Source organism: Talpa occidentalis, unplaced genomic scaffold (genome assembly GCF_014898055.3).
Source record: "Talpa occidentalis isolate TD23 unplaced genomic scaffold, MPIMG_talOcc4v2.1, whole genome shotgun sequence".
In the NCBI taxonomy this organism is placed as follows: Eukaryota; Metazoa; Chordata; class Mammalia; order Eulipotyphla; family Talpidae; genus Talpa; species Talpa occidentalis.
This window is the reverse complement of record NW_026555331.1, coordinates 76598090-76670178: the sequence shown is the minus strand read 5'-3', so window position 1 is coordinate 76670178 and position 72089 is coordinate 76598090.

Here is a 72089-nt window from a genome sequence, read left to right as displayed (position 1 = left end):
TGGTGGCACAGGGGTTAAAGTCTCATTTCTATCAAGCTATCACCAGCCACTATGGCATGAATTTGATCCCGGACAGGGTGCTAACCCACATGGCATAGCAGACCTCTCCTGTCTCACCCTCTGCTCCCCTCACCAGTGTTTTTCAGTCAGTCTGCCTGTTCTGTTCCCAACTCTGTCTCTGGTGAATCCTCTCACCCCTGTACCTTTAACCTACACCCCAGTTCTCTAATGCATAAATAAATAAAATACATATTTTAAAAAAATCTAAGTCCAAAAGCATTTAGTAGATGATGTTGAAGCTTTTTACCGGGATGGTGTTCCCATTCTGCAGCTGCCGTGGATACCTAATACTCTGAGGTTCCATCCTATTAGGTACACTGTCAACCAACACAGACATTTTAGGGTACTCTTTCCCACTAGGTGGAATACATTGATCCATGAAACAGGGAATATAAGTTAGAGTGGGCCTTATTGCCATCTCCTCCAGTGATAGAAAATATGTGCTTCTGATCCATGTTTATTTATACTTTGTGAGTATACAGGTTTTGGTGCTGTGAGGCAGTTGCTTCCTCTAGGGAACACACTGTGAGTCCAACTAAACAAAAAGTTGTGCCTGCTATCTATCAGCCTCTATGTAGGCTGATAATAGCCCTGATTGTTGTGGGAACATGGGGCTGCTGCTACAAATAGGGACAAGAAGAAAGAGGTTGACGTTCAAGTGATCCACAGGAGTACTTCTTGGTAGTTTCATCTTGTACTTTGGATTTTGTATGTTCAAACACAGCACCCAAGACTGAATAAGGAGGTGATAATCAGGGCTGGGAAAATGATTCCCACAAATTCTGTTTAAACCACCTCTAGTAATGTAAGTACTCATTGATGGAGGTACATATACAAGAGTGATCGTGGAAGAAGCTAATGAATATCAGCTATGAGTTCATGATCAACCGCAGCAGTGGAGGCTATAATTTGTCTAATATAACCCTTTCTCCTAAGTGTACCCATAAATTATAAGTAGCCAGAATCCTGAAGAAGCTGTGCTCTCCCAATTTGAACTTACTGGAAAAAGCAAGTGGATATGAACAATGCAAGGGATGGCCTATGGTAGAAACCTTTGGCACCCGACCCCCTTTATACAGCCGGTGTACCCATTCCCTTCTTGCTATGAGTGTTTGTTGCCTCAGCTCACAGCAGCAAATTTATCTAGAGAACTTTATTTAGTCAACATTAATGCACATCCAAACATGCCTACATGGTATGTCCTCTCCCAGTGACAACTGACAGACAATGAGTGACCAACACTGGGATGCAAGATCCTCAAGGTGGGATGTATCTGTGATACGACTTAGCTTCTGACCTCCAATAGGATCAAACTAGTCTTCCATTGAAACCATATCTTGCTCAACTTCTGTTCTCTGCTGCTTTCCTCACATTCTTATAGCTTTCTTTCGAATGAATCGTTTGTTCAAAAATCATCATAGAATCTGTATTATACTTTGTTGAGATCGTTCTGCAACAGAAATTTATTTATTACAGTTCTATAGGTCTCTTTTACAAGGATACAAATTTCATGATGGCTCCATCCTTATAACCTAGTCACTTTCCAAAGGCCCACTTTCAAATACCATCACCTTGTGGATTAGTTTCAACATGTGAGTTTTGGGGGAATACAAATATTCAGTCGGTTACATTCAGTTCTAGGGAATTTCACCTAAGAGACACACTTGCTTGAGTAGTTTTCTGAATAGATTTTCTCTTTAGCCTAAATGAAATCAAGGCATGGATAATGCATGTCTTCATTTGAACTGCAAAGTCTATCAAGGTTAGCTTTAGTAATTGTACAATATTTCCTCTGCTCTGAAGTCTTTGCAAAACATCATTTACCTTGGTTTAAAAATCTTCATAGTTTTAGCACCCTTTTCATTAATCAATTCTATGGAATGTTATTTGTCAATATATGTAGAAATGAGTTGTGACTGTATAGAATGTAAAAAAAAATTATAAAATAACTATATCGATATATACCAACATGTTTATTGAATGTCTGTAATGAGATACAGTTACAAATTTACCCATATACTTCAATTCAGCAATAGGGTTTTGTCCAATCAGCCCACTGTAAGTTGAAAATAAATTTATACAGTCAACCTAGCAAACATTATAGCTTATTCTAGTTTAACTTAAATGTGCTCCAAATACTTTATTACACTACAGTTGGGAAATATCATCTACCACAAAGAATATTTTACAATAAGATATTGATTATCTCATGTAGTTTATTGAATGCTGTATTGAGAGTGAGAGTCTGTAGAGAGTGTTTACCCACATGATGAGTTGACTGGAACTGACTGACCATGTGACTCGCTGCTGCTGCCCACATCGTGAGAGGTCTCGAGCCAAGGAAAAGATTTAAAAACAAAATTTGAAGTACAATTTTTACTGAATGTGTCTAGATGGATGCATATAATAGGTAGACAAGTACATATAGACATAGATACTCACATAAGTACATAATGGAAGTCCTTACTTCAACCAGGCAGCTTACGTTTTGCTATTGTCTTTTTAGTATCCTCAACATTGTCTTTAAATGGAGTAGATACTAACATGAAAATTGGAGTTCATCATTTGGAGCATGCTGTATGGTGACATAAACATGTATGCTATCTTCATGTTCTTCAGTTCTGACTCAAAAACATAACTATATGCAGTATCTTGTATGTTTGAATAAAAGCTAATGATTGTATGAGAAGTAATACTTGAAAAGTTTTGGTCACTGTTCTCATGTTGTATCCCCATTGCTAGTATAGAAATGCAGATACCCTATGGCAATTCCTCTCCTGGATATCTCCATAACTGTGGGGCTATTTCAGATTTATTCTGCACTTTTTATACTCATGCTAAGTTCAAGGTTTTTTTATTCTTACCATGTACCAATTTCTTCTTTTGGAGAAGACAAATAGTACTCACAGAAGTAAATTGATAGTACCTGTTTGGATAGAAATCTGACAATACCAATATTTTTCATGTGCTGCCTTTTGATTTGATATCTGCCCATATCTGGAAATCTTTGCAAAGGAGATACTCAGACAAGCACATAAAGAGCAAGTGTCAATACAGTAATGTTTATAATAATGAAAGGTTGACAAAATCTTGTTGCTTGTCAAAGGAAAACTGGCTAAATGTATTGTGAAAAATTTCACAAAATAGATTACCACACAGCTCTTAAATAAGATTGTATGTGTGATTATGTGTGTATCTATCTGTACACTATCTTAAAAAATCTCTTTGACATATTGTTGAAAAAAAACAGCTTGTAAAACAGCATGTATATTTTGATTCCATTTATGTGCAAATTACATACATATATGGTCATACATATATATCCATATTTTATAGAGCAAGCCTTGGAAGGGTGTCCATCAAATCTTTGACAGTAGCTGACTCGTAGTGATTAATCATGGGACTATTTTTTTTCTTTTCTTTATTTTAAAATTTTCCAAAAACCATAGTAAAACAATACAAAATTGCTTTAAAGTCAACATATAGTTATGATTCCAAGTCAGTATGAGAACTTGAAAGCAAGTAATTTACTCATAGCATTACACACACACACACACACACACACACACGCGCGTGCATTATTGTTAAAGGAGGTTTGGAGAAGTTTCTTAATGAATTGTCACCAAAAATCCCTAGGTGGTCATTCTTAGTATCTCGAGAGAGAATTATAAGAGAACAGTGGTTATGCTTTTTGATCTGGAGCACCCCAAAGCTTATCCTTTCACTTTCTGCATTTGGAGGGGGTGTGCCCTTTGACAGGACCATGATTCTTTAGGTGAGCAATGGATATCCAAACCACATATTAACAATCTTTTGCAATTCTTATCATTTTTCTGGATTCTCACTAGAAATCATTCCCAGTGAAACCCTGGAGATATCATTCAGTGTTTTGATTCATGGCCACTCATAGAACAAACTGGCCATCTTACTAATTTTGTGTTTGGCCTATAGGCAACTCTCAGTATGCTGGCATGGGGGAACTTCCCAGATAGTCTGCACAATTTGTCTACTCACACGTTTGGTATGTCCCCATTAATGTGTCACATGCCTATCATTTTCACATTACCAGTTACCCAATTTCATGCCCCCAGATTTTCTCTGCCTTTCTCCTTTTGCCATTTCCTCCCTCTAACCACCTGCAGGATAGGAAGAAGGTGGTGCTCGGTCTCTGTGGCCGCCTCCTGCTCACTGTGATGTGTCTGTATACATGTCTAGTCAACACGAATTTATTAACTTGTGACAACTTACAGCCTGCTCACCTAATTTCTGAAATAATTCAAGACTTCTAAATAAAGGAACAATTTAGACATTTCCACATTTCTGCATCAGTGCATTGTATGGTGTCTGGTCCATGCTACCTGTTAAGGTCATGATCTAAATATTCCAGGAGTCCCTGTGACTCTCTGAGGAAAATACATGTACCTCACAGCTACTAAGAGTTATACTAACATTTCTACAGTCTTCCTAGCATTCTTATAGAAGTGAAATAAAGAATCTTCTTCAAACCATTTATGGAATAGGTGAAAAATCATTGCAAGGCATTGCATTGTATTGTATGTTCTGTATTACCTGTTTTGGAACAGAAGTGTGGCTTATTTTACTTACATGTAGCAGTTATTACTCAAAAATGTGAACAAATGGGTAAATAGTTTGAGCAGTATGTCAGACTTCTAGTTCTGTTGTACCAGATACACATTATTATTCTTGACATCAATTCCCGCTTATCTTCCTGCTCACCTATAAATTTTAAAATTTTGAAGTGGTGAACTAAATTTTTTCTCTTAGAAACTCATAAAGACCCTTATGTTCATTTTTGATAAGAACATTATATAGATAAATTTTTCAGATAACACTTCCTGATGACTTTATCGCCCTTTAAATTGCAAGTCAGAATATTTCATGGCAAAAAAAAAAAAAAAATTACATGTGATATCATTTTGCATATAATTTGTGAACTTTTCCTAGTAAGACCTGAACCTAATCTTAACTGAGTTTTAAAATGACATCTGTGGGCCTCCCTGGTGGCGCAGAGGTTGAGCGCTGGGTTGCGAAGCTGCCTGCAGCCTCTGCAGCGCCGGTTCGATCCCTGGCTGCTCCCCGGCCACCAGAGGAGGGTCCCACATGGCGCGCAGACCTCTCCTGCCACCCGCTGCTCCCCTCAGCAGTGTACTTCGATCCTTCTGCCTGCTCTGCTCCCTGCTCTGGCTCTGGTGAATTCTCTCACCCTCCCATGCTTCTGACTGTACCCAGTGCTGAATGAATGAATGAATAAATGAATGAATGAATAAATAAATAAACAAATAAATAAATCTTTAAAAAAAATAAAATGACATCTGACTGGAAGTCACTAATATTATTTCTCCCAATATATCTCACTGTGGTAACAAAGAAGATACTGAAAAATCACCAGACCGAAAACTAACACTGGCTAACAAATTAATGTCAGAATCTGGACAAACTTCCCCTTCAAAATGGGCAAATAAATTGGTGGGTCATAAATCCAGGGTTCTTAAGAGCCAGAAATGAGGACAACTCCATGAAGTGCCTCACTGAGGTAGTTTCCTGCCTGCACCTTCAAACTGCTCATCTATTTAAAGCTATTTATTTATGTTAAAAATAATGAGCGTGCACTTTTCAGGCACATAGATACAAAAATATATGACATTATTTTAGGATAAAACATTTTACTCAAAAATATGGAATGGTGACTACTGTTCTAATTTACTAAGTATACTTTAAAATAATATGTCATAAAGATGTGTGTATTAAAACGCAGCAACACATACTAAAAGAGCACATTAGTTGGATTCATAATTGTTAATTATATTCTCACACAGATTTTTCAGCCTTTGAAAATTCAAGTGAGTTTGACCATATAACTAATAAATTTGAATGAACATTGCAGAAACATTTCCCTCTTTTCACTCACCCATGAAATATTTACAAAATTTAATCATATATTAAGCCAAAGGAAAAACTCAAAAAGTTTCCAACACTAGAATATTTGCAAACAGATTTTCTGTGTATAACGCAATAAGAGTAACACTTCATAACAAAAGAATAAACAGTCAAAACCAACAAGAATCTGACCACTTTAAAAGGAGAAAAAAAAATGTAAAAATCTATTGTCCTAGAGAAATAATTAAAATTGTAATTCTTGTTTTTTGTTTTTTTTTTTCTTAAAGGAGACAATGCTTGACCCATGGTAGGTGTTAAATGAATACTCCTTCAGTGAGCAGATGATGATTGCATAGAAATATAATGAAAAATTTAAAAAATTATCTAGTGATACATTGGGCTCAATTTATAGTGTGTATTATGTTTAAATATAAAAGACTGAAAGTAAATAATATCTGAACAGTCTATTTGAGAATTCAGAGAAATTACAAGAAATAAAAATAAAACAACAAATCAGGAGGAAAATAGTAGTAAAAATAATATAAATACATCAGTGGGGAAAAGAGGGAAGCAAAAAAGGACAAGCTTTTTATAATTTAAAATGTTAAAAAAACAGATAAATATAATAGAAAAAACTAATATAGTTCATGTAGGAAAAAACATCATTTTTTAAAATATAGAGAATAGCATATTATTATCTAAGTATACTTATACATTTGAGAATTATAGTTGAAAGGATGATTTATTTTTATGAAAGCATATATGGATAAAAATTTTTAATAAATTTCTAGGAAACAAAAACACTACGTGAAATACCCAGTGGAAGGAAAACTAAAAAGGAAAAGTTATCAAATAATTATTTCTACAAAGACTCCAGGATTTGTTTAGCAAGCTTTTCAGGAGCAAGCTTAATAAATGGTTACAGAACACAGAAAGTGTTGAACATTACCCAGATTATTTTATAAATTAAAATAAAAACAAAACCTGACAGAAACAGCACAAGAAAATTACATACAATAACATATTAATAAATTCAATTCAATGCAATCTAGCAAAAGGAAAAAAAAAAAAAACTTGCACCAAAGAAGTTTTACAGGAATGGGTAGAAGTGAAATATTAGGACATCATATAATACAGTGCAGCGATCGTCCAACTAGAAAAGCCACATTTATACTTTATGTGGCTTTAACAGCATTCAGTAAAACTAAATATCCATCCAGATAGGAAAATAATTTACATTAGCCACTGGAATTAAAATAATACTTGCCTGGCATGATGGACGATGTCTGTATTAAGCAGCATATTTTCAATGAAATACTTGAAATGCTGCTTTTAAAAGAAAAAAGAATTAAATAAGGATGACCGCTGTCCCTCATTGTTGTTTAACATTGTTCTTAATTATGGTCAGTGAGGCATGTAACAAAATAGGAGAAAGGGAGAGGCAGAGGGCAACATTTGAAATAATGTACTTAAAAAACCAAGACACCATTTTGCAAAGTTCTTAAATGTTTATTAATGCAGCTGAGATTCAGAATAAAAATCAAAAAGATCGTTAATTTGTTATAGGTCAATAGGAACTAAGTGGACAGTGCATGGGGAGGGTTCATTCAAACTAATACAAATGTAAAATGCATTAGACGTAATAAATTAACAAGAAATATAAAGTGCCTAGATATACAACATTTATGAAATATTTCTGGGAGAGATATACAGTGTTAATTTATAAAAACTTGAATATTCTAAAAATAATGTCACAAAATTCATTTATAGGTTCAGTTCAAATCCACTAATAGGACCGCTATTTTACTTGACTCTGAATCTCAACTTCATCTGGCAGAATAAATAAATGGAAATGATGTCTATGAAAATATTTATTTGCATTAATTTGCCTGCTGTGTAGCGTCCAAGATTTAAAAAATATATTAACATGTCATGGCACTTATTTGTACCTTTGCCCTATTTTCTGTCTGAGTTATAATTGTTTTTCTCTTAATTTTTATAGGAGAAGGGTAAACTAAAACTTTCATTTTTTAGCGAAATATATGACCTTTTTAATTTCTAACATCATAGTTTACTTTAGAAATCTCTTGCTCAATGTGCAATTATTGAAGTATCTCACCTTATGACTTCTTCAAATTTCATACTTTAATGATTAAATTTTTTATAAAGATTTATTTATTTATTTATACAAGAACCGGGTGCAGGCCAGAGATGTGGGGGGGGGTGAGAGGAGTCACCAGAGACAGAACGAGGAACAGAACAGGCAGACTGATGAAATACACTGCTGAGGGGAGCAGCGGGCAAGCCAGGAGAGGTCTGCTCGCCATGTGGGACCCTCACAGGTCAGCCGGGATCGAATCGCGCTGCAGAGGCTGCGACAGCTTCTCAGCGCGGTGCTTAACCGCCTGCACTACCAGGGAAGGCCCTTTAATGATTAAATTTTAATCATTAATTTTTACACTATTTTGATGTGTGACATTTGGTGAGGTCTAAGTTGATTTTTATCTTTCAGTGTTTCCCAACACCATTCATTAACTAATCTACTATTATTTCTCATAACATTTTGTTGAACTTTTATTAGTGACTTCTTAATTGTTATACTCCTCTGTTATTTATCACTTTTCATTCAACATTATGTAACTAACTTGAGCAATATATATTATCTTTAACCACAATTTCTATTTCTCTATGCAGACACTTTCATATACATCATTCTCATCTTAAATAGTCAATATTCATCAGAGTGCTATTAAATATAAACATTTTAATAAGCTAGAAAATTATTTTCTCTATGTTTCTATGCATAGATATGTACAAAATCACTATTAACAGTCAAATATTAATGGAGATATCTCTGTGTGGTGCGATTTTTATTTTATTTTTATATAAATTGTTTTGTAGATGTTATATTATTGTTTACCTACACATACACATAGAGAGACAGATTTCTCTATCCAATCGATGAGTAGATATGTCATATATACATACAAAATATGCAAGCATAGGTTGTGCAACTTCGTCTTAGTTCTTTGCTTATTCCAGGACCCCAGTTTTGTTACCTATTAAATTAGGAGATTTGGGAAGATTTAAAATATTTCCTTAAGTTAACAAAAATATTAAATAAGCAGTGTTTTCTACACATGTGTGTGTCTTTACAGATGTATGTATGCAGGTCAAATATACACACGTATGCACAAGAGTGGCATTAATTTTAAAAGTCAACATAGAAGAAAACTGGATAGCATCAAGGTTGACAACGCCAATAAAATGAATCCAACTTTTAAAGGGATTGCACACAACTTTGATGAGTAAATGAACTTTAAAGGAACTAGGGAGACAAATGCTTTCAGGTTTTGATTCAGTTACCTCTTACACAAGAACTTGGGACTAATGTAACGGGGCAGGGAGAAAAGAAGGTGGAAGATAAAATATCTCTTTATCTAATTACCTTATGCCTTAGAGCTCTCAAAGCAAGTTTTCAATTAAGCCCTGTTAGTTGCATGAAATGTTAATCCTAACAAATGTAGTTGTTAGGATTTTATTATAGGAGACACATAAATGATATATGTATACAAATACATAAACATACATGTGCATGTATATACACAAAAATATCCATCTTTATGAAATTCAGTATTTGGGGTGAATGGTCATGTGTACACTAGTATGCAGATGCAAATCACAGTGTCTTCCCTTTCTTGACCATGCTAGGTATGTTTGTATATGGCTTAGGAAAATTTTCCCTGCCTTTCTTAATTCAGAACACATATAGCACCTGGCCAGTGGTCAATGGCAGGAATGATAAAGCATGAACAAAAACATTCCATTTTGATTCACATGCATTTCAAAAAAACTAAAGCTCTGCCTGAATGTTGTGCCACTTCTGAGTATAGAGCACCAACTGTACTTGGTTACTGTACATTCTACAGTTTATGTTCCAAATTTCTTTTACTGATTTGGTGTTCCAAGTCATGAATCCTGGATGTGCTGCATGCACAATAAATGTACATTTTTTTATCTTGCTGATTTTTTAAGTGAGCTTCAGCTAAGAAAGCAAGCAATTCTATGTGGAAACAGATCAATTAGCATAGTAAATTTAACTAAAGCTATTGCATCAAAAGATAGGTCTCCACACCTAAGGGGAGAAATGAAATATTGTGCAAAAATGAACAACAATGTAAGAAAATTAAAAAAAAAAAGTTTAATTAAAAAAAATCTGAAAACAAAAACATAGGTCTCCCCCTTTTTGGTGCATGTTCCCTGGGATACGTTTTTCTATTGGCACTCAAATATACTCATTCTTTTTGTGCTCCCCACTTTGAAACTCTAAATAAGTGTCAGAGTTTTGAAAATGATTTTGTTTGTTCTTGGTTGAAGAAGAGTATGGCTTGAGCACAAAGAATAGTCACTAACTTTTATTTTGTGCCATAATCAGATTAAAGTCACCTACTGCACAAAATTTGAATAATAGATCTACTGAAACCACCTCTCACCTACCTTTGTTCCTCAAATAATGCAATGCTGCTTATAAGTAAAATTACTTTCAGGTGATGCCAATAATTGCCAATAACTATATTGGCAACAACTGTAAAATTATAGTTAAGTTTAAGGAACCCAGATTACATCTTTTAGAATGAAGAAACTCCCTCATTTAAGCTGACTGCTCCTTGTTAGGCTAAGTGTGAGTTAGCTGTGTACCCCATGAAAAAGCATAATACAACTCCCCCTCTTTCCCTTCCCCTTACTTCCTCCATTAACTCACCTGGGGGAAAGGCTATGGTTCTACCAGGGTTCTTGATTATCCAAACAACCACCTAATCAAATGAAGGCAATTTTAGAGATCAAAATATCTAAGACATTGAGCCCCATTACTTAGACCATGAAAGAATGAATCACCTCCACCAGATAGTCATCTGAATGACTGCTACTCAAAACTAAATTCAACTTTTTTCATCTAGGAGGCTTACAAAACCCCCCTCAGACCATCTCATAAGGCCCAGGTCTGTGCTAGGCCTTCCATGGGGCAAAGTTGCTCTGTGGGTTACCCTCACTGACACATAGTGTGCTTGATACAGATTTCATGGCTTAAAGTTTTGCAATCCAGGATAAGACGTGGGCCTAGAATGGTACCATGAGTCCTCCAGCAGCCTAGAATGGCACAGTGGGAGGGATAATCCATTGCTTGAGGCCACAAGAAAATGTTCATTGGACAACTGTATATGCATTTACCATTTCCTTCCTGTAGAGAATCAACTTATATTTGGGGACTTATAATTGATGAGTCTATTACCATAATCTCCTTAAGAGTAAATCAGGCCTTATGTCATAAAAGCATTATTCTTGGATCAATGCTTAAAAAGGAAATCCCCTATCTTCCAACTTCACTGTAAAATATAGAGAGCTTTGCAGCCAGGTCAGGCAAAATTGTTTTCTTTTTTAAGATTTATTTTTATTTATTTATGCATATAAGAACTGAGGTATACATCAGAGGTGTGGGGGTGAGAGTATTTACCAGAGACAGAGTGGGGAGCATAACAGGTAGATTTACTGAAATACACTGTTGAGGGGAGTAGAGGGAGAGACAGGAGAGGTCTGCTGTGCCATGTGTGTTAGCTCCCTGGCGAGGGATTTAATTCATCCTGCAGTGGATGGTGATAGCTTGATAGTGCTGAGACTTAACCCCTGCACCACCAGGGATGCCCTAAAATTGTTTTCTTTAGTACCAACTAAGTTAAAATGAAAATGCAATTATTGTGACTTCCATGTCTTTTTATTCCTATTGCAATCTTAACTGGCTTCCTTTTATCATTTTTAATACTGCTAGTGTTTTGTTTACTCTTCTTGGCTACATAAGGTGTTTGCAGAATTAAGAGGTATAAAGGTTGATACAGGATCTGAGAAATATCATAAGCTTAACAGACTAGTTCCTCTTCACAGTATTCAGGTGGCATTTGTTATGTAAGTTCTTGAAAAATCATATTCACTTTATGGTTTTGAAAATGGCAAACAAAAGTAAAATACTTAAAAGTAATTTACAAAGAGAAACATTGGTTTATAGTAAATTGATACTAATATATTAATAAAATGTCTTTCCTAGAAAGACAAATGATTAAAATTATAGTTGATCAATATCCAAGCAAGATATGCCTATCTAGTTACCTGACTCAAAAATTTGATAACCAAATCCAGGATCCAGATACTGATGTTCATTATACCGTGTAGACCAAACAAAGATTTAAATTATGGTTACACAAATTATTTAAATTTCATTACTTTAAAGAAATCCAAATGTTTTATTACCTGCCCTCCAAAACAGTCCTCACATGAATTTCTGTAAAGATAGATAGGAGTCTACGGGTATCTGCTTCTATTTGTGGGATCCTGTAGAGGGTGCCATGGGGAGGGTCAGGTGGAAATAGCATAGGACTAGGACAAGGTTTGGTGAATTGACGCTATTGGGGAGGACATTTATAGGATCTGTATTCATGTCCTTGATGTGGTGGTAAATGTTTAATAACCAAGTCTCCAAATGAGAGAAGGAAGGAATCTCTGATCTGTAGCACTCATTTGCCCTTTTCCATGTGTCAGTACCCCCATGGTGGCAGTCTCAGACTTCCAGTGTGACAAGGCTGCATGCGACCTTCAGATGTGCACAGTCGGCTCATGTGAGCTTTGCCCAGTGTAACTGTTAGCTTCCTAAATAGTTAACTTCAGGCCTCCCTGGTGGCACAAGGGGTTAAGATGCAACCCAAGAAACTATCCGCAGCCACTGCAGCATGAGTTCGATCCCCAGCCAGGCAGCTACCTACATGGTGCAGCAGACCTCTCCTGACTCACCCGCTGCTCCCCTCAGCAGTGTATTTCAGTCAATCTGACTGTTCTGTTTCCCACTCTGTCTCTGGTGAATCATCTCACCCCACATACACACCTCTGGCCTGTATCCCAGTTCTTGTATGCATAAATAAATAAATATTTTAAAAAAACAGCTAACTTCAATTTTTACTATTGATACTTAGCTGAGAAATCTGGAGTCAGCCATAACTTCTTTCACATTTAGGTTTCATACCTCTAAAATGAAGTTAATCATGTGTGCCCTTTTTTATGAGGACATGTAAAATTATTCTGAGTTCTCAGGAACAGATTGCACTATTAATCATGTCATTTAACTCTAAAAGTCTGTGGTTAATATGGAGGGGTTTGAGCCCCAAATATTATGCATACATTTGTCAATCTATTCACCAATCTAGCCCAACTATATGGCACCCCTCTCCTCACAAAGTGATGAATATTTGAAAAAATAGTTTTAAGAAATGTTTTTCAGGGCCTCCCCTGGTGGTGCAGGCAGTTGAGTACAGCACTGGAAGCTGTCTGCAGCCTCTGCAGCATGGGTTCAATCCCAGCCAGCCAGTGAGATACCCGCATAGCACGACAGACCACTCCTGTCATGCCCACTGCTCCCCTCAGCAGTGCATTTCAGTCAGTCTGACCGTTCTGTTCTCCACTCTGTCTCTGGTGAATCCTCTCACCCTCCCGCACATCTGGCCTGTACCCCGGTTCTTATATGCATGAATAAGTAAATCTTAAAAAAAAAAAAAGTTTTTCAAGTATCTACTTTCATTAACCACATTCGTAGACTCGTAGAGTATCCACAGCAGTTTCTTCCTAGAATACTTGCTCATCCATCTTATCTGTGCTCTGAAAAGTTTTGCATATATTATTTACATTTCATCTGCCTGAAAGCATCTATATTTCACTTTTAGTTCCAAAGTGATTTCTATCTCCTATAGATATTTCCTATCATTTCCAATTACTAAGATTCCTTTGCTATAATGTATGTTCCAAAAAACAGATTCCATGTTGACAATTATCCCCATGATGTTAAACCCATAACATTTTCATTATATTTTTAACTCACCTGCCAGATTAAACTTACTTCCTGTGAAAAGGTCTTCCTTGGATTCTTCAGAACATCATAATACTCCATTTTCTAAAACTGACACTTATCTTCTACACAATCTTTTCTGCAATATAGCTGAAAATAACATGAAAAGTCAAAATTAGAATATATTTAGCTATAGTAGCATTTTTAGTGAGACATGACCACATCGGTGAGCCCAGAGTATCATTAGAAAAGAGCAGCAGCTCCCAATGGGATTCCCCCAGGGGATTTTACTTTTGTCTGGTAATCACATTTCTTTCTCTAAAACTTGACTGTCAGCACACAGAGAACAGTTAAATTCAGAATTACACTAACCAAATGCACAAAGAACTATGTAACCCCAGATTCCAATATGAACATATTGTTCATGTACTGTGACACATAAAATAACTCAGGCCTTAGTACTCAAGTTCATGTGACTGGTCCATGTTCTTCTCACTGGCAAACACTCATGGGAAGCTGCACCATCATCAGGAGAATTAAAGGGGTTTGGTGAGGCCTGAACTGGTCAAGGAACATTGGTATCTATTTCAATTGTTGAATCAATTGAGACTGTGATGTCTTTGTGCATTCATCCTGACAGATGTAGTTTCTATAGAAACTGGAGTTTCCAACTTGGGTTTTTTCCCCCTTGACTATGATGGGGTGACTTCTGCCAACTCATTTGGCAGAATGAGTTGATTTTTTCTTGGGGCTTTCTTAACCGATCCTTTCCTGATTCCCTCGGAGGCTCAGTTTCATTTGTCAAGTATTATTCTGGTCTGAAAGTTGTCGTTTCCATCAGGATAACTTTAACATTTTCCAATCTAATTCAATCTGTGTTGATTTAGAAATGGAACAGAGACTGACTGGATTCCCCATCATTACAAAGTTTCTCCTCGTGGTGACTGTGAAGGCTATTGCTGTAAAACAAGCCACACTGAGTTTACTGGCTGCACACGGCAATCATTTATTCTCAGTCATGAAAGACTGGACATCTCTATTTCAAATTGTGGGTCCAGCTGGGCTTGTCTCCTTCCTCTAGGCTGGGTTCAGATGTATTTCCTGTGTATAATACTGAACTAGGTAGGTGATATTTGACAAATTATTTAATATATGTGAGTCAGGGTTCATAGATTGTTTTGAATGTGTGCTTGACAGAGTGTTGGTGCCTGATAAATACTATCCCTTTCACCCTGTCCCACCTATAACTCTAAGATAATGTCATGTTCATAGCAGCATTTCAATAACCATTGACTCACTAGCTATCGTATCCCTGTTTTTGAAAGTCGCTTCCTAGCATCTGGAAAAATTTGAGAGCCGTAGGGCTTATTAGCTTTTAACCATACAAACCAAATGATTTTTCTAATTTTAAACATCATATCATTGTTCCATCCATTTTGAATTATACCGAGCAATTGTTCTCAGCTCTACTGTCTGCAGATGACTTTCGTCTTACAAAATATCGTGTGGATCACCTACTCCGTCTGCTTCCATTCACCACGGCAAGTAACATTCAACCAGAATTAATGGGCAACTGGGCCCCATTCTCATTGGGAACATCTGCTTCTTATTAAATATCATAAGTAATTTATTAATTCTTACCAGAAACAAAAGTAAAGACATTGTCATACTAAAAGCATTACTAGCACAAAAGACCAGCCGGCAGAGCACCTGGAGGAGTCTCACAGACAGCCCCCAGAGTGCCATTAATCTGAGGACACAAGATGTCAGGTTTCTTGTGTTCTCTTCTTGAGAAAGACAAAGCTGGAGAGTATCAGAGCTACAGATCCCTCTCTTTGCAGTTGATTTGTGTAGCTGAGCTATAATAATGAGGGATGGGCCAGTAGGTGGTGGGATGAGCACACAGACCCCCAGGGCACATTAGGACAGATCTCATGAAATGTGAGTGCTGGGGAGGCCATGAGTCAGGGCTGGGGTCAACTAACCAACCACAGGTGAGGGCTGTGCCTAGAAAGGAGAGGTGGCTACTCTAAGTGAACTGGTGATAGTCAGGCCCTGAATTCAGACCCTCTCACACCAAGGCAGAGTTTTCTGTGCATGATGACAGAGGAAAATGGACCTTTCCTTGGCTAAGTACCCAAAGAGACTGAACAGTTTGTATTTGGATAAGTCCTTTTAGAGGTTTGAGTTTCTGCAAAGTGTGTACTTTGCTAATGCTGGGGACTTGTGTCTCTTCTGTAATGATGATGATATAATACTAATGGCTAGTAACTTTTTAGTCCTTACTGGGTGTCAAGAGATATTTAACTTAAGTGTTTCACATGCATTTTCTCATTTAACCCTCAATAACCAAATTATGTAAGCACTTTTAAGATTCCATTTGTTTTTTTTTTTAAAGATTTATTTTTATTTATTCATTTAAACAAGCACTGGGTATGGTCAGAAGCGCGGGAGGGTGAGAGAATTCACCAGAGCCAGAGCGGGGAGCAGAGCAGGCAGAAGGACCGAAGTACACTGCTGAGGGGAGCAGCGGGCGGCAGGAGAGTTCTGAGAGCCATGTGGGACCCTCCTCTGGTGGCCGGGGAACAGCCGGGGATCGAACCGGCGCTTGGGAGGCCCTAAGATTCCATTTATTAGATGATGAAGCTAAAGACCAGTAATTGGTCCAGCGTGTAAGTGATGGAACCAGGTTATAAATCAAGTGTAATGAACTTCAGTGTCTATACTTTATTTTCTTTAGCCACAATGTTCACAAAAGCCATAGTTGTGTCTTTTACATTATCTGCTTTGCTAGAATAATTGACTTTCTTTTGTGTAGAGCAAATATTTTCATGTAAATAAGTGAATTTTATGTATTGATTTGCTTCCTAAGTCATACCCCAAACTAATGCATTTGTATTTTGTGTTTAGTATTCATTTGCTTATCTTCAGACTTGGGTAAGATTAAAATCTGGAAGGGCTCAAGTATAGTCTCTCTATTAACCCCAAGACAATTCCCTCTGAACACCTGCCTTTTTCTACTGAAACTATACTGTAGTATGTATAAACTTGGAAATAGTTGAAATATATTAAATTCAAATAAAAAGATGATGGATACAACTCAATTATAATTCAGCAGTCTGAATCCAGGCACCCATGCCTTACCTGAAATATAAAATGTGGTAAACATTTAAGTATTTGAGTGCATTAAAAAAAAATAGTACCTAGATTTTGTTGTTGTTTTTAATAACCAGACAGAATGGATTTGTTCATTTTTAAAATAATAATTTATTCCTTTTTTTTAAGGAACCGGGGTACAGGCCAGATGTACAGGAGGGTGAGAGGATTCACCAGAGACAGAGCGGGGAACAGAATGACCAAAACACACTGCTGATGGGAGCAGCGGGCAAGAAAGGAGAGGTCTGCCACGCCGTGAAGGTTGCTCCCCGGCTAACTGGGATTGAACCGGCACTGCAGAGGCTGCGGACAGCTTCACAATGCTGCACTCAACCACCTGCGCCACAGGGAGGCTCAATAATAACTTATTATTTAAATTGGGGGTAACATTAGGGTCCTATTCACTTCAGTAAGCACCAATGTTGCATTCAGTTGGGTCTAAAGGAGGGGAGATTCAGTGACTCATTTCATTTCTCTGCTCAGTTATTGTTGAGAATAGTCAAAATCAAATTCCATTTCCTTTAGGACACACAAGCTGCCTGAAGATTCTACTCACAGTACAATGTCATCATTCCAACACTTGGACTAGGTGTGTATTGGCATTTAATGTTATCATTGGTAACATTTGGGTTCTATTATTTTGTTTGTTTTCTGTTTATTATCTCCTTTTTATTTATTTGTTTCCTGATTCCTTCATTTTAATTTGTTTGCCAAATGTGGAGAGTATTCAGCCATTATGTCTTCAAGTATGTTTTATCATTTATTATTTCTGAACAATGAAAATATATTTATTTATTGACCAGAAGGCCCTAGGGCTCTGTAAATTTTGTTTCAATCTTTTCCTCTCTTTTGTTCAGACTGCGCAATTTCCACTAACATATCTTCTAGCTTACTGTTTTTTCCACCTCTTACACCACCTCACTGTAGTTGAACCAACCTAAATAAATCTCAATTATTTTGTTTCTCTGTCCTAATTAAATTTTAGTTTGTTTTTCATACCTTCTCTCCTTTGTTAAGGTTTTTATTTTTCCATTGGTTTTAAGATAGTTTATGATTGCTTTCTGGACCATTTGTATAATAGCTGTTTAAAGGTTTCCATAGAATATTCCAGTACATATCCCATTGCAACACTGGCATCGTTGTTGTCTTTTCACATGTAAGTCAAGCTTTTCTTTGTTCTTTACCTGCTGATAAATTTTGTTTGGCATCCTGAACATTTTGGATATTATGAAATGCTGAGTTTTATTTATATACTGTGAAAACATCTTATAGGCTCAGGCTGCAAGTTCCAAGAGACATGCTGAGAGCTATGGACTCAATGTTAGTTCAGTTGTCAGAATCTTTGCAGTAGCAAATCTGTTTCATGAATAGCCAGCACCCAATTTGGGACATAGCCTGTGGTAGTTTAGTGTAGTTCTCAAATGTTTAATATATTGATTTGGTTTGGATTGATGTATGTCTATTTCAGATAATGAACCCACATTTTTGTAAACAACTTAACAGAGTTATTTTCTACAGTTCTCTCTTTGTAATATCCTTACTACCTTTGGTTACCTGGGTCCCTTAAGCCAGAAAGTTAAGACCTTCATTAACCTGCTTTATTGTGCCTATTTCTAAGATCAAATGACAGGAAGACAGGAAGAGAGCATCAAATCAATGAAGGTGACTACACACTCTTGCAACCATAGCTCCCTGAATAGAGAAGAAGGTGCTCTTCCCAGAGCTTTGGTTCCTATAGATGTACATTGTTGTTGACTGTTACTTCCACCACAGGGTTACTTAGGGTTGAGGCACAGAAAAACAGAGAAAACAGAGAGTCAAAGGGTGGATTTCTACATGTTAGAATGTTAAAACGTCCCTGTCCCTCTCCTTGGACCAAATCTAAAGGTTTTCTACTATAACTCTGCTGATACTCTGGTACAATTCCAGTGCATTGATTTCGAGGCAGGGGACACTGGGGGGAATATAAACTGTAAACTCATAATCAGTTTGGTGTATTTTGAATTCTGGTCTTTGTCCCAATCTTCTTGCTGCTATTTCTCCTCAGACTTCTCAAATAGCTGCTTCATGCATTCAGTCTAAGGATGGGGTGGAGTATGTTTATTCCTATTTACCTTATGACACATCTCCCAATTTTATTTCAATAATTAATGAATTTGTCAGCCATGCAAGTAGATTAAACTGCTTTATCATTGTCTTCCTTTTAAGGAATGGCTCCTTAATGATCAAAATCTAAAAGATGGACCACATGCCAAGCCTTTATATCTAGGGATATAAAGATGAGAATAGTCCCTGTCTTACAGAAACTCAGATTCCCATCCCTATTTTTGCTTGGGAACCACCTTCTCATACTATGGGCATTTTAGTTAGACTAGGAAATTAGATTCTCTGCCCTTTCCTTCCAAAGGAGGGGCATACACATGAAACAAATTGAGCCAATTGAACTTCCTGCTCTCTGAGAATTGAGACTAATTATACAAGAATGGAAAAGAGCCACTCATTTTCTTGGCAGTGCCTGGATGCCTATGGTTGTCCATGTCTTAGTCCTAGTTCTCTATGTTTCCATCCATTCTGGTGCTAATATACTCTCAATAAATTCCCTACTTCATTTTACATTGTAAGAGCTAGTTTCTGTTTTTGTCACCAAAAATTCTAGTAAATATCCAATCTGAGAGAGAAAATAAATCAATACACAAGTAACTGAAATCAGAGTTTAATCATTGCTATAACTGGTGCCAATACCAAGAGTTTTTAGACTATGGAGTTCATGGTGATTTATTGTAAGAATATTATGAAAGATATTACAGAAAAGATGTCCTTTGATTGAAAGGAATATCGCTGTTTCATTACTGTCTTCATTCCTGGTGTGTTTCTTGAATGACTGTTTGCAGTCCTTACTACCAGGCCATGCGTTCTCATGTAGCAGTAAGAGATAATGGGAAAATTGAAAGACATTTGAATTTGGTGGGTCCTTAGTTGAAAATTGACATTAAGTCTCTAGTGGTTGAAGTTCTGCTCACGGTTGGCAAAAAGCAACTTCATGGTTTGAAAAAAATAAAGACATACAAAATGTTCATACGGCATTTCAGACATCAAATAACTCTTACAAAACAGCATTTTGATGAGTTAAGTGTAAATGAATCAGAAACATACGGATTAAATTTCCCTTGAAATACACAGGGGCTTAAAAATTTAGGGAAAAAGTGCTGGGCAAAACGTGTTTTAAATTTTGCCAAGTCCTAAAGGTTTAGAAGCAATTCAAGATGTTTTGCCAGGCCACTCAAAACATGCTGGGTTCTCCCATTCCTTCAAGAGCTGATCTAGATTTTCTTTTTCTTCTGGTTGTGTGTCTGCCAGTTTTTGGGGGGTAGGGTGAGATTGTGGAGTTGTAGCATATTGCAGGATGCCTTTTCATCTTAACATAGGGCCAAATATGTGTCCTTTCACATTCTTACCTTTCCCTTTTACACACAGGATCTTTTGAAATCAGACGTAATAATTTGTTCCTTAAAGTTATTTAGCACAGCTATGTGGAAAAGTACCTCTCCCAAGTCTGTTAACATTGTTACTCTATCAAAACTCTACAAAACAATGAAAGAAGTCTGCTGGTATTAATAAATGATTCATTCAGTTCTTTAATAATGAAATCTGGGAGAAAATTATAAATATTATAAACCTGGTATTTTAAAAATTAAAATAGATGCACTCAGGTATACTATGCACTCAGCTATTGTATTTTTTTTTATTTGTTCCACTGTGTTATAGAAAATTTCAGATACACACAAAAATCAAAAGAATTGTATAATGAACCTTGTCCATCACCCAGCTTCAACGATTATCACCATTCTGTCGTGAAGAAGAATTTTAAATCTTGGAAATTTTCAATATGATTTTTTTGATTCAGTGAACAATAATAAAAAAAAATTGGCATTTGTTGTTTACAGGGACTGAGTCAGGTGCTAAGTAAGAATTATAAAATAATGCCCATACCTTCATTGCCTACATTCTACATAAGTTAGATACAAAATAATAAAAGATAACATTAGAAAAAGACTGAGTCTCCTCAGTGTAAAAAAGATCACAGGCATAAGAAAAAAAAAAAAAAACTAGAGCGTGAATCACTATTTTTTTAAAAAGATTTTATTTATTTATGCATACAAGAGCTCAGGTGTAGGCCAGAGGTGCGGGGGGTTGAGAGGATTCACCAGAGTCCTAGTGGGGAACAGAACAGGTGGGTTGACTGAAATCCACTACTGAGGGGAGCAGCAGGTGAGACAGGAGAGGACTGCTGTGCCATGTGGGTCAGCTCCGTGGCCAGGGATGGAGCTCATGCTGCAGTGGCTGCCAATAGTTTCATAGTGCTGAGACTTAACCCCTTGCACCACCAGGGAGGCCCAATGAATCAACTATTGATCTTGATTTACTGAACCTCAGGCACTGAAGTGAGAGTAGAAAAAGAGGACAAAAACCCCTATCCTTCAGAAGCATGATGTAATGGAGAAGGTAGATAGGTAACTTTTTTTTTTTTTTTTTTTTTTTTGTGGGACCCTCGCCGAGGGCAGGGGAACGAACCGGCGCTGCAGAAGCTGTGGGCAGCCTGGCAGCCCAGCGCTCAACCGCTGCACCACCGGGGGAGGCTCAATAGCTAACTTGTTTTGATTGTACTAGTGCTTGAAAAGAGGCATTTCAAAGATTGATTCAGAGGTGCCCATAATACTTCCTACTAGGTCTGAGTTATATACTTTGGTTAACTATTTCCTCTTGTGTGGAATTTAGTTACTATATTACCACCATGGAATGTTCTCTAAAGGTCTAAAATACTTATTGGAAGCTCTTAGATTTGTTGAGATAGGGTCATCTTAAGGTTTAATTTCCATCATAGAAGGAGGAAAGCAGGTGGCCACCTTTAAAAGTAGAAAAGCCACTTCCATCCCCTACTATCTCAAGAACTTGTGTTTCTTTACCACTGGCATTAATTAAGAGAGCCTACTTCTCTGTCTTCTAGGAGAGAATGATTTGGGGAAGTGGTGGGCTTGAGAGTACATGACCCCATAGTTTGATCTATAATAGCCAGTCTCAATACTAGATTTTATGCCTCCAGCTTACTTAGGAGCTTTGGGTCAGGATGATTACTAACATGTATGTTTGGTGAATGTTCAGATGCTTTGATTAAAAACCTTTCTTAGTGTAAAGAGCACCTGACCTTCAATGTTCTGGGCTGAATTGTGCCCCCTCCTTATTTGTTTGTCAACAATCTTGACTTCAGTAGCTTAGAATGTGACTATTTGGGAGTACAATCTTTAAAGGGATAATTAAGCTAAAATGAGGTCATTAAGGTGGGGTCCTAATCTGCTATGCTGATATATGAGAAGAGGAAATTTGAACACAGAATTGTGCAGAGGCCATGTGAAGACACAAGTTGGAGAAGACAATCTACCAGCCAAGAAGAGAGGCTTCAGAAGAAACTAAACCTGTGGACACTTTGTTTTTGGATTCAGGTCTCCAAGACTTGACTAGTTCTGTGAGAAATTAATTTCTGTTGCGTAAACCCCCCAGTCAGTTGTAGGTGTTCTGTCAGTCCTGCAAACTAATACATACATGATTTTTAATATTTCTATTAAAAGGTGAGGATAACATTTTAGTAAGGGTATTGAAGATATGTGTTTAACCAAATGAGAAATGTCTGTGTGCTCCAGCTTACTATACACAGACTAAAAGGAATTATCAGAAATGACAAGTTGTGGCCTTAGATTAGCAGTTTTATCTGGTTTCATCTACTCTGATAACATTCTGGCCAAATAAACAGATACAGTCAAATTCAATTAAGTATATTCAATATTTGGATTTGAATATTTGGATTAAAAATTAATGTATAAAAAATCCTATCAGCCTATGAAGCACTGTTGACATAAAAAATACCTTTTTGACAAACATGGCTGTTCTGCCAAAGCCCTGTAGTATATTTTAAAACATGAGCCTAAAGCTGTCTTATATACAGTGACTTAGTTCTGAGAAACTTTTTGTTACACTCCCTTGCTGGAAAATAAATTTTTATTTTTAAATCTTATCTAATGTGTGTGAGTATTCAGTCCATCTCCTTTATCAAAAAAATAGAAAGCATGCTATTGCAATGCATGTGTGCATTCATGTAAATAGCTACCATTTATGAAATTCATTAATGTTTATCGTAGGTTAAAAATGAAATAACTTATATTATTTGGATAACTTCACTCTTGAAGTAGAATGTGCAGATGGCAAAAATCACTGAGATGGTTTCAAGGTCTTTAAAAATAGGTTTGCTTCCATTTCCCCAAACTATTTGTTTTGTGAGTACACAGTTCATATGATGGTTTCTAATTTTATGAAAATGTATAATAATATTCAAAAGGAAACACTATACAGCTTCGTCATATGTTGCAATCCTAGTTCTCAATGCAATTTTCTAATTGCACAAAAGAAATATTAAATGAAAATGTTCTTTGTAAAAAGTTAAGTGCAATATAAATATTTAATTATCACTATTTTAAATATTTTAAATAATACTGTGCTGTGGGGTATCACAGAGATTATTTCAAGATGCTGGATCCCTGATGAAGCAAGGAGCTGCAAATTCTCAGTAGAATTTGCCAATTGTAAAACTGGAACTCTTCTGAGATCTCTGAGAACTAAGATTTTCTTCAGTGTCCCACTAGTACTGTTTCAAAGCAAGAAAACACTCCCTCTAAAAATAAAATCCAGAATCTTGGAGACAATAAAAAATCCATTGTCAATTTTGTGTTTGTAAAATGACTCTTGAAATTAAAATCAGGATTTATCCTAAATTATCAAGTGTTGTACCAGCTGTATCAAGAATTGCCAATAGGCCAAGGTGGAACGGAGCAGTCAGCCACTGGAATTAGGATTTACTGAGGTTCTTGTGCTGATTCTGTAGCCTCGAGTCTTGTTCCTCCTATTGTTTATAGACAGACCATGGCATCTCAAAGATGTCTGCTAACCCCATTACACTATTGCATTCATAAAGATATTTGCCTTCACTCTCCACCCTCTAAAGATGCACAAGTAAAACATGTTGGTTTCTCTGGGATCCCAGTGATATCCTTTTTCTTTCCCTACAAAAGAAGCCCAACCAAGAAGCCTAGCCTTATATGTGAAGACACCTGAGATCAGCCTCTTCTTGGCTTTCTAGCTCTCTGGTTCAGTGTGAGCAAAGAGGAGGAAAGTGACCCCAGAACAAAGACAATGGAAAATTCTTCAGGATGAGTAGAGTCACAAGAAAATAAAACTTTTTCCATTACAAACCTTTAGTATTGTGTTTTAACTAAAATTAGAAGAAAAAAAAAAAACGATTGGTCCATTGGTGAAAATTTTGTATTGAACTTTGGAGATGGATTAAAAAATAAAAGTGGAATAGAGCCAAGAATAATTTGACAGCTTTAACCCTGCTGGTAACCAACCCCCTAGAGTCATTAAGAAAGACAGGAGTGGGAGGTGAAACATCTGGAGAAATGTGAGCAGATAACAGATTGGGTGGGTTTTATGAAAGCTAAATGCTATCTGTAGGAAGTAAAGTTATAAAAATTTTGAGGCAATAACCCTGAGGTCATATGGGGGTGAAGAGGGGAAGCTGTCTCTTGAGCTATTCTTTTGAGAAGATTGATTACTGGAGGCACACATTTTTATCACTCTATCTATGCAGTGGTCAGACACAGGTAGTCAAAAGACTATTCAAAATTAGTATTTTTATGTACTGGGTCAGCCTCAACACTGAACCTTCTCACCCCTCCTACCACAAGACTTGTGGTATAGGCACGTCATATCAAGGTTACCAGGAAATGGATAATGGCATCAGGAAGGGAGCCCAGGCTTCGGGGTGGGGGTGTGGTGATCAGAAAGATGCTGCTGTCACTTATTAATTATGGAAGCTAAAGAGAGGTATTTCTGCTGTGTGAGCCTCATTTTCCTCATTTGCTGAATCTGGATTGTCATATCTACTTTGCTTATTTTTATGAAAATTAAATAACATATCAGACATCTGACACAGTGTCTTGCAAGGAGCAGGTAAGGGCTCCATGTCGTTCTGAAATCCCTTTTCCACCCATTTCCTTTGCAATCAATGATTCAACACCACATATGTACCCTGTGTTAAGCACTGATACAAACATGAAAAACACAAATGAAGTTTTTTTGACAAAGCCATTAACTGGAGTTATAATATGACAGCAATTAGCACATGGTACTCAAGGGCTGTGATGTGCAATGTGTGACACCCCAACGGATCGCAGATATCAGGAAGACCTCCTAGAAGAGGTGAAGCCTGTGATTGGTCCTACAGGATTAATAAGAGTGAAGGAGGTAAGCAAGTGTACCAAGCAAACACTCTGAGCAAGGGCCAGGAGACAAAGAATAGCATGACTCACATTGGGACCTCCTCATCATGCTATGTCTGGAATCTAATATGTAAAGCAAAAAATAAAAATGGTTAAAGAGGGTGTGAATATAGGTGGAAAATTAAGTCATGACATACTTAATATGGCAAGGTGTATGGAAGTCACTCTCTTATCCTTGCCACTCTGCTCCTGTTCTTTCCATTGGAACAGAATACACTGACATAGATTCTGACTTAGATATTTCAAGAGCAAAGCACTATAGTGTATGAAAGAATCAAAGGGTCAAATAGTTGTGCCTGGACAATAAAGACCTGGATTGTGACTGGTGGTATGTCACAATGAATGTCTTCACAATTATTCCTAGCATGTCATTCTAGTTTGTGACAACACATAACTAGGTGAACTTACAAATAGGTTTTCATGAAAAGGGCCAGGATACAGAGTAGCACACACTCACCCAGTCAGGCCTTAAGTAAAGGCCAGTGTTTCAATGCAGAGCCTGTAACCATCTTGGCGAACCCAACCTGTGATGATGACATGATGCACTGTGCCAGATCAAATGGTGCTTCATAACTCTTCCCACCCTGCAAGTTACTGAAGGAAAACTAAGGAGGATCTGTGTCACATCTTGGCCTCTGCCACTGCTTCTTCAGGGAGAGAACATTTTCCAGAGGCTGCTTGATCATTCCTCCCTGGGACAAACCAGATAATGGAAGCCTTTTCACAAGTCCTCAGCCTCCAGCCCCATATAACAAACAATAGGCTCACAGTTAATGCTTTTCTCTGCAGTGTTGCCTGAGTTTTCTATGGATTCTGAATTACTGTCTTTAGGCCTTTAATCCTGCTACAGCTCATGAAATTAGTTCTTCACGTAGCCATTTCTCTTCATTTTATCTGATGAATTGTATGGTTGAAAATAAAAGAACAGGGCCCTCTCGGTGGTACAGCAGTTGAGCGCTGGGTTGCGAAGCTGTCCACAACCTCTGTGGCGCCAGTTCGATCCCCGGCTGCTCCCCGGCCACCAGAGGAAGTCCCCACATGGCGCGCAGACCTCTCCTGCCGCCAGCTGCTCCCCTCAGCAGTGTACTTCGGTCCTTCTGCCTGCTCTGCTCCCCGCTCTGGCTCTGGTGAATTCTCTCACCCTCCCACGCTTCTGACTGTATCCAGTGTTTGTATAAATAAGTAAATAAATCTTTAAAAAAAAAAAAAAAGGAAAAGAAAAGAACACATGGAATAATTTCATGAGGTCATTTTCTTATCTAATTTCAGGAACCGAAGTCAAATGATCTTTAAACTTAAATCCTAAAGTCACCAGGGAGGAATTTGAATATGTAAATTAACCAGATAAAAGGCAATAAGAACTAGTGGGATTTTGGTTAATCAAAATATATATACCCCACCAGAAATATTCTACATTTTTAACTAAAGTATCCAGCTTTGATATAAAAAAAATCTGTGCTGCCCCAGCAGTCCTCTATTCTGTGAACCCTAGGTAGCATAAAGGTTAACATAGACCTGATCAATCTTCTCCATGTATTTCCACTTCTGCCATGAGGATGTTCTAGGTCATTTTTGGGAGGGAAGGAGAATATGTGGGTTGGGTAGTCACTTTTGATATACTTGCATTCTCAGTTCATATTTCCAATTACTGTGTGATGCAGTAAGGTCCTTGATTTATTCTTTTGGAATCTGAGGCTCAAATATACTCTGCTACATACACCAACTAGCTAGACGCTTGATGAGATGTGTTTTTACCCCTAAACCTTTTGCTTCTCACTACGCTTGAAATAAGAACATCTTCTATTCAATACCCAGTCATAACTTTGAATCCTGCCCCACATCAATCCACCAAAGCAGTAGGAGAATGAAGTGCTCTTTCCTGGGGTGTTCACATCTGCACAGTCTGCAGTGCAAGAATATAAGGGGGCACCTTCAGAGTGTGCTACCGAAGGGAATTCTGAATCTTGCTCAACCACGAGAATCCCCCACAGAGTTCTTCTGTTTGAAAGATAAGTTTTGAAAGAAAGTATTTTTTTGTTCTATTTTTGAGGAATCTTTGAATGTGAATAACAGAAAACTCACTTGGACCCAGCCTAAAGAAAATAAATAACTAAAATCCCACAACTCACACAGGGGGGTAATGTTGATTTCAGGCACAGCTTAATGCAGTTCCTCATGCAAAAAACCAGCTCTAAAACTTGATGGTCTTAATGGTTGAATAGCTCCTGTAAGTTCAAAAAGAGGATCTTAAGAGACTGTTCTTGATAACCTGAGGTGGGGATGGATTAAGGATTAGTGAATGTGTCCTGGAATTTCCAGATTCCACACTAACATGAGCTGCACAAAACTAAAGTAGGATTAAAATCTAGCATGAATCATTTTCTGAGTATTAACATTTCCTGCAGCCCTCTCTTCCCATTTGATATTTGTATGTTTTTCCCTAGCACACTTTCCCTAGCGCCTAGTGTATATGTGTGTGCCTGTGCATGGGAAAGGGTGGGGGGGAGAGGAAAGAAAGGAGGGTGGAAGGAAGATGATGACGTTAGGTGACTTCAGTGTGCCAGCCTGCATGCAAAGTATCAATATTTGGAAGAGGATTTAGCAGAGAGTATACATTTTGGGTGCTGTTAATTGGTATTAATTATTATTAATAGGCAATTTAATATTCATGGAAATATTGCAAGATATAGTTTAGATCCACACAGGTTAAACATGGCACTAAAAGATCATGGCTACTCAGAGGCAAGACTGGTCAGAAGTGAACTTCTTTCTGACTATTAATCTGCAAGCTCTTTCCTGTCTTCTGGTTCTCTGTACATTCTGCATTCTAATTGAACTGCAAAATACTAAAGAAAGTCATTTGAAAGCCAGAAAAAAAAAATCTTAAAATCTATAAAGATACAATTAAAACTAATAAAACTTCTATAAGCTTTTGTGTAATAATATTAATGTACAAAAATCAATAGCTTTCAAAGATAACATAATCAATTAGAAATAATAACTTGTAAAAGTTGCATTTTGCAAATAGTAACAAAATGTATAAGGTGAGAACATCTACTAAATATCAACAATGAGTATTAACAGATGATGTGCAAGACCATAGGGAAAATATAAATATAAAATTTTATTTTGGAACTAATGAGAGAAACTAAATTGAGTAATGTACCATATTCATGGATAAGATTCAATAACATGGATTTCTCTATAATAAACAATAGAATCAAATCTAATAATTTTGGTAGGAGTTTAAAATATATTTGTACAATTCAATATCAAATTTATAAGCAAATGAATCCAAATACAGCCAAGATGGTATTTTTAATGATAATAAAACAAGGAGGATCCACCAAGCAGACATTAATTTTTTATAAATATTATATGGGAATAGACATGCAGACCAATAGAGTCAGAAAATAAGCCTCCCTATTTGTAGAAATTTGTTTCTTTGAAAGGTGACATTATAAATAACTGTTGGAGAGAATAAAAATACAATAAATGACACTGGAAAAATTAACAATCCATAAGGATATATTTATTATATCACATACAAGAATGGTTGAAAGACTTAATTAAGAATACAAAATTAAAAAAAAAATTAGAAAACAATGTAAGCGAAAATAGTGGATATATTCATTGCTCCTGATTGGCAAACATTTCATTAAAACTTGAAACACACAGCCCACAGCAGAAATACTGATAAATTTAAGTAAAAATGTAGAGAACCACTATATTAGGAAAGAAGTCATTAGCAAAGTTAAAATGACAGAAATAAAAGAAGTAACTTATGATTGGTATCCAGATTACCTAGATAATAAGAAAAATTGTCATATCTGAGCAGGCATTTTATAAAACAGGAAACTCAAATGTCCCCTAACATAAAATGATGCTCAACATCACTAACACTTAGATGCCTACAAAGTAAAATGCTACTGATATGTCTATTCCCACCTACCCGAGTGGTACATTTTTAAAAGCCTGGTATTACTAAGTATGGGTGAGGATGTGGGGGGATAAAAGCTAGTCTGGACTGATGGACTTTTCAGATTGGTCATTTGACATGATCTAGTGAAGTTTACAGATGGGGAAATTACTCAACAATTTGCCTTATTGGGAAGCACTGACACACATGCAAAAAGAACAGGTTTAAGGATAATCTGCACACCATAGGTAACAGGGAAAACTCGAAATAGTTAATATTGACCCACAGAGGCATGGGGAAAGTAAACCATATGTATTAAAAAAGCTGATCTGTAACGTTTAAGATGAAAAACTAAATCTGCATATATCAACTGACAAACTTAAAATAGGTTACATGAACAAAAAATTGTGATAGACTACTCAGAGTGCCATTTATATAACTTTTTTTAATTGCATGGTGTTATGTAGTATGTCTCAACACAGATTGTGGAATAAAATTGTGGGACCATAGAGAAGAAGGGTGCATGCCAACTCCAGGGCTCTGGCTTTCTCTAAGGAGAATGGATTGGGTAGGAACAAAGGTTCTTCAGAGAAAACTTTTGTCTTTTGATAAAGCAGTTGAGGTAAAAAGAAAGAAGACAAATTTGGGGTAGCGGCCAAAGAATTCATCATCGAGCATATTCATAAGTTAAGTGAGGTGTATCTACAGCTTTTGTGGTCTAAATGGGTGTTAGGGTGAAGTCACAGTGTGAAGAACCATCTCACCCCTTACTGTCCAAATCTGAGTGTGCACTTTATATCAATGTCTTACTTACTTCCTGAATTCTTTCTGTTATTTCTTTCATTTTTCTTGATCTTAATTTTCCTTCTCAACAGTTCTTAGAGGGTGATTTTTGTTTTCTTCTCTTGAAGGAGATGAACCATCCTTCCACAAATGTAAGTTTTGTGCCTATTTCAGCTTATCAGCTTCTATGCCACATGGCTTGTGGAGAACATATTAATTTGAAAGGCACTGTAACACAAGAAAACAGATATGGTTAAGCTCCATTTTGCACACAAGAAAATTGAAATTCAGGGCTTCACAAGTGGCCTTGGGGATAAGTCTCTGAACTATCACCACTATTGCCTGAGTTACATCCCTGGCCAGGGAGCTAACCCACATTTGGTGTAGCAGACCTCTCCTGTCCAGTCTGCTACTCCCCTTTAGTAGTGTATTTCAGTAAATCCACCTATTCTGCTCCCCATTCTCTCACTTGTGAATACTCTCACCCCTTACATCTTTGATTTACACCCCAGTTCTTCTAAGTAAAAAAGAAAAAAAAAAAGAAGGAAGAAAGAAAGAAACAGAAAACTGAAGCTCAGAGAGGTTAAATCATGTCCTCAAGGTTAAATGGCTAATCAGAATCAAGACTAGCTCAGATTTAAACCCAAGTCTGTAGGTTACTTGCACTCTGCAGGCTTGCCTGGCAGCTGTGTTTATAAACCATGCTGTGGACTAGCAGGGTGGGGGGGTAAAGTATTTGCATGGCACTTCATGTTTGCAATGTGTTTTACAATAGTTTGTATTACTTATTCCTATTTTGTAACTGGCTGAAGTTTATAGCAACAACAGTTGTAAAGAAAAACAAACAAACATGAAATCCATCTCTTCTGAGTAGAGGCATTGGGGAATTTCACGTGGGCATCAGCCATATTGGAAAACGGCTGTCAGGCACAGTTCTGTTCTGTACTAACCCACTAATGCTGGCACAGTGCTCTCCCAGGAGATAGGTCCTTAACACTCCTTTGAAGTTGAGAGAGAAACCACAATAATATCTTCATTGTAAGCAAAGCTCATTCACTTTTTACCAAGTGTTAGAGCAGATGAAATAACTTAGACCACTTTCAGTCCTTGTAACAGGGACTTGTTTTCATTATAAAATGTTTTAAAGATTATGCTGATCTTGCCTTGCATGATGGGGACACCAGTGAAGGGGAAGCCACATAATATCATTACTCAAAAGAGTGAGGTTCTCTTTTATTTCTTTCTTTCTTTAAGTACATTCCAGACCTAGGTCTTTCTTCACAGAGGTAAATAGGAGGACAAGGGATCACCACAATAATATCATTTTTATATTTTTAAAGATTTATTTATTTATACATACAAGAGCTGGGGTACAGGCCAGAGGTATGGGGGGGTGAGAGGATTCACCAGAGACAGAGTGGGGGACAGAACAGGCAGACTGACTGAAGTATACTGCTGAGGGGAGCAGCGGGTGAATCAGGAGAGGTCTGCTACGCCATGTGGGTTGCTCCCTGGAGGGCCGGGGAATCAAACTCGTGCTGCAGAGGCTGCGGACAGCTTCATAGGTTAACCCCTTGCACCACCAGGGAGGTCCTAATATCATCTTTAAATGGGAACCAAGAGAAACAGCAGAATGCTGTCCAGTCCTGAGAGAACTGACATGCCTTGCATGATGCCAGAACCTTGTCTACGGTCACACTTGGGAAAACACTCAAAAGTAGAAAGATAGGGGAGGAGACTGAGGGATTCTACATTTCCTTCAATGTTGTGACCAACTTCCTCCCCTTCTATGCCATTGTCTTCACCCACATCCTGCCATGGTTCACCGTGATCATAGTTTGAACAATCCCCTTGTCATGTCCTGCCTGAGTTAAACCTAAGTTCACAGTCTCATTTTTCAGGTCAAGTAAGAAAACTGATTTACCAAAGTTATCACACACACACACACACACACACACACACACACACACAATATTTTGGGTAGTGCATTAGTGCATTTTAGGAATGTGTTCCTTCAAGAGGAAGCTGGTTTTATTAAAAAAAAAAGTTAAGAAGATATTTTAAATATAAAGTTAAAATACAAACAAATAATATGGTTTTCCACCTTCTGGAGGAGACCTCATACTTTAAATTGTGGCCCTACCAGCAGTTACATTACTCAGTCTACTTCTGTCACCTGGTTTCTTCCTATAACTTCCTCTCTCTTCTCTTTATAAGAACCCTTGAGGTTACATTGAGACCACCTGTATATTATAGGATAATCTGATTGAAGATCCTTAATTTATCACATCTGCAAGTATCTTTTGCCATATTCAAAACACAAATTCATAACATGTTCCCAAGTTCAGTGACCAGGACTTGAAAATCTGCACTGGTTTGTGTATTGGGGGCACATGGAAGGGAATTTTTCTGTCCTTCTCAAATAAACTGTGTATATTGGTAAGTCCACAAGAATATTGTTAGATGGTTCTTAAGTTTTTGGAGTCAAAAGCTCATTTGGGCATCATTTATGGACCCTGACCATAAAAATACATATTATAGTATTTGAAATAGAAGTTATTGAAAGTCTCTTAAAAGTTCTAGCAACTACTGTCGCATCAGATGCTAAGCATTGGACTAATTACCTTTCATGTTTTATGTCATTTACTGTTCATAATAAACTTAGAATGCAAGTATCACTATATTATTTTTTGATTTATATATGTATATATATTTTACATCATTCTTCATTTATGTACAATGCATGCTTTCTCCTCTCAGGTATAGTCCCACAAAGTTCCTACCACCTTCACCCATACACCTTCACCATAGTCCCTTGTGTTTTTCCCTCTCATTTTGATCTCTCTCCTCCCCCTCCCCTGCAGAATGTCTCTGATTTATAGTTGCCTGTTAATTTTGTATTTTTTATTTATTATAATTGTTTTTTTTTCCTGATCCCTTATTTGGTTCCCCTATATTCCTTCTATAAGTGAAACCATCGATGTTTTTCTTTTTTCCTTCTGGTTTATTTCACTGAGCTTAATCCCTTCCAGCTCCATGTTGCTGCAAATGGCATGAGTTTACCTTTTTGATTGCTGAGTAATATTCCATTGTGTATATATACCACATATTTTTTTATTTTTTTAAAGATTTATTTATTTATTTATACAAACACTGGGTACAGTCAGAAATGCGGGAGGGTGAGAGAATTCACCCAGAGCCAGAGCGTGGAACAGAACAGGCAGACTGAAGAAATACACTTCTGAGGGGAAAAGTGGGCATGGCAGAAGAGGTCTGTAGCACCATGTGTGACTCTTGCCAGCGGCCAGGGATAGAACCGGTGCTGCAGAGGCTGCGGGCAGCTTCGCAGCCCAGTGGTCAACTGCTGCATCACCAGGGGAGGTTCTACCACATCTTCTTGATCCAGTCATCTATTTTTGGGCATTTGGGTTGTTTCCATATCTTTTTTTCAAAGATTTATTTAATTTACTTATGCAAACAAGAACTGGGTTATAGGCCAGAGGTGTGGGGGTGAGAGGATTCACCAGAGACAGAGTGGAGAGCAGAACAGGCAGATCTACTGAAACACTCTGCTGAGGGGAACAGCAGTTGAGCAGAGGTCTGCTGCACCATATGGATTAGCTCCCTGGCTGGGGATAGAACTCATGCTGCAGTGGCTGGAGATAGATAGCTTCATAGTGTTGCAACTTTAACCCCTGCACTGTCAGAGAGGCCCTGTTTCCATATCTTACCTATTGAAAATAGTGCTGCAATAAACACAGGGGTACAGGTATGCTTTTGCATTGATGTTTTTGTGTTCTTGGGGTGTTTTACTAGGAATGGAATTGCTGGGTGATGTGGAAGCTCCATTTTTAGTAGTTTGAGGAACCTCACACAGCTTTCACTTGTGATTGGGCCACTTTGCATTCCCACCAACAGTGTAGGAGAATCCCTTTCTCTCCACATCCTCGCCAACATTTGTTGCTAGTTTTTTTTTTATACGTGTCATTCTCACTGGTGTAAGGTGGTATCTCATTGTGGTTTTGATTTTCATTTCCCTGATTACAAGTGATGTTGGACATTTTTTCATACACCTGTTGGCCATTTGCATTTTCTCTTTGGAGAAGTGTCTTTTTAGCTCTTCTGCCCACCTTTTGACTGGATTGTTCACTTTGTTTTTGTTGAGTCATGTGAGCTCTTTGTAGATCGTTGTGATCAGTCCCTTATCAGTTGTATGGAGGCCAAAGATTTTCTCCCACTCAGTAGGGTGTCTCTTTGTTTTGGTTATTGTCTCTTTTACTCTTTAGAAGCTTTTTAGTTTGATGTAATCCCAGCTGTTTTTCTTTTCCTTCACTTTCTTTGCTTTGGGGGATGAGTCTTTAAAGATGTTACTGAGATGTATGTCATGTAGTATTCTTATTTTTTGGAGCAAAGAAAACTGAAGCCAGCTACCTGGGGTAGAGCCAGACTCCGCAGACTGCAATCCTGAGGAGGGAATTCAGTGTGCAAGGCAACACACTGTTGTGGGTCAGGAGAATAAGCTAAAAGTGAAGAAAATTGGGGCCTCCCTGGTGGCGCAAGGGATTAAGATGCAATCTATGAAGCTGACTGTAGACTCTGCAGCACAAGTTCAGTCCCCAGCCAGGTAGCACATGGCACAGCAGACCTCTCCTGGCTCGCCCACTGCTCCCCTCACCAGTGTATTTCAGTCAGTCTGCCTATTCTGTTCCCCACTCTGTCTCTGTTGAATCTTCTCACCCCCTGCACCTCTGGCCTGTACCCCCATTCTAGTATGCATAAATAAATGAATCTAAAAAACAAATGAAGAAAATTGTACATTAAGTTACAAAAAAGATAACACAGTATAAATACTCCTTTATTTTAGTCATTTCAGCAATAGTTAGATTGGTGGATCACATTAGAATTTGGTTTGTTTTTATATATCTTCAATCTTTGAGGCAACATCTGACAGCCAGATTACCAAACTTGCAGGATACTTCAAATGACATTTTCAGGGATGTTTCCCCAAAATGATGATATGGATTGATGGATTCTCATGACATACACAAGAAACAAAAAGAGAATGGACTAAACAAAAAGTGAATGTCTTCTTTTTTTTCTGTAGACGTTTACTTTGGATTGCATTTATGAAATCACATATCTTAGAGCAGTTTGACATCAAAATAGCAATATATTTACTGGATAATTATATCAAATTTGGAATGAACTAATTTATAAAAGGAAGGTTCTCACCCCTCTGTGAACCAAAATCTTTATTTTGACTTTTTTGACTCTATTTCATGTCTCTCTTCAAAATACTCCTAAACTTGTGATAACTAAAACATTTCCAGATGTCTGAATTCTTTTCAATTTGTGTATTTCCCTAGTCGGGATAACAGGATCAGAAGTAGTGGCAAAAGGGAGATGCAAGTATAGGAGGTGCCACTTGGTAGAGTGGGTGAGTTGACAGGGACAGTTCCCTTTTAATCTTGGTGTTGATGATAGTCCCCAAGGTACTGTTTTGTTGTTTGTTTCTTTATTTTGTTTTTGTAGATTTTCAACTAAACCTCTCAGTCTGGTTTATACTAAAGGGTGATGGTGACCTAATAGTTGTAACAGCTGAGAGGCTGGGCCTCCACAACTAACTTTATGCCCTTTTCCAGCTCCCTTTGCTCATTTGCTTCCTGATGCTTCACTCTCTGTATCCTCAATTAATTACAACCAGAACCCTGAATCATCACCATTTTGATGTCAGGATACATGAAGCCAGGAAATAATGAAAAACAGAAGACAAAGTGAAAGTACAATTATTAACATCAGTTAAATCTGCAAAATGGGTTTTTAACCAAAAGCTTCCTATAACTTCGACTTCTTTTCTTTTTGCATAGAAAAACTAGAGTGTATGCCAGAGGTGAGGGGGGTGAGAGTATTCACCAGAGACTGAGTGGGGACCAGAACCAGCAGATCTACTGAAATATACCACTGAGGGGAGGAGCAGGCAGGACAGGAGAGGTCTGCTGTGCCATGTGAGTTAGCTACCAGGTTGGGGATTGAACTCAGATTTAAGCTGTCATAGCACTGAGACTCAATCCCTAGGCCACCAGGTAGGCCCAATCCTCACTTCTTGATTTGACTTTTGTGGTGGGGAAATAGTGCTATTTGCATTGAGATCACTAAGAGACTATGTTGGTGGTGGTCATAAAAGGAAAGATTGCAGGAAAATGATTTTTTCAAGTTATATTTGAGAACTAATAGAGAGCGTGGGTCATTTGTGTTACAATACTGTGCCTTTCATTTATCCAACATAGAGAAACATCAGTACCTGTGTCTGAACCCACAATACTTTCTCATCTAGTGATGCTGTGGGATTAAGGGTGAAAAAGAATAAGCCAGTACAACTCATTACATTTGCCCAATTCTAGCAGGACAGTGACTCTTGCAACAGAGAGGACAGTCTTGAATGAACCATTCAAAACAAAAAAGGAAATAGAATTAAATTCTAATGCCTATCTCAGAACTGTCTGAGATACAAATGATACAGGTACATATGATAGTGATGGAGCCTTCAGCCCCAGGCATCACCTTCCTCACCACATTTCCAGATATTTTTAGTCATATTGTACATAATGGTTGTGAGCTTTCTTAAACTATGTTGAAAAACACTTAAATATGAGTATATCTCTTTCTTGTTGCTGCAGACAGAAAGGTGACTTAGAGGCCATGCCTGTCCTCAAAAGTCACGTACTACAGGCAGGTATGTAGATACTTTAAAAAATGACCTTGTTCTGCACTATGTGATAATTACTATAAAAAAGTTTTATAAAGAGTAAAATAGGAGCTCAAATAACTTGCCTAGAGTAGAGGAAGAAGTGGAGATTCAGAAATAGTTAACTGAATTATGTAATTTAAAACGATGTATTGTTTAAAATAAGATCAATATCTACTAAACAATTGAGAATTAACCTAAATCCTTTATGGAATAATTTTCACAAGTCTCATCGAAAATCTAAACAAAAACTAGATAAATATTTATAAATAAGAGTTCTTAACTTTGGAAAGACTCAACTGGAAACCCCCCAATAAATCCATAAATTCTGTGACATTCCATGCACAGTAGTAGCAGGATATTGGAGGGATAGAGAAGTGGTTTGACAAACTCATTTAGAGTTTTATCTGAAAGAATGATATCTGAGTTACCTTTTACCAGAGAGTAAGAGATTCTGAAATACCAAAGCAATATATAAAGTATGTGATATTGGTGATGGTGTGTTTGTATACTCCAGCAGACTATAAGTAAGTACTGAATAATCTAAATTTGGTAGGAGAACATCAGGACTCTTTTCTCTCCCACCTGTGCCTTCAGTCGCTCTTGTTACCTCTTTCCCTAGTGCCTTGATAATAGTGCAAACAGGCTCTGCTTTATGCTTATTTTCAGTCATCATCAGATATTAAGAGATTGTAGCTTTTATATTGCATGTTAATTAAGGTGTCTATTCCTATCCAATCAACTGCCCTACCCTTTCAATCTAGCAAAGGTCCGTGGGTTTGTGTGGAAGGCCCTCTAGAACAGTGTGGATGCTCCTCCGCAGCGAGTAGTGAAGAACATGGGTTCAGCAGCAGGAGACAATGGCCTGTACACACAGCGTCATGCAAAAAGTTTGAAAACAGTAATCATCGAAAAGGTACAGAATTACATACAAGGCCATTAATTCACACTAATACTATTGGTGAGAAAGAACACTGTATATTTTTCAAGAGTACCACGAACATTTAAGAACATATTATACCACAAGGGGTACCTGAGCAGGGGCTGTGAAAGGGAGGATGGTTGTCATAAGGAACAGAGTTAAAGTAATAAAATAACCAAAAAGGGCCTTTGCACATTCTGGTATTAATGGTCATTGAGAAAGTAAGAAACATAGAATTTTATGGTGTCCAGTCTGAGAATCAGGAACAAAAGAAAACAGTGGGTACTTGAGAGGAAAGGAGTGCTGGGTTTGGGGGGAGAGGTGTGTGCTCACAGATGCTGCTTGGGAATCCCAGACTCTGTGGGATGCAATGACCCACAGAGCAACATCTACCAGTAATGGAGGGGAAGGAAGACTTTGGAATGTGTAAATGAAACAGCTCCCTATGAGTTGATCATGACATTTCATGGTAAGAGGGACAGCCATGTGTGAACTTCTGGTTGGCAGGGAGAAGCAACTGTTTCCGGGGGTGTGTTTGCATCATGTCTGCAATTGAGATCTGGTCAACTCTTAAAGCAAAATGCAAGGCTGCCTCTGGCCACTGCTGAGTAGGTCATTGGGCACAAACCTGTGAATCTAGGAAACATCCGGGAAACTTAATCAAAAATTCCGAAGCTTGAGACACAACTTCAGAAATTCTGATTCATGTTTGCAAGTAGCACCCAGCACAGGTATTTTCTGCAGCTCTAACACTTCAAGGCTTTGGTCATTTATGAGAAAAATATACATATATACAGGTATTTACTGTTTAATGGTACAAAATATTTACACATATCCAGTTGTTATGTCAATTATTTAGCTCTTAGAAAGTGATCTTTATATATTCTCAAGTATTTAAACTGAATATTAGCATTAGAACTGCTGTGGACTAAGTAAGGAAGCATCCAAGGAGGCCCGAGCAGATCTCCTTGTGTATATCTGTAGTGTTTATGGTAAATATAAACTATGTCCCAACTTATTTGATCTCTACCCCCCCTTTTTTTGTTTACTAGAATCTTTCATTGGATTACTGTGCTTTAGTAAACCCTTTGGGAAATATTCACTGACATGAAACTCCTAAAGCACTACAAGTAACGCCACATTCTTTTCCTACCTTATCCCTTTACCCAGTATTCTCCCTGCCAATATGTATATAAGACTCTAAAGATATTCTGCTTTCTCTGGCCTCCCTCTGCTTTTGACTAATGCTGATTCTTCGTCTCTAGTTTACCCTACCTCTGTCATGCTCTCTCACTACAAACCTCTGCTACAAATCTGTCCTCTGGCAGACCGATTTTTGGTGCTTCTCTTAACTTTCTAAGCATCTTGCATGAATGAAACTTCCACAACTTCTATAACTGGAATTTATATAACTATCTGTCCCAGAAATAATTTGTGTGCTATCACAATTATAGAGCAAGATACAATAAATTCAAAACAATGTCAAAGAATGATGGGAGAGCATAAAAATAGAAAAATGTTGAAGATGTAGATAATTAACAAGGGATAGTGTTAAAATGAAATAAGTTTAATAGAATATGAGGTTTTAAAACAGTGCCAATGCGGAAGAGAGGTCACTGTGGACTCTTACCCATATGCTCACAATTTTAAGACACTATTGAGGCTTAGGGTACAACAATAGGGCTTATTACAAAAGGGGAGATGGAAAAAAAAAAGAGTTTCCATGGCCACTGCTGGCCAGCTGTCCTCCCCTAGATAGTGTCTGCAGAACCCAATTGTCTAAAACAAAGGCTGCTCATGTAAGATGTTGCTGTCCTTTCAATAAGAGCCTGGAGTTGGTGGCCCACTGGTAAGCAGCAGACCAGAATCCAACTCACAGTGGCAACTTGAGGTGCTCATAGGTGGGGCTCCTGAGGTGTCACAGCAGCAGCACATGGTAACAGCCCAAAGGCTAAGCCAGACAGCACCAGATGCCAGACCAGATAGTGCTATAGGAAACAGCACCAGGAGGCAGTGCAAGACAATCAGAAGCGGTGGACAGCTCTCAGAGGTAGCTGGAAATGGGTCAGCAGTGCTAGTCACATGTGAGCAGTGCTGGTCAACAGTCACATGTCAGCAGTGCTGGTCAGCACTGGTCACCAGGAAGTGATGCCAGAGACACCAGTATTATAGCTTTTTATTTTATTTTATTTTATTTATTTTTTTATAGAGGCATGTTTTTTTTATTTATTATTTGTTTATTTGTTTGTTTTGTTTATACATGCACTGGGTACAGTCAGAAGCATGGGAGGGCGAGAGAATTCACCAGAGCCAGAGCGGGAGGCAGAGCAGGCAGAAGGACCGAAGTACACTGCTGAGGGGAGCAGCGGGTGGCAGGAGAGGTCTGCGCGCCATGTGGGACCCTCCTCCGGTGGCCGGGGAGCAGCCGGGGATCGAACCGGCGCTGCAGAGGCCGCGAGCAGCTTCGCAACCCAGCGCTCAACCGCTGCGCCACTGGGGAGGCCCTGTTATAGCTTTTTGAGAGCTGTTTACACAAGCCAACAGCAGACAGTTTTCTGAGACACCAAGTACATACCTAAGGTGCTCTTTGTAGGGGGTGTTAGTGGTAGAGTCATAGGAGGTAAAGCAGTTAGGCCTCTGAGGAGGTCTGGGAGGACTCTGGAAGGTCTACAGAGGTCTCTGAGAAAATTTATGGAAGTCTTGAAGTACCCATGAATCTGTCTGCAAAAGATCCTGATGAATCTATCTGCAATCATCTGTTCAATAAATCAAGCTGGCTGTTCCTGTGGCTTATATCCTCTTCAGGGTCCCTGTCCTTCAAGCGTGATTGCACCATTTATAATCCCAGCTGTTAGATTGGTGATAGTCAAACAACAACCAATGAGATTGATCCATTTACAATGTTCAAATTGGTCTCAACAACCTTGAATGACATTGGTGAGAACTCAAGGCTGATTGGTCCATTCAGTCTTCATCTCAGATTCATTGAGTCAAAGTGAAACCCCAGTTCCTTGTCCAGACCCGACCTAAACTGATTGGGCAGGCTCTTCGACTGTGGGTTCCAGAGGGCCCAAGTCAGAGCTGGTCTCAGCATGGCTGGAGACTTTCTCCACCCAGAGTGGAGCACTTTGGCAGGGCCAGTTGTGGTGGTGCAAGGGGCCACACAGCAGAGCTAGGGCACAAGTGTGAGACACTGGAGCGCAGGCTGCCATGAGGAGCCCACCATGCATGCCTTGCTGCTAGAGAGCCCCCAGGGCTAGCTTGCAATGAAACCACTGCTGCAGCCCCTGTCAGAGACAACCAGCCTGGCCTGGGGGCTGCCCACTCTGGGGTGAGCCACCAAGCCCTGCCACTGAGTCAGGGGGGACCTTAGCAAAACTGCCATCAAGGTGGGGTTCCTGTGACAGTTTGACTATACTTTTGAAGGAGCTGCCTCAGTAGCTCTGAAGCAAGCAGCATGGACTACAAAGAAATGCACTGACCAAAAAGCCAGTGATCTGGATTATAATTCACTGCCTCTCACCAGCTGCATTACTGTGGGTAAGTCACTGATCTCTCATTCATAACTGCTCTTTAATAATCTTTCATCATCTCAGATTCAATGAGTCTTCAGTGAGTATTCTTAGTCCTCAGGTTATTTGTGGTTTAATGTATCTTTTTTTTTTTTTAATTAGAGGGACTAATATAAGAATAATAACTATATATTTTGCCAAGTAAAGGCATTAAAATATCTAACATTAATGTATTATTAAATAAAGGGTGTCCTAAATTCCTCCAAAATTAAATAGGAAACTCATTTTAAAATAAAAAGACATATGTAGGTGCATAGGGGGATATAGACTGTTCTTTATGCAGCATCTTTGTTTTTTTTTTTTTTTTTTTTTCTCTATGTCTTCTTCAGTGGCAGAGGAAAATTTTCCTAGCTAAGGAGGAACGGGTGATTTCAGGTGATGGTGGTGATGAGGACTGGAGATCAGCTCCAGGTCTGAGTCAGGACTAGGAAAGGGGAGTCTGAGTCAATGACTAGGAAAGTCATTGTTTACTGGCCCCAGCAAGAGACTGGAGTGGCTTCCCCTTGAGAAACTCATCAGGTGAGTTGGAAGAATTTTCTAAACATCATGAAGAAACCAGGAAACACTTCCCTACTCATTAAATTTATCCTATGAATTTAATACATTTATTTACTAAACCTTTAGGTAATACTTTATAGTAATTTACTTGGCATTCTAAAATAGAGCAGTTTATGGTGATTCAGGAAGTAATGATGATTTGTATCAATTTAATTGTTTCTTTTGAGACTTGATATCCATGGCAAACATCTTGTTCTGCTTTGTTCTTGGTGGTTAGTGTTACTCTATACATCCCATATGGGAGTTAGAGAGATTGTGGGTGGATGAATGAAGGCGCAAGCATGCAGACTAATCTCTCGGGACAGAAATAGTGAGGGAGTGAATCACAAGGGATTTGAAAGGTTTTACTGGGTTTGGAGAAGAACCAAATCTGGAGGGGGGGCATTTTTAAATTCTTTGATTCCCACAAAATTTTAAGACTTTTGGCTTTCCCTTGAGAATTTTGATACATTCAGTGAAGATTAGAAAGTTGACTTTTTTCATATATACAAAACACAGTCTTGATTTGGGGAGTTGAGTGGCTAACTTGATTTTGAACTTGTTTACTGTTGGAAAGTAATGGCTTCCTGTTTTTGACAAGGGAGCAACATCAAAAAAGGTTTACAAATGAAAATTAAAAGGTTTCTTGGACAGCAAATACACTAGCAGCATTTTGGAAATTGGTCCTAAGTGAATCTGAAAACAGAATAACTGTCCTCTGAAAGGCACATGGGCTTGGAAACTAATGTGAAAATTGTTTAATAAATGGCAATTTGGTTTAAATGTAGACTTTTAATGAAGGGTAGGAATGCTCTCTAATAGCCAGCTCTATTCATTGTGTTTTCAGCTTTTGGGTTAATACAAAGTCTGAGGGCAGACCACTTCCCCATGGCAGCTAGGCTTACAAAAATCCATGGGGCCTATTTAGGGAATGTCTGGTTTACAGGGAGGATTTAAAGGTTTGCGTTGGTTTGAATTTTAGGTGTTTCATGAATTTTTGTTTAAATTGAATTATAAATTTAAGGCCTTCTATGGGCTAGGTTCTATGGCCACAGAGGAAAAACAAGGCATGGTCTTTACCTCATGAAGTTCATTGTCTAGTGTCCGGTGAGGGGACTTTTTCCTGTAATGGACCAGAGAGTAAATAACTTAGATCTCTGAGCTATAAGGTCATTGTTGCAATCATTCAACTGTGCATTATACCATGAAAGTAACTATAAATATTACGCAAGCAAATAGACATGGTTTGTTCTAATAAAACTTTATTTACAAAAATGGCAGCAGTCAAGATTTGGCCCAGGAGCTATAGTTTGTCAATGCTTGGAGTAGTGATAGACAGTTTATAGTGATAGGCAGTTGGAACGTAGAGTAATTACAAAGGATGTTTTATAACTAAGATGTTTCAAAAATGCAAATGAAAATCTATTCCCTTTGACAGAGATATGGAAAGGTCTTTCAAAAGTTAATGACATTAAGCTGGATCCTTAAAGATGAACAGGACTGGATCCCTGAGCAGATAAGGACTGTTTACTGTCCTGCTTAGCAGAAAACATTGTCAAATTCTGTTCACAGCACAGTATTTGTCTTAATAAAATTCCATTGCATAAATGTTTGTTCAAGCATCAATAATCTGATTAAAAAAAGCTTGATAAAATAAAACCAAATTAAGGTAAAATGACCATTTTCTTTTATGGCTATATGTAGATGAAAAATCTGAATCAAATATTTTATTTGATTCAAGAAAGAAGAGAGACCAAAAGGAAGAAAGCTTTTAATTGGTCATTTAAATAAAGATTCAAATGACCTTTTGGATAAAATAGTCAAATTTTCCAGTTTGGCACATGCATCAGCTATCTATTGCTTTGTAACAAATTGCCACAAACTTAGGCCCTTAAAATGGCATGTTTATTATTTCAGAATTTCTAGAGTGATTATCCAGCCATGGCTCAACTGATTTCATATCTTAGGTGCTTTCAAGGCTACAACTAATAACTCCATAGGCTACATTCAGTTATTTTCTGGAGCCCATTAGGGAAGAATTCACAACCAACCTCATTCAGGTTATTAGGAGAAATGATTTCCTTGAGGTTGCAGGACTGAGTATCCTGGCATTTTCAGATTATTAGCTAAAGGCTGCCTTTAGCTGCATTTCACTGCCTGATTCCTAGAGTTTTATTGCAGTTCCTTGTCACATGAGTTTGTCTAACTTCATCATGCCCACAAGAAAGACTCTAGCTCCAGTCTGCTAAGACAGACTGTCACAGAACATCACATAGCCATAGGAGTGATAGCCCATCACCATTGCCATATTCTATTGTGTAGAAGAAAGCTGCAGGGCCTGCCTGCACTGGAGGAGAGGAAATTAAACAAAGTTAAACACCAAGAGGCAGGGATAATGAAGTCTGTCATGTGGTCTGTCTGCTATAACATGGCTGCTTTTCTTGAGTGTGCTGTGTTTGGTTTTGCTTGTGAACAGAAGTTTCACTTATGAGCAGGTATTGCCAGTGACTGTGGATTCATCAATAATAACAACACACACTGTGTGCCAGACAATAAAATATGATATTTTCTTTATAAAGAAGAGATAGTTGGGGCTCTTAAAGTTGTGTAAATTACAAGAGATAATATAGTCACTAAGAACACTGATTTAAACCAGGTCTGGAGAACTTCTAAGCCTTTTCATTTAATCAGTATTCTAGAGTGTGATGTTAACTGAGGAATGGGCTGGACTTCTCTAAGATCTAGCTTGCAGGGCAGTGTTCTATAGCTGTAGGGTTTTCTTGTACACAACTGTAATGCACAAAGGAGTCCTCACTCACACAGGGCCTAAAAGAGTAAGTGGAAAGGCAGTGAGCATTTGTGACTAGTACTCAAAATGATTTATTTTATTTTATTTATTTATTTATTTATACAAAAGTTAATTAATTAATTTATTTATCTATCTATCTATCTATCTATCTATCTATCTATCTATCTATCTATCTATTTATTTATACAACAGGCCAGATGCACAGGAGGGTGAGAGGATTCACCAGAGACAGAGTGGGGAGCAGAACAGGCAGACTGACAAAATACACTGCTGAAGGGAGCAGCAGGCATGACAGCAGAGGTCTGCTGCACCATGTGGGACCCTCGCCGGCTGGCTGGGATCGCACCGGCACTGCAGAGGCCGCGGACAGCTTCACAGCGCGGCCCTCAACTGCCTGTGCCACCAGGGGAGGCCCTCAAAATGAATTTTTTATCTTGTGCATGTAAAGTATAAAGAACACCATATTGGTAATTGACTATAACAGCCTACGACTAAAACTACACTCAAAATTTCTACACCAAATGGAAATATGCCAACACAGGATATCAGAAAGCTCTCACACTCATCTAGCTTCCATCACATGTTCTTCCAGGAAAAAAAAAAAAAAAAGTTGGTTTCACTTTAACAATCTGTGTGGATTCTATCTTTTGGGACAAACAGACTCAGCCATACTATGGTTATCCAAATGCACAATGGCTTATAGTGAAAGGTTTATTCTTGCTTGTGTTACTTAAGAGTCATCAGAGTCTCTACTCTTGTCATTCTCACTCCAAACTGCTTCAAATTGATGGGATGTTTACCATCTGGGATACTGCTTATCACCATGGCAGAGGGAAAAAAAGCTCTAGATGATTTCCACTGGCAGCAGATTCTTAGCAGAGAAGTGGTACATGCCATTTATGCTCATGCTTCATAAGGCAAAACTAATCACTTGACTCTACCCCACAATAAGGGGGCCAGAGATACACTGTAATAGTCTTGGAAGACAGAAAACTGGGTGTGTTCTGTGCATTAATGACTAACAATACATATATCTAGATTGTCTGATTTTCAAGCTGGAGATATAGACAATAGCTGCCCCATCCCATGATTTATAGATAAACTAAGACATAGGTAAATAATAAAAGAAGAACTAAGGGGTGATGATCAGGTCTTTTTAATTATTAAACCAAGAATTCAAAATAACATTAGGTTTAAGAAATTAATCCAATCAATATATTTTTGTTAACAATAGTGTCTGTAATCTGAATTCAAAAATTGGTGAGTTTCAGAGAGAAACCAAATGTGATCACAAAAACAAATGCATGGGATGATTTAAGACTCTCTACTGTTAAAAGCAAGCCCAACATGTTTGCAGAGAGCAAGAGTAAAATGTTCCTGTCCAAATCTGAGAAACACTCCAGATATGGCCTGTGTTCACACTGAAAGTGGATATGATGTTAGTATTAATCAACACTAACACTAGATGGTTTTGTGAGACTCTGGCTTTTGAAAGAAGCTTTTAAATTGTACTGGTTAATAACTACAGAGTGAGCCTGAGAGCAATAACATATCCCCTTAATAAAACTTTATGTATGAGTATTTTAATGAATTGTTTCAGTATATACAACTTTCAAAGAGAGCCAAGTTAGTGGTTGAAAACAGAATAGGCTTCAGTCCTTACTAAGAAACTCAATCCTAACAACTGGTACAAGAATTAAAATGAAGAAAGGTGCCTGTCTTACACACTAGCATTTTTGGAAGCCATTATTTTAAACACTACATTTTAGAATCCCCAGGCATCTGTCTGTTGCTAGAATACCTACACACTTTGTGGAAGCTTTATTTGAAAATGCTGTGTACCTTGTCTAAAGGGCCAGCTGGGATGCCAGAAATAGTATCGGCTCTATTTATGTCTTTGGAGTAATTACAGTGGAATTTAAAGACTTGGTTTATAGATCCAAGAAGAAGATCTTCTGTGTACACTAAAAGGATGAATCCTTTCCAGACAACTTCTCATTTGGCTGAAGAAGAGCTTGAGGAAGCATTTCATAACGTCAGGCAAAGTCGTTTTTAGCAAGACCTGGGTGGGATTCTTGCTGTTGATATCCAAATTTAAAAAAAAAAAAAAAAAAGCCTTGATTTTAATCTACCCAAGGTTACTTTGTTGTAGTTATGAAACCATGAATCAATTTTAAAGCTTTCAGGGATGAAAGGAGATATTGAGACAAGTGCCTGCTATCTTTTGTTGAATGGGGAGAAAATATGTTAACCAATTTCCTGATGGCTTTGTCTGGTGGACTTGACTTTTGTTTAGCTAATGTCTTTTTGGAATGCATCTCTGTTTTTTCCTATTCATGCCCTGCCTCTTACCAAAGGCCAGTGTGTGTATGTGTTTAAGTAGAAAGATGCAGTGTGTGTGGTCAGTGTGCGTGCCTCTCACTTACTGATATAAGCTAGATTCTGCTCAGAGACAGGATGCTAAATGCTGATGATGTACCTTGAAGAATATTACCTAACCATATGCTTTTTGAATAAAGAATGAAATACTACTTACATACAGAATTTGTTATACTGTTCTTTCCCGTCTAATGTCCTAGCACACAACAAACCTTTGAGATAATTTATTTCATCAACCTCCAAGAAGACCAGGATTATTATATTCTGAGAGACTTCCCATCAAAGATAGTATAGAGATATACAGAAGTGCCTGGGGGATGGGCTCCAGCTTGACCTTGCCTTCCTCCACCCTGAAAACAGACTTCCTCCAGACTTCAGATTTCAACAGAGACTTGTCCGGATTTGACACTTGCCTGTGGAAGTGTCACAGGAACTCACACAGATGCAGGATGCCAAAACTGCAATGATCTACTTCATTTTTGTTACTTATTTGACTTCTAGATATTTGAATTGGTAGTCTTCTGGTTAGTCTAGGTTTTACCACTGGTACAAAGGTTATAACATATTCATGGAGGAGACTATAAGGAAAAAGCTACAAAAATTCCCCACTGATCTGTACCAAATAGGTTGAGACTATTGTTAACTTACAGCTAAATCCCAAAGGTTAGAACGGTCCATAATTTAAGATTCATATCCAATTTATCCAGGCTTCTCCAAGTTTTGCTAGCTATGACAACATAATAATGGCCTCGCTCACTTTCTAAAGGCCTACACAGCAAGCTACTGTACTCATTGGCTGCTTGCACACCCACCCAAGTTCTGCTGGCACCCCTGCATGGAACTCTGCACGCCATACCACCCTGTTGATGATAACATGGTCTGTCTTGCAGATTTAAGTTCCAGGCTTGGCTACAGGGCTGGAACTTTTCCTCCCATAAATGTATGATTTGCAACACTGTTGACTTTTGTTTAGCTTTCCTGTTTGTCATATCTTGCAATGCTTCCTTTTGGTGAAGAATATTTGGCAACTTTGTTGAAACAGGCTGGCTGCCTTAAATCAAGAATTTAAAAGTTTAATTTAGGTTGATTATTCTCTAAAGAAAAAAAAAGGGGGATTTTTTTCAGCATAAAATTTCACTTCCTCATTGTTGAAGATACTTTTATCAACTGATTTAGTTAATAGAGCAATCTCTGAAGAATTTGAAATCTTCAAAAATATTTATAGAAATGGTTATATGTAAAAATACATATAAGTAGTTTCTGGCATAAAGTTAGGTCACAATAAATATTAGCTGTTATTATTACATGCACAATATAAATTATGGAGGTGATGATGTTTCCTGTATTACTTTGACTTCTAGGAAGCTCCAAAGAAAATTTATGGCTGAGATACAGTAACTATGTAGGGATTATACTTATGTATAATTATGATGTCTTTTGTTACCCTTGTGATTTTCCTACTACTACTGTATTCTGGTTATTTATTTATATTTTTCCATTAAACCTTTTTTTTTTTTTTTTTTGTATTTTACAATCCATTGTGGAATGACAGAGATAAGTGGAGTATCCAAATTGTTGTTACCTAAAAGAAGGACAAGAGCTATACTGTCTTGACTGGTTTATTTATCCTTAAACTTTTAAAAAGCCCTGATTCAATTTACAATCTAGGGTCAGAGAAATTTTTCCTAAAATAAAGATTTAAATGTAATTCTATGTGCTTTCAAAAATTATCTTCTAGAAGATAAAATCTAAACTTCTTAGGCTGGCATTGAAATCATCCTCAAATGGCTTTGACCTGTGTCTTCGGTTGTATGACACCTCTGGGAAACTTTACTCTTAACTGGACTGATGCTAATATTCAGCTCATTCAGGTCAACCAACAAAAGTGTAAATACACAGTTAGCTAAGGAAGGAAGAGACCAAATCCCTGGGAAATTCACGATCACTGACAGCCCCACTGATTTTTTCATACTACCAATTTATGGAAGGCTTTGACTTTTCTGATTTAGACACAATCTGGGGACAAGCATGTACAATGGAACATTTTTCCAACTAAAAAGGAGAAAGTAGGAAAACTGGTAAAAATGGATTTAGTTCTGTTCTGTTTCTTGTAAACAATACAGAGCCTACTTAAGCTCTTTTCTGAACCAGGAGCACATTTATGTGGAAATGTTTTGGTTTTCTTTTTTACAGTAAGGACAATTTCCAAAGCTAGTCACTTTATGACCCTCTTTCACTGAACTTCATTTTTATTTTTACCTCTGGATTTTTTTTAGTCCTCCAATAACTTATCCTCACTTTACTTAATGAGCACTCAATTGTGCTCATTCAATGAATCTTTATTGAATAAAATTTTATTGATCCCTTTTATATTCTAGACCTAATGATAGGCTTTGAGGATATAGTGAAAACAAAAGCTAAGTACTTACCTTAATAAGGCAGGGTAAAGTAAAAACCAAAACCAATGACAAAATATAATACAAACAAAAACTTTCAAAAGAACATGTAGTAATTCATATAACAAGTAAATGCTAAATAGATATATAACATTCAAAGCATAAATTTAAGGGTAGGATTATTATAGATACTGCAGAATGACTGTGCAGGACTAGGTTAGTTATAGAAGACTACTTTGAGGAATTAAAAGAAAACAGAAATGAAAGAAATCAATAAAAAGTGCTTATTTCCCAATGTACAGCACGTTTTCCAAGATTAAGAAGTTCTTGTAAAAAGCTTCTGTTATATATATATATATATATATATATATATATAAGCATATAATACACAATTATAGGTCATATCTATATATGTTGCTTTAGACAGAAAACAGTTAAAAAGACAAATTTAACTAATTTATTCCTTTCATATTTTAATTTTCTGTGATCATAAAAAGTATATGTGGTACAGGGGCCTCCCTGGTGGCGCAAGGGGTTAAGTGCTACATTATGAAGCAATCCACAGCCTCTGCAGCACAAGTTGATCCCTGGCTGGCCAGGGAGAGACCCACCTGATGCAGCAGACCTCTCCTGCCACGCCCACTGCTCCCCTCAGCAGTGTGCTTCGTCAGTCTGCCTGTTCTGTTCTGTTCCCCACTCTGTCCCTGATGAGTCCTCTCACCCCTGGCATCTCTGGCCTGTACCCCAGCTCTTGTACGCATAAATAAATAAATCTTTTTTAAAAAAGTATATGTGGTACAATACACAAATGGATATTTCTCTGCATTTAGTGCATATGTGTAGGACAGGGCATAAGTGAAATATATCTGTAATTTCTGTTCAACTTTTCTGTGAATTGAAAATTTCTCTCTAACAAAAAGTTCAGCAATTAAATAAAAGAATAATACCAAAAAAAAGTATATGTGGTACAGATCAATTGAGAAAACAAAATGAGTATTTCCTTAAAAAAGAAATCATTAAATGCTTATTGGATACCACACTCAGAATATGTGTCTTCCAAGATCATACAAAATAGTGATAGCACAAAACCAAATATTTTCCATATGACATGAGGTTATGTCTGAGATAAGTATATGTCTGAGCTAAGTATATCTGTAGGGCTGAGGGGAAATGGTGTTTCCAGGAGAGTTTCTTGGAAGTGAAGATACATAATCCTAAGTCAAAGTATGATGAAGAATTAAAGAGAACATAGGAAAGCATAATAAGAGGTAGAAAAGGAAGTAATAATATGGATGTGCGAGACTAAAGATTGGGATAGGTCAGCAAAAATAGAATTTGAATGTTGTCCTCAAGCAGATGATAGCAAAATCCAAATGGATATTATTGTAAAGAGCATTTATCTAAAGAAAATGGCAAACAACAAAATGTGTATGTGAGAGAGAGAGAGAGAGAGGGAGAGAGAGAGTGAGAGAGAGAGAGAGGGTGCATGTGTATGTATATATATGGAGAATGAATCTATATCAAAGCAGGAGAGTCTTAGGAATGGGACAGATAAGAGAAGTCTATGATGCCCAGTGATGGTCATCAACAATGGCAGGTGATTCCAGTTGGAGTGAATGGCCAGAAAATATGCACAAAATGTTCTGATGCAGGGGCCTCCCTGGTGGCGCAGCTGTTGAGCGCTGGGTTGCGAAGCTGCCCGCGGCCTCTTCGGCGCCGGTTGGATCCCCGGCTGCTCCCCGGCCACCGGAGGAGGGTCCCACATGGTGCGCAGACCTCTCCTGCCGCCTGCTGCTCCCCTCAGCAGTGTACTTCGGTCCTTCTGCCTGCTCTGCTCCCTGATCTGGCTCTGGTGAATTCTCTCACCCTCCCGCGCTTCTCACTGTACCCAGTGCATGTATAAACAAAACAAACAAACAAATAAATAAAACATGCCTCTATAAAAGAAAGAAAAAAAAATAAAAAAAAAAGTTCTGATGCAGTGCCAATGCATTTAGAAAAAAAAAGATCTTGTTGACCTTTTCAAAAGTAGTAAGAGCTAAGAGCTGAAGCAGTTTGAAGGGGTTATAGTATGTAGAATGAGAATCAATCGAGTGGAAAAACCTTTGATAACTTTCATAAGAAGTTTTATTGCAAAGGGGAGGAACTCAGAAGGACCATTGACATGAACGCAGGCATGTTTTCTGCTATGGTTTTGTCACTTTTTAAGTGTGAAAGGGTTCAGATATTAATATATTTAACGGAAAGAAGTCAAGACAGAAGAGGAATGTTGAAATAAAATGATAAATATTATATTTGATTGATTATAATCTTGAAGGACAACAGATGAGGTCAAGGAGAACACTGAAGATGTTGGCATTGAACAAGAGAGAGGGCATCTTATTCTCTGTTCATGAAGACAAAGAGACAAGGAAGGGACAGATGAAGATGAATTTCTCTGTGGCAAAGAGGGCCAGGAGATTGAGGTAGTTCATTTCCATTAACATAAAAGTAGAAGCTAAAATCATGTGCTCAGAGAATGACTGAACTGAAATAAAATATTCAGTAGTGAAGATATGAAAGAGTCCTTAAGACAACAAGAATGGAAGTCAGCTTGGGTCAGATTCAAAGATTAGCAAACAAAGTTGAAGGTGACCCGGCAGAAGCTGAATGTCATGGATGAGGTGAGGTGACAGTCTGCCCTATTGTGTGATTCTCTTCAGCAGAGTGCTCAGATTTAGATATAAGAAAGAAAGTATAGCAGGAAATGAGCTAGTGTAAGAAGGAACACAAAATTGGGAGAAGGGGTGAGATTGAACATACTGGTAAAACAATCATTCCAGATGTCACCATTTAATCCGGGATAGATCAAGAAAGAAGGGATGCAGGAGAACTACATAGTTAATGAGAAAAGATATACATTGACTAAAGTTTTTGAGGAGACAGAGACAGGAGGGGGAAAAGATATTTTTGATGTGCCTGAGAAAGTAAAATAGGCTTCTCAGTCTTAATATTTATGTGTTTTCGTAAATATTGCCAAAATTAAATCATTTGAATTGGGACCAAAGATGTTTCCTGAATTAATGAAAGGTTATACTGATTATTCATATACTTTCATTGTCTAATACTAATGATGAGTTTTCAAATAATAAACTACAGTGACTAAAGACGTGATCCTTGGGCTCCCTGCTGGCCTAGGGATTAAGTCTCAGAGCTACCATTGCAATGGCCTGCATTTGATCCCCGGCCAGGGTAGCAGCAGACCTCTACTGTTTCACCCATGGCGCTGCCTTAGGAGTGTATTTCATTAGATCTGCCTGTTCTGCTCCCCACTCTGTCTCTGGTTAATTCTATTATTCCACCCCAGTTATTCTATGCAAAAATAAAGTCTCAAAAAAATTTTGCAAAAAAAAAAAAAAAAAGACTTGATTCTAAAGTAAATTTGCTTATTACATCATCTTCCGAATCATGAAAAAACATGGCCAATAAGTCTGCAAAATACACCAAATGTAACATGTCTATTGCTAGTAGGAGAAGATGGTTTTATTAATACAAACTCTTGTAGAACGATACTATTCTATTTTTTTAAGATTTATTACTTATGCATACAAGAACTGGAGTATAGGCCAGAGGTGCAGGGGATGCAAAGATTCACCAGAGACAGAGTGGGGAACAGAACAGGCAGACTGACTGAAATACACTGCTGAGGGCAGCTTTGGGCGAGGCAGAAGAGGTCTTCTGCGCCATGTGGGTAGCTACCTGGTGGGCCTGGATCGAACTCGTGCTGCAGTGGCTGCAGGTAGCTTCATAGTGCTGTGCTTAATCCCTTGCACCATCAGGTAGGCCCCAGAGTGATCCCATTTTATAGATAACTAAGTCTGCAGATGAAATTTTCCCTTATTCGTGAACCACACACATGAGGGGTTGAGTTCCTTCACCCATGAAGTGGATGCCAGCTTTTTGTGGCTCAAACTTTTTGCACATCAGGAGGAATAGTAATATAGTGACAACAGTAAAGCCATTCTAGACCTTGGTACTTTAACTTTTTGTTAAAAGATGGTAAATAGACATCAATGTATATTTATCAATTTTCAAACTTCAGAGGTTACATTTGTTATTGTTTTGTTCATTGTAGAAAGAGGGTTAACAAGAAATTTCAATCACCCAGAGATAAAAGTACCTTTGTGGAAGTCCAAGATTTCAGTAGAGAAGTTTCAGCACATGACTGAAGAAAATAATCTAAGATTAGATACATTGACAGACGAAGAAGGAATGGTTTTGATTTATCCATTTAATTCACTTTATCCATGTAATTAATTATATAATCAAATCAACATGCCCACATCACTTCTCCCTAATGTGGAACAACTGAGTGTCATGAGACCCTCTTAGTCTTCAGTTTATTCCATAGGGAAAGTGAGAACATGTGAGCAAATGCCTGATTCCCCTTACTATTCCCCCAGGCCAAAGAGGCCTGTCTCTTTCTTGCCTGATCCAGACTACTGAGGTGGGTTGCATAACTGAGGTATGGAAAGAGGCAAAGAGAATAGGAGGCAGGGTTCAGAAAATATCGATGTGGTATGGACCCCACCCATCATCTTACGGTTTTTCAGGGAATCTGCTATATGATGCTCTAAGGATGTCTTACTTTCAGATTCTCCCAACTGGTAAAAGGGCATACCCAGTGTTCTAAATTCCTTACCAAACTGCCCTCCATGACCTGCCCCCTGCACACTCTCCTGATATCACTAAGTACAAACCTCTGCAGACAGTTAATAAGCAAGTACAGGAAGGTGATCAAAATTTGTGGACTTGAGAGAAAGCGCCTGAAGCCTTCAGCACCAATCTAAAGAAAACAAAGGGGAGGCTACCAGGACTTGGTCTGGCTTTTCGGAAACAAGATAAGACATGCAAACTTAAGAATCACCATCCCCATGGGGGCCTCCCTGGTGGCACAAGCGGTTAAGACACAACTTATGAACCTAACGCAGCCACTGCAGCACGATTTCAATCCCCGGCCAGGGAGCAATGCACATGACGCAGCAGACCACTGTCTCACCCGCTGCTCCCCTCAACAGTGTATTTCGGTGAATCTGCCTGTTCTGTTCCCCTCTGTCTCTGGTGAATCCACTCACCCCCTGCACCTCCGGCCTGTACCCCTATTCTTGTATGCATATAAAGGGATGGATTGTGACATTAAAAACATGAAATGAGGGCCTCCCTGGTGGCGTAGGCTGTTGAGTTCTGCATCGTGAAGCTGTCCACAGCCTCTGCAGAGTGGGTTCGATCCCAGCCAGCCAGCGAGAAACCCACATGGTGTGGCAGACCTCTCATGTCTCGCCCACAGCTCCCCTCAGCAGTGTATTTCATCAGTCTGCCTGTTCTGTTCCCCTCTCTGTCTCTGGTGAATCCTCTCACCCTCCCGCACATGTGGCCTGTACTCTGTTTTTTTTGTTTTTGTTTTTGTTTTTGTTTTGTTTTAAGGTTTATTTATTTATACAAGCACTGGGTACAGTCAGAAGTGTGGGAGGGCGAGAGAATTCACCAGAGCCAGAGTGGGGAGCAGAACAGGTAGAAGGACCGAAGTACACTGCTGAGGGGATCAGCGGGCTCTGCAGGAGAGGTCTACGCGCCATGTGGGACCCTTGCCAGCAGCGGGGGATCGAAACTGTGCTGCAGAGGCTGCAGGCAGCTTCGCAGTCCAGCGCTCAACCGCTGTGCCACCAGGGGAGGCCCTGTACTCCGGTTCTTGTATAAATAAATAAATCTTAAAAAACAAAAACAAAAACAATGAAATGAGAGAATAGAAATAAAAAGGTAGTTTTTATATGCAATTAAAGTTAATTTAATATCAGGTAAAATAGGCTGTAATACTATAAGATGCTTTATGTAAACCTAATGGAAAACACAAAGTAACAGGAGGAAATATGGAAAAATCACAAATATGTGAACGACCAATGTATCAAAACAAAAATTGTAAACTGAATTCAGTAGCACACTGGAAAGGACTGCGTACCATATTCAAGTGGTATTAACTCCAGATATGCAAGGATGATTTATATCTACAAATCAATATAAACACGATACATCACATTAAAAAAAATCAAGGATAAAAATCATGATTATCTCTTTATTATAATTAGTCTTGTTCCTGGTCCCTTATTTAGGTTTTCTAAATTTCTGCTATGAGTGAGACCATCCAGTGGTTGGGGGTGGAAGAGGGAATAATATCAAAACAAGGGGGGGTGGGAATTGCATGAGGACTATAACCAAGATGAAAATGCATACACTGTGCAAAAATGAAAAATGATGTAAAAATATATAAAATAAAATAAAGAGAAAAAATAAAATAAAATAAATAAAAATATAAGTTAAATAAAAAATACAAATGTGCTTAATTCACAGAAAAATCATGATTATCTCAATAGATATTAAAACATATGACATAAATCAATATATTTTCATGATAAAAACTCAAAAATTAGATATATGTGGAATGTATTTCAAAATAATGAAGGCCACATACAATAAGGCTACAATTTACATCATAATCGATACTGAAAACCTGAAAACTTTTCCTCTACAATCAAAAGCAAGACAGTGTGTCCCCTCTAATCACCTGGATTCAATTTTAGCCAGAGCAATTAGGCAAGAAGAAATAAAAGACATCCATTTCAGAAAGAAGTTGAATAATGTATGATTTCACTTATATGTGGAATAAAAAAAGATTGAAACTTCCATTAACAGTAGAATGGGGGTGGTTTGGGACTTAGGAGTGGGACAAATGATGTAGTTTGATAAAAGGATACAAACTTTCAATTAAAGATAACCAAATTCTCAGGGCCTCCCCTGGTGTTGAGCACACAGTGCTGTGAAGCTGTCCCCAGCCTCTACAGTGCGGGTTCGATCCTGGCTGGCCAGCTGGCGAGGGTCCCACATGTCAAAGTAGATATCTCCTTTCTCACCCGCTGCTCCCCTCAGCAGTGTACTTCGGTCCTTCTGCCTGTTCTGCTCCCCACTCTGGCTCTGGTGAATTCTTTCGCCCTCCTGCGTGTCTGACCTGTATCCCAGTTCTCGTATGTATGAATAAATAAATCTTTAAAAAAAATAAAAATAACCAAATTCTGAGGAGTTAATGCACAGCATGGTAACGATAGATAGTTAATAGTACTGTATTGGATGCTTGAAATATTTCAAGAGTAAATCTTAAGTCGCTTCTCCTCCCATCCCCCCCCCAAAAAAAAGTAAATATGTGTAGTAATAAGAGTGCTAATTAACTTGACTGTGGGGATCACTTCACAATATTTATGTATATTAAAAATAAACATGTTGTATACTTTAAATATATTACAATTTTGTTTATAAACTATACCTCCATGAATCTTTAGGGGTTGAGATGAGAAATTACCTGGTATGCAAATGAAGTGATTCACATATTTTGATAAAGTCTCACTGTTTCACAACAGATGTAAAAGGTTGAGAATCAAAAGGAATATGGAAGATGATATGTGCTTATATGAACAAGACCTCATGTATGCCCTACCTTATCCCAAATTAATTATATTGAATTTATTTCCACCCCCATAGTAGTTTACAATTGGATGTTGGATTTCCAACTAGCTGGGGTCTAAAAATACAGTATTTTCTTGAAGTATTAGTCACCTCATTATGTTTCCCAAGATCCAGCATTGAAACATACATTCTTCTACTTCTCATGCCTTGTTTGTGCAAGTAACTGATGAGCAGGGTTCCCAAATGTAGGGACTAAAGTCACTTTAACTCTCTTCTTTCAGTGAGCAATAACACCCCTAAATGTTAAGGGGGCATCTCAAATCCTCAAGCTACTTTTTAAAAATGTTTTCCTGCTCCACCAAATCTGAAACATTCTCTTCCATTTACTTTTCCCCTTTATTTTTTAAACCCAAGAATATTTTAAAAGAAAATGTTATCCATATGTTTTTAATTCATTTACACTCAAATCATTAAAAGCCTGTTTTGTAAGAGCTTTTTGATGTCCAGAAAGTTTTCTTCTGGATTCTTTTTATAAGCCATTTAAAGCTGATCTCCCTTCCTTTGTCCTCTTGCTCTGTCCCTCAGTTGGAAAAGACAGAAAAAAAAAAAAAACTTTTCTGGGAGCAGATGATTTTTAACTCTAAGGAATGAGATCTGTTAAATCCTGAGTCCATGCATATTACTTGCTTCTATTTTAGGATATTTGATCACTCATGCCCCAAACTCAGACACTGTGTAGTTACAGGTAAAGTCTTCCCATGGTCATATAAATTAATGGAATTATGAACATTTTTACTAGAAATCTTTCTGCCAAAATATAGCATATTATTTAAAATCAGTTTACAGTCCCCTCACCCCATATAATTTACAATGAACATATCACACTGATCAGGTGGTTGCCTTGTTCTCTCTCCTTTTCTCTAGGTACCCCAAGGGTACACTCCCATGCAGCCTTCCATCTCTTCTTAGACAGCCAATTCCTGAATAACTTAGTTCATCTCAATATGACAGCTGTGTCTGTGAGGAAATGGAAGTGAAAATAATACCATGCAAACGATTGGGGTCTCAAAATTATTTCCTTGACTGGGCCTCCCTGGTGGCACAGCGGTTGAGCGCTGGGTTGCGAAGCTGCCTGCAGCCTCTGCAGCGCCGGTTCGATCCCCAGCTGCTCCCCGGCCAGCGGAGGAGGGTCCCACATGGTGTGCAGACCTCTCCTGCCGCCCGCTGCTCCCCTCAGCAGTGTACTTCGGTCCTTCTGCCTGCTCTGTTCCCTGCTCTGGCTCTGGTGAATTCTCTCACCCTCCTGCGCTTCTGACTGTACCCAATGCTTGTATAAATAAATAAATAAATCTTTAAAAAAAATTATTTCCTTGACTATTGGGGTAAAAGGTGCTTCATGAGGGTTAATTATATGGAGAGTGCTCTTTGTTCCAACTTTTATCTTTTTCGTATAAGAATCCAGGCACTTAATTTTGTAAACAAATGTCACATGAGGCTGTCACACTGGATTTCTCCTGTGTCTTCTCATACAAATATTGGTCATCTTCCTTTGGTTCTTCAGAAGACACCACACATTGGTATTGTAAAGTTTATGGCTAGATTTTTCCCCATGGATATTTTATGTCAACTGACAATTATATATAAAACACTAGTGTTGATACTAATGGGAAAATGAGCCCTCCAATTATGAACTATTTATAACTAAATAATTGCCTATAAAGCACTATATAGCAGAAGCTAAGGAAATCTACATGCCCTTTTACTTACCATTTAAATTTTAAGGAATTTATACAAAGTAAATAATGTGAATTCGTATAGAGGTTTGTTTGCAAGAGTTTGTTTTGTGGTGAATTTTTTGAAATAAAAGAGAACTTATCCAATGCAAGTGATTGGGAGATTCCCTGGTGGTGCAAGAAGTTAAGCACCACACCATGAAGCAATCCACAGCCTCTGCAGCAGGAGTCCGATTCTCGCCAGCCAGGGAGAAACCCATATGGCGAGGCAGACCTCTCCTGTCTCGCCCACTGCTCCCCTCAGCAGTGTATTTTCAGTCAGTCTGCCTGTTCTGTTCCCCACTCTGACTCCAGTGGATCCTCTCATCCCCTGCTTCTCTGGCCTGTACCCCAGCTCTTGCATGCATAAATAAATAAATCTCAAAAAAATTAAAGCAAATTTCTTCATAAAAAGTAATAAAATGCAAACACATAATATGATTCTAAAACACATAGTGATACAAGAAGTTTGTAGTGTATTTATAAGCAAATATATTACATATTTTATAGGCAAATTACCATATTATTCTATATTATACCCCAATAATGGCTAAAATAGCAGGAACTAATATTAAGGGCCTAGAGGTAATTTTATTTTCTCTTTATTGTATATATTTAAAAGTGTTTCCCTGTGCTGTGCTTGAAATATACTTTGGTAATGTGGTGACACAATTTTTTCAGTGTCTTTTGTTTTTGTTTTTGTTTTTTTTTTTAAGATTTATTTATTTATTTATTTATTTATTTATTTATTTATTTATTTATTTATTTATTTATTTATTTATTTATACAAGCACTGGGTACAGTCAGAAGCGCGGGAGGGTGAGAGAATTCACCAGAGCCAGAGCGGGGAACAGAGCAGGCAGAAGGACCTAAGTACACTGTTGAGGGGAGCAGCGGGTGGCAGGAGAGGTCTGCGCGCCATGTGGGACCCTCCTCCTGTGGCCGGGGAGCAGCCGGGGATCGAACCGGCGTTGCAGAGGCTGCGGGCAGCTTCACAACCCAGCGTTCAACCGCTGCGCCACCGGGGAGGCCCTTCAGTGTCTTCTTGTTGTTAAAAAGTAAATGGCAAAGGAAATTCCCAACTTTTATTTATTATCTTAGGACATGTGTGTATTTTTCCAAAATAATTCAACTTTCTGGTTGTGTACATTTGTCCAAAACTCTATACCAAATGGTAAACTTTCACCTTTTCTAATTTTGCTGAAGATGAATGATTAGCTAATAATTTCGTCAGATGATGGTGTCTATTGAGGCCATCTTGAAGTTAATAGTCCCCTTATAATGATACAGCAACTAAAGCAACATGAATGAGCACTAGGAATCTCATACCATGTAAGGGCCTTAGTATTATCAGTGAATTAGTGCTCAAGAGTAAATTTTATATTAATTAAACTTGTCTATAACAGACTTTTATTTTTGGTCCTGGTGATTTTCTCCCTAAATTTTAATATAATTTCTAGCAAGTAATCACTTATTTTCACAAAGAAAATTTGTCATTAGAATTTCTCTTTTGTCCTGCTATCAACTTGCCAACTATCCTTTATTTTTCTTTACCACCATGAACCTCAGAAATACCAGAAGAGGGTTAAGCACAATTAACCTTCTCAAAATTCACTTATCTCATTACATTTCCACAAGATTGCTTTAGTGAATACTATTATCTATCATCTCTCTATTAGCTATTTTTCCCCATCTTATAGAAGAAACTGAGATCCAGAGAATTTAAGTAATTTGCCCAATGAGGCATACATAATAGTGAGCAGAGATAGGATTACACCTCAGTGTTGTCTATTGCATGGCCCATGCCTTAGCCAGTGTGCTGGCTGCCCTGTCATCTTGAAAGTGACAGTGCAGACAAAATGTTTGGTACAGATTCTTGGTACTCACAATCCAGAAGGAATGTGCCAGGCCTGAAGAACATAAAACAAAAGAAGAGATTAGTAATTCTCCCCCTCTCAGATTTTAATCTTTATTAACTTCTCAAATAATTGTACAATTTAAGCTATCAATTTAACTTTATTTTCACACCCTATAAATCTGATGTAATTTTTGACTATAAGTATTATGATAAAATTTAATGGCTAGAAAACCACTTGGAGTCCCTATAATTCATTATAACATCCATTAGAATAGACTTTAGCCAAATGAAAGGAAAGATATCTGAACAACTGTTTGCCCAATTGAGATTGACTAAGGCATTACATAAATTTAAAAAGTCTCCTTTTGTTTGTATAAATTTTATTTAGTGATACCCAATAGAAGGATAATTTTGATAATTGTTTTAGCATATTTTCCATTTAATGACAATTTTATAGTAATGTTATATATAAACAATAACATTGATATCCTCTCTGCTATATAGATATAGCCGGTCCTTCATGAACATGTAATAAATCAAGGGAAAGTATAAAGAGCTAGAAAATATTAGATGATTGATACATTTCAGTCATGAATTACATGTTATTGCTTCTGACCTCTGAGTGCATGATGATTAAAACAGAGTTCATGAAGTCTTTTAAATTCTAAACTGGGGCCTGGTGGTGCAAGGGGTTAAGATGCAACCTATGAAGCTATCCGTAGCCACTGTAGCACAGGTTCTATCCCTGGCCAGAGAACTAAACCACATGGCACAACAGACCTCTCCTGACTTGCCTGCTGCTCCCCTCAGCAGTGTATTTCAGTCACTCTGCCTCTTCTGTTCCACACTCTGTCTCTGGTGAATCCTCTCACCCCGCCCCCCCAAACCTCTGGCCTGTACCCCTGATCTTGTATGTATAAATAAATTAATCTTAAAAAAATCTAAACTGATTCTAAAGTACAGTTTTAGGTTTTTCTATGAATAAATAATAAGACAAATAGCATTCCTCCATATCATTATGTCCACAATGAACATTTAAATACATCTCAGAAAAAAATCATATTTGAATTACATGTCAGAAATTTGCATGTCAGAAATTTGCATTTTGAAAAGATTTTATTTCTATAAAAGTTGTAGGTTTACACAAAATTGAAAAGTAGATTTCTCATCTACTTGCTGTTCCCATACATCCATAACCTCCCCCATCATCAACATCATTCATCAAATGCTACATTTTTTACTAAGAATGAAACTACATTGACATATCATAATCAAGCAAGGTTCACAGTTTATTTTAAAATGGCTCTTGGTGTTCAACATTTGATGGGTTTGGATAAATGAATAATGGTCTGTATCCATCACTATAATATCAACCAGAGTGTTTTCAGTACCCTAAGATTCTTCTGTGTTCTGCCTATTTATCTCTTCTCCCCCCATATAGCCCTGCCAACCACAGATTTTATTATTGTGTCCACAGTTTTGCCTTTCTAAGGATGGCAGGTACCGGATGTATACAATATGTTGTCTTTTCAGTTTGGCTTCTTTCGCTTAGTAATGTACATTTAAGTTCCCTTCATGTCTTGATAGCCATTTCTTTTCAGCACCAAGTAGTATTCCATTTTTTAGATGTACCACAGTTTATTTATCTGTTCAGCTATTGAAGGATGTCTTCATTATTTCCAAGTTTTGGTAATTTTGAATGATGCTGCTACAACCCTCCAAGTTCAGGTTTTTATGCGTACAAAAGCTTTCAATTGCTTTGGGTGAAACAAAGGCGTGTGTTTTCAACATCATATGGTAAGGGGATGTTTGATTTTACAAGAAACCACCAAACTATCTTCCACAGTAGTTGTACCATGAAACTTGCATTTTCAAAATCATTGTACTTATTTCCAGATTTCAGAGTTGTCCGTGGCTTTGTAGATATGTTTAAGTGAAAAAAACACCCAAATTTATTTCATGAATTATTTCATTTCTCATGTCTCATAACATCCTTTATCTTAGAGGAAAGAATCTAATTTCTCAGAAAGCAGTTCACCAAGAAGGGCTGCTCAGTTGCAATTAGAATATAGTGCTGTGCTTCCTTTCAGAGACAACCAATTGTAAAATAAACAGGCACATTATGTTATATAAACTTCATAATTTTAGCATGAAATTATTATAACCACTTTACAGATTCTGTTTTGAATCTTTCATGCTAATGATTCTGCAGTTACAGACTGACCACTGCTCTGCAGCTGCCATGAGCAGCTGAGGCTTACAATCGGCATTTTCTCAGCCTCTGAAGGGTTAAAGTCATTAAGTCACTCAAAAACAGGGGGTGGGGGAGGCAGATAGGGAAGGCAGAAAGGAATCCTTTCCAGTTGAGGAATCTGTTGAAGACTAACTGACCAGGACACAAATGTCCCAAACACAAATGTTCTTCAAACTTCTGAGAAATTATACTAAAAATGTTTCCATGGTGTAGGGTAAATAATTGTCAGGCTTTTCTGCCCTCCTGCCTTTAGGGTTGATGATGGATCCCTGCAGTCCTGAATGCATGCCTGATGGCAGGCACCTGGAGTGGAGTGTGGGCATACATAGATGGGCACACCTGGGCTGAGACTGGGCTTTTAAGGGTGGTGTCACTAAAACATCAGGAAAAACAAGCGATAGAATGAAAGAGAAGCAGAAGAGAGAAAACAAGGCCACGAGAGAATGCCAGAGAGCCCAGAAAGAGCAAAGATTCTCAGGGGGTTAGGAGGCCTGCCGCCTCCCTGCCCCCCAGACCCCCGCACCCCTGCCTGCTGTGTACCTGGTAAAATCTCAATAAAGCCTGAAAAAGCCACTAAGGGCTCCAGGACTCTCCTCCTTCATCCATCTGCATAGCATCCTAGAGATCCTGCATGGGCCCTTCCTGCCTCTACACATGGGAATAACCAATTAAATAACAAAAAGGACAACTATCCACACCTCAACCAGACTACACAACTAATTTTTTTTTTAAGCACCATAAATCAATTAAGCTTTAAGTGTAGCCAGAAAGGTTGAGTGGGAGGGAAGTTACAGGGAAGAAAGGAAAATAAAGTAGCATAAATAAAATCAACAATACCATCCAAGAGTGAAGGTACTGTTCATGTTGTTAATATAAATTCACTTTATTTGATGATGTTAACAGATTATGATTTTATTCTAAAAATTTGGGCTTGTATTGGCAAAATTTGGAGAAACAGAGAAAGAATTTATAGGCCTTTCTCACTGTCCGTTTTTGAGGGAAATAAAGTAATAGGTACATGAACATCCTAAGGATGTCCCTTTGTGCGTTAAGTTAGCGTGTGATGAATTCAGATATTTTTGTGGGATGTCAGGGACAATTCTAGAATCCCTTATCTCATAGATGAGAGACCTGATTTACAGCTAATTGGAAACAAGTTATCCATAGGCAAAGAAAGTAAATCAACGTGATCAAAGATTTTTGGGTACTATAAGTATCTTAAGTCATGGAATCATGGGACAAGAAGAGAAACCTTTTAGACAAAACTCAGAGAAAAAATTGACTTTTGTGAGATTGATTGATTTAAGGAAAATTCTTATAAAAAGACTCACCTTTCCTTTTCTGTGCTTTACAATTGCTATCTCTGTCTTTAAAGGTTATTCATAGAATTAATTAAATGCATGCATGCATATTACTTCCAAATTAAATTTGCGAACAGAGATGCTAACAGAGAACAGTAGCTGTCAAGCATCTCTGGAGAGCCACATCTATTGTGAGAACTTAGGAAATATCTCTTTGCTAACAGCCACTTCTTACACTTCTTAAAGATAAAATGGAGCTCTGAAACATCAAAGGCTCTGATAACCGCTGGATATAGCACAAGAGAACCCAATCCCCCTGTGCTTCCAGGGGCCTTGCTATAATTGGCTCAGATGAGAGGAGGCAGTTTGTAGGTGAGCACATAGTATTGGATTCTGAGAAATGTAATTGAAGATTCTCAGTGACACTAGTCACTGGATATGAAACATAATTTGCTTGTGTCATTGTCATAGCATCAGGATTCTGCAAGGGAAATGTGATTTAGTCAACCACAAACTTTCTTTTTCTTTCAATTTCTACCCCACTCCCCACACCCCTGCTTGTAGCTCTGACACTTTCTATAGTCTCTGCTTGTACTTAAAGAGAATGCAACATTTTGGTGTTTTATGATTGAAATTTCCTTTTTGTTTTTGGTTCATTGGAAAATTTTAGAGTATAGAAAGTATACCAATTGCCTATTGTTCTCAGAATGGAATGTTACATATTTAATAACATTATTATTTGCCATTTCTGTATTCCCTCAATCTCTAGGGTGATAGAGATTTTCTCAACAGTCTGGTGAGTCACAGGTCCAGAGAGAGGGACCTGCAACATTACTACTGTTTCTGCATAGATACCAAAATAATTGAGTCTTAACTTTATTTGTTAGCAACCTGTGACTCCTGTACAAAATTTTTCTAAGGTCTTCAAGCTTGCAGTGTTTGTGAAATGAGGCAAACCATTATCTTATAGGGTGGAGTCTGTCTCATTCTTTTTGTTTACTCATTGTAGCATATTTTAATTAAAAATAATGGAAAACCTTACTTAATTAGAAAGACAGTAAGCATGAAGCATTCTTCAACTCTTCATTCCAAAAATTGTTGGAAAAATTTTAGTTGAATTTCAAATTTCAGAATTAAAATGGAACTCTTTGGTATTTTAGATCTCCTACCACTGGCAAAACATCGCTTACCACTCCTTAAAGACTTCAAACTTTAAAATGTTTCAAACTGCGATTGAACGACTACTACACAAAGCAATTACATTTGATGAATGAAGTAGAAATGAATCAGAAACATGATACATTATTAATTTTTAAATTAATGTTGAAATTGTTCAAAGAAATGCATTTTTTCTTTAACTAGGCAATATGCATAATAATAATTTTTAATTTCAAAGTATTCAAAAATTGGGGAAGGTTGACCTATGTAACATCACTTAGTTCATGGAACGTCATACTCTACAAAGACTGTGGTACAGTGTTCCAGAGACACCTGAAGTAGGAAAATAGTATAAAAGAATTAACTTTACCGACAAGATGTTGATGCACAGTGAACATAATCATCACCTTTGGTCCGAATACACATCTTCAAAGACCCAAGTAGGGTTCAATTAAAGACTTTCATTTCATATTACCTCACACACCTGTTAAGGTCTCCTCTGTTGCAATTTCTGCACATATATGATTAAATTGCACATATGTGTGCCAAGTACTGTGTAGACAAAAAAACATTTAATTAACAAAATACCCTTCATATTTATCCTCCAGTAAAAGGTGAATGGCAATTGCATCAATCCATTTTAATTAAAACCTTGTTTTCCCACCATAGAATGTTAGATATAGGAAAATTATGTCTCCACAAGACCGTAAGAGATTCTACTGTTAGTTACAGAACCAAAGGCTAAAGAGGACATATTGAATAAATTACAGCACATCAGTAGATACCATATTTTGTTTCTATTAGAAATCATATTTCTTAAGTACTGATATGTAACTGTCTTCAAAAAATAATATTACATGAAAAAATGAAGGCATAATCAGTGTATGTTATGCACTAACATTCCTACCTTTAAAAGGAACATATCCACAAGTGTACCTGCATGTAAAGACACACACACACACACACATACACAATCTCTACATGAGGATTAAACAAGAAAGCTTTAAAACTGATAACTTTTAAGTGGTGGGGGAATGTGGGCACTATAAATAGGGGTAGGAGTGATACCATATGCCCCCCTTTTTAAAGATTTGATTTTACCAAGTACATATGTAACATTTTCAAAATAACTAGCATTTTGAAATTTAAAAATAATGTACAACTTGATTTCAATACATTTGGAAATACACTGAAATAAATAGTTTTCTAGGAAAATAAAATTTTCATATTTGACTGAAACTAAAGTAGAAAGCCTAAATAAACCAAGCTCATGGAAAGTAAAATGATATCAAGAGTACCAGGCCCAGATAATTTTGCATAAGCTATACCACCATTTAGGGCCTCATAATTGCCATATAACATAATTTTCTTGTAAATCCAGAACACAGGATGAGAGGAAACTATTCTACTTGACTTTAATGAATAACAAATCTGACAACAAATTGGACAGAGTAAAACAATATAGAAAATTAAATCTTTAGGTCTGTCTTATAAGCATAGATTAAAACCTTGAAATGCAATGTTAGCTGCACCTAGTCATTGGTGTTTTAAAAAAAACAATAATAGGGCCTCCCCTGGTGGCGCAGCAGTTGAGCCCTGGGCTGCGAAGCAGCCTCTGCAGCCTCTGCAGCGCTGGTTCGATCTCGGCCGCCGGGTGAGGGTCCCACATTGCACGCAGACGTCTCCTACCGCCTGCTGCTCCCCTCAGCAGTGTACTTCGTCAGTCTGCCTGTTCTGCTCTCCCCTCTGGCTCTCGTGAATTCTCTTACCCTCCTGTGCTTCTGACTGTACCCAGTGCTTGTATAAATAAATAAATAAATCTTAAAAAAAAAAGAAAAATAATAAGTAATGCATCAACACTAAGTAGAGTTTACCAGGTAATGGAGGCCCAATTGTAAAAAAAAAAAAAAAAAAAAAAAAGTTATTCTAATTCACAGATGAGTAGAAAAATTACATTCTTAATAAATGTTCAAAAGCATTTGCTGAAGCTCAATACGTGTTGAACATTAAAATAAAAGAAACTTTAATAAAGAATATATACCAACACCACTAGCAAAAAAGTAAGAAGTGTGGGCTATTCTATAAATGGATTTGGAATAATTTATGACAAACCAACTTCAGAGAAAAGTCTGATGGCAATTTATAATGATGAGGCATATGAGAGCTGCGCCATCAACTGATCAAAAATCATAGTATGTGTGAGGACAGGAAACATGGGGGCTGGGGGTGCAGAGGGCCAGAGAAGACCTGAGGCCATGACCTTGCTCACTGAGAGTTTAGAAATCTCCATCCTGCTTTTCTCCCTTTTTTCTTTTCTCTTTTTTAATGTAAAATGAGTTTATTTCAATTTTTTATAAAAAAAACATTGTTTCTTTTTTTTAAGATTTATTTATTTATACAAGACCTGGGGTACAGGTCAGAGGTATGGGGGAGGGTGAAAGAATTCACCAGAGACAGAGTGGGGAGCAGAACAGGCAGATGGATCAAGGACACGCTGAAGGGAGCAGCGGGTGACACAGGAGAGGACTGCCGCGCCATGTGGGTTTCTCCCTGGCCGGCTGGGATAGAACCCACGCCGCAGAGGCTGCGGACAGCTTCACAGTGCAGCGCTCAACCCGCTGTGCCACCGGGGAGGCCCTCCCACCAAAACAAACAAACAAACAAACAAAAAAAACAAAATATATAATACATTGTTTCTTATGGTCACATTGATTTACAATACTGTATATGATTTAGGCGAATATATTCACACCTACTCAGATGCATGTTACCACATCTACCACCAAAGCATCTATCATCCTCCAACATAGACGACTGAACCCGCTCTCCTCTTTGTCCCCCACCCCAGTCCTCCTTGTCTAGTAGCTTCAAATCTGCAATCATATTTCTAGGGTTTGTTTTGGTTTAGTTTTGTCAGTTCCTTTGTTTTGTCCCTAATTCCACACATGAGTAAATTCATCCAACATGTATCTTTCTCCTCAGACTTATTACACTTAGAATCATTCCCTCCATTTCTATCCATGTTGTCACAAATGACAATATTTGTTCTCTTTTTATTGTTGTGTAGTATTCCCTTGTGGATGTATACCATTTCTTAATTCACCCATCTGTCATAAGACACATAAGTAGTTTCCATAATTTGACCATTGGACTGCATATATCACTTCAATCTTTAAATAAATACCAAGGATGAAATTGCTTAATTATATCAATTGTTTAATACTTTGAGGAAACTCCCTAAAGTTTTCCATAGGAGATGGACCACTCTACATTCCCATCAACAGTGTATGTGAAAATTCCTTTTTCTCCACACCCTCAGCAACATTTCTTGCTTTTCTCTTTTTTGTTGTTGTTGTTAAGTTCTATTTATTGAGGTAATGATGATTTACATCACAATATATCTCTTAGGAATATAAGTTTACACCTCTACTAATGAATGTTATTTCACCACACTCACCACCAAAGCCCCAGTAATCCTCCATTGGACGCCCCTCTACTCTTTGCTCTCACTCTGCCCCATCCCCATTCTGGTATCCTTAGTCATATGCCAATGTGGTCTTCCTGTTTTCACCTCTCCCTTTCCCCCTACTTCTTCCTGTCCCCTCCTGGATGCTTCAGGTCTGTGGTCAGCTTTCAAAGTTTGTCTTTGTCTGACTTTCTGTTTGGTTTCTCAAAATTCCACATATAAGTTAAGCCATTAAGTATCTTCCTCCTTCTGATTTATTTTGCTTAGTTTGTTTCTTTTTTATTTGATGAGTTGTAGATCTTCAATATCAGTCACTTATCATATGCATAGTGTTCCAATATTTTCTCCCATTCAGTAGGTTTTTTTCTGCATTTTGCTTACTGTCACTCATTATTTCTGAAGTTTATGCCATGGAGTGTTTTTGCTGTGTTTTTGGTCATTAAATTGCCTTATTTATTATTACTATATTTATGTTTAAACTATACTGTTATTTGATTAATATTTCAATAATTCATGCAAATGAATGAGATAAGAAAGGAAAAAGAGAAGAGAAGGAGAGAAAGAATTTAGTCTCAAGGACAGAGGTAGATCTAAAGCTGCTCTTCCCAATGGTGACACACTGAGTTTCTTTCCTTTACTTAAAATTCCTAGCACTTCTCAGAATGGCACATAACAGTTGACTGCTACTGAGCCCAGGGCAAACTCATAATGCAGCTTTCCTGACTCCTGTTGCCTTTCAGATTAGATCCTTTGAAACAAAAGTTTGTCATAAGCCATTATTATAGCACTTTTTGCATTATGTTAGATGTTTGATCAATAATTTATTGAATCAGATTTTATTGAATTTTGAGAGTTATTGCTTTTATATATTAGCTTCATATTATTGCTAGGAGAAAGAATGGTTTTGGCTATGGGTTTTCAATGTTCTTTATAAACATGTTAAATACACAGCTGCTGAAGGAAGAATGGCAAGCTAATGTCTAGGAAAGTGACTTATCACTTGAATCAATCCGCTTCAATGTACAGCAAAATTTAGTGGAAGTTTTTTCAGAATTCCTTCCACTTTAAAGTAGAGTAGAATCAAAGAGAATAGAAAATTAATTCATTTATTTATTATTGTGTAGCACTCTAGAGTGTAAAGAGTTTTAGACACCTTGCAAAGATATATAGAAATTTTGTGTGTATATGTTTGTGTGTGTGTATGTAGAAGAACTGGTGTGTAGAAGGACTGGGGTGTAGGCCAGAGGTGTTGGGGGTGAGAAGATTCACCAGAGACAGAATGGGGGGCAGAACAAGAACATTTACTGAAACACACTGCTAAGGGGAACAGTGGGAGAGACAAGAAAGTTCTGCTATGTCATATGTGTCTTAAGTCCCTGGCTGGAAGATAGAACTCAGGCCATAGTGGTGATAGTGCTGTCACTTAACCCTGAGGCCACCAAGGAGGCCCCATATGTAGAAATATTTTTAATGCTAAGTGATTATTCCCTGTTATACTTTAATCAGATCTATCTCTCCCTTTTGCTGCATTTAATTCATTTAATCTATTCACTGTTTTTTCACTTAAAATCTAGATTCTTTTTCTAAAACTGCCCATTCTTTTCAAATAACGTCACATTTTGTCATATTTCTTGAATAATTTCATTTATTTTGTAGTCTTATTTATATCAAATTACTGTGATTCTTTTTTTAAAAAAGATTTATTTATGCATACAAGAACTGGGGTAGAGGCCATAGGTGTGGTGGGGGTGGGGAGGTGAGAAGATTCACTAGAGACAGAGTGGGGAGCAGAACAGGCAGACTGACTGAAATACACTGCTGAGGGGAGCAGTGGGTGAGACAGGAGAAATCTGCTGCACCATGTGGGTAGCTCCCTGGCTGGGGATTGACCTTATGCCACAGTGGCTGGTGACAGCTTGATAGCGCTGAGACTTTAACCCCAGCACCAACAGGGAGGCCCACATTTCTGGGATTCTAATCTTCCTTCATGCTATGTCCATTATCTCCATTTTCATGGTAGTTTACTTGAATAGTTTGCAATATTCTGTTAGTGCATTCTTCATATGTGCATGTAAGTGTTTGGTACAAGGTGTAAGAAGTGGTATAACAGAGAAGATTTTTTTATTAGTCACATCAAGGGATTCCAAAATTAGAATTAGTCCAGCAGGAATTTTTACATCAATGGCTTCTAATTTATATAGAAAATGAAAATTTAAAGCCTCCCTGGAGGGCACAAGGAGTTGTGTCTCAGCACTATGAAGCAATCCACAGCCTCTGCAGCACGAGTTTGATCCCCAGCTAGGGAGATACCCACATGGCACAGCAGAATGCTCCTGTCTTGCCCACTTCTTCCCTCAGTAGTGTATGTCAGTAGATCCACCTGTACTGCTCCCCACCTTGTCTGGTGAATCCTCTCACCCTCACTTTGGCTTATACCCCAGTTCTTGTATGCATTAATAAGTCTTTAAAAAAAAAGAAAAGAAAAATTTTAACTTCACACTTGTATTAGTATAGGTTAGTATTAGTATAGGTTAACATAAAATATCACCACAAACCGTATGCCTTAAAACAACAGAAATTTATTCTGACATAGTTCTGGAGCCCAAAAAGTATCAAATCAAAGTACAGGAAGAACAAGTCTCCTGCTGAAAGCTCTAGGGAGGAATCCATCCTTGCCTCTTCATAACTTCTGGGTGGTTGCTGACAATCCTTGATATTCTTAATCTCTGCCTCTTATCAAGTCCTGTTCTCTTCTTAGACAGGTTAGACGGGCATCAATCATCAGATTTAGGTTTTGCTTTCATTTAGCATGATCTCATCTTAATTTGGTTATATCTAGAAGTACTCTATTTCCAAACACTGGATTTCTCCCATATGTGGATAATGAAGAAACAAGACAAAGGAACAGACTAAACTAAACCGAAAGAAACCCTAGGACTATGACTATAGAATTGAAGCCACCAGAGGAGGAGGATTGGATGTGAGGTACAATGTGGGGAGGGGCCCGATGTACGTCCTGGAGCATTAATGGGGAGTTAGTGGTGTGGTAACATACTTCTGAAGAGGTGTGATCCTGTTCACCTAAATATACCAGGCTGTAAAATAACATTCCTTCAATCAACATAATATAACTTAAAAAAATAAAAAAGTTAGATCAAGCTCACAGGTGTAAAAGGTTGGGAATTTCACATATCTTTTAGGGGGCACATTTCACCTCACAGTAACTCACATGCGGATAATATCAGGCTGGGTGAAAGTAACACTTTGCTTTGTTTCCTTGGGTTAGTGAGAAGGCTATTTTGGGTGTCCATTTTGCTTTCTCCACAGTGTGTTTCAGTTACTTT